Genomic DNA, 71,601 nt, shown 5'->3' on the forward strand with positions numbered 1-71,601 from the left:
GCAGAAAAATGCACGTATCTGGTGCACAAAAGTGTCTCATCAATATCTCTGTGGGTAGAAAACTAACCTGTCAAGAAGAAAATGTTGAAGAGATGGAGATATTTATGCACTCACAGCACTGATCATAATGATGTAAAGGACTATTAAAGCAAATTTAAAATATTAGATACTGCAAGTATACCACTTAATTGTTTTTTCCATGCAACCTAGGAATGCTCTAAAAACATTCAATTAGGAATTGTTCATTCCACATCTTTGACCTCCAGTGATCTTGGCTTTCCTCATTTCACCGTTATCCATAAATTTAATAGTCATTCCTGGTTTGACCTTTTACTAATGGCAAAGTCCTTTGCCCTCTCCAGTGCCAGAGCTGAAGACTGGGACTCACAGGGAGGGAAGCCCAGAGGACAGAGTCTGTCTTGGTGACTCTGGCATTGCCAGGGCTGCAGAAGCATCGGCAAAGTGGAGATGTAGTGACCTCATGGCTGCACTCTTCTCTGGTCCTCTTCTCCCAGGTGATGACTCCCACATGAGACATCATCCCTGCATCACAGAGAAAATCTCATTGCCCTCCCAGAAGAGGGCAATTCCACAGTTTCTTGGTTTGGAAATAAGGTGCAATTATCTCATTTCAGGGCTCTAGTCCCCAGGCTTTGGTTAGCATCAGACCTTGCTGAGTAAGCCATGTCGCAGGACCAGGCTGTTGGTGTGTGATGGTAGAAGACCAGCGGTGGAGATGGCAGCTGGCTGCCAAGAGGGGACATCTATTTCTAGGCAGTGGCTTAGGTCCTTATGGGCCTCTTTTCCTTGCTTTTCATTCCTGGCTCCCTAAGCCTACCTAATGAAGGACCTTTTCTGCATGGCTTGCCAGTAGAGCTGAACTGACCTAAAGACTGGCAGAGCCAGTCCTACTCCATTTCCTCTACCCTCAGGCTTAGTGCTGTGGCCTTGCCTCCTCCCTTGTGCTAGATCTAGTGCTCCTCTGACTCTTCACTGAGCCCATTTGACTCACTCATCTGGAAGAAAAAAATATGAAGATTATATATATATATATATATGTATAAATTAACTGGATTTTTAACTACCTTAATTTTCTGCCAGTCATGTGAGATCAACAAGAGGTCCTCTGAGGACCAGGGCAAGTGAAGGGAAACAGCAGGAGAATGGAAAGGAGAATGGGGGAAAAGAAGTGATGTGGTGGAGAGAGGAGGACCACCACCCCTTTCCAGGGCAGGGAACCATTAAAGTGGCCCAGCAGTGCCTTTGAATAGCATTTAAGGATATAGGTACAACACAGGGAGAGTAAACACAAAGCTAGGAGAGCCAGCAGGAGGGCAAGCAGCAGTTTGCTGTTGTTGTAATGGGCAGTTCAGTACCTGCCTGGAGGGCTGGTACTTAGACCTAGAGGGCAAAATCAATTAATCAGGGTGACTGTAAATTTCTTTTTCATTAGTAACTACAAATTGAGCTGTAAAGGAGAAGAGTAACGGAGTGACACCGGTTGAAAGTTACAGGTGCCAGAGGAAGCTACTTCTACTTATTTCCTATCAATGCATAGAGGCAATACAAGCTCCTTCACGGGAGCCTTTCTGCATGTGCAATGCTCTCTGTCCCTCTGTGCAGCTACCAAGTGATCTCGTAGATAAATATTCACCTTCGGTTCCTTCCTGGCACTCTTTGCCTTGGAGGGGATGGTATGACACCACAACCTGAAAGGTTATGTAGTCCTTTTTTTATCGTAAAAGCGTGTAACATGCAAAAGGGCAAAATTGTTCTGTAGATCTGGACATCAGTAAATGGTCAGTCAGATGCTGCCTAGCTGCTGTGTTGATCAGTCAGATGTTGCCCAGCTGCTCGAAACAGGACCTGGGGTCTTCAGCTGCTCTCAGCTACACTTGAGCAGTTTGTTGACGCTGTCCTATTGTAACAGAGATGACCTTGGCTCTGGGTGCTTTTCTTCATCCCGTAAAGATGCCACGGCTCTTAGCGTATTGAAATTTTGTTATTCGGCCTCTTTTTCAGCTTCTGTAACCCATGAAAACCGGGAGATATTTTGCAGAAAGGGAAGCCTGGAGAATTTGCCCGCCTTCTGCTAAACCTTGCCTGTGTGGTCTGCACTTAGGGGAGATCGAAGGTTAGTTTAACCCCCTCAGCGTAACAGAAAGCTGTTTGGCACTCGTAGACCGAAACAACAAATTGAACCTGCCCACCCTCTGACCTGTTCAGCTCTTCTATAATGAAAAGCAGTGGAATTCAGCACGTTGCAACTTTTATTATCAGAAAAGAGAGAGAAATCTCTTTAGCAACACTTTATTTACTTCAGAAGTAACCTTGAGTTGTCAGCTGGAGAGGAATATGTTCCCTTTCTGTATCCACTTCACATTTCCCTTGCTTCCAAGGTTCAAATTCGAGGCAGTTTCTGCTGCTGCGGGAGGAACAATAGCGTGTTGCTGAGTGCCTGATTAAGATATTTATAGGTGCACATTTAGAGGCAAAGACTGCACTGTAGCATTATGTTTTCTAGACACAGAACAGTTACATGTTTTCAGCTAAAATGGCTTTTATTTGAAATGAAGACACTCAGCACCGTAAAAACTACAAAATCAAACCCAGCCAGAGGCAGCGTGCTGAGCATTTCTTATATGAACTCAGCTGCAGGAACAACGAGAGCAAAATTGCTGCTTTTCCAGGAGTACAAGAAAGGACTTTAGGAAGTCAGTCCCCCACTAGCAAAAGTAGTTACCTCACAGCTGCTTATTAGAGCAGGCTGGGAAAGGGTGCTCGCTCTCATTCACGACGTTTCTATTCTGAAACAGCGCGTAAACAAAGTCTCCGAAGTTTTCTTTGAAAACGGGGAAGGTGAGGGAGATTCTGGAACTGCAAAGCTCTTCTTCATATCTCTTCCCTCTGCCTCCTGGCCGGGGGCCTTTACTGCCCTGCTGCTGAGGAACCTGGGGTGGAAACGGGCTTTGAGGCTGTCTTACTTGGCATGAAAGGTTTTTATATTTGTGCCCTGCATCCTAGGGAGCAAAGAAGTTAGATTAAAAATAAGGCAAATAGAGGAACAATGAAATAGATGAACTCTTAGCATGGAAAACAGATGACTGATTGACGTCTACCTACCTGGATTACCTTATATAAAACAAACAGAAGCCCCAGATGTGTCAATTGAGAGATGCTTCTAATTGAATACATCATTGGGGATTGAGTAATATGGTCTCTTCCACAAGCAGTTGACTACAGAGATTAAAAAAACTTACTCAACAAAAAGCTCAACCAATAGAAATAATCGCTGAAATTGTTTTAAACGTTCCATATGAGGGGGTGAAGCGCAGCTATGTATTGTTATGGGGAAAATAAAACCACACAGTCAGGCAGGATGCTAAGAGAAGTCCAGTAAGTTTTTAAAGTTTCTGTCTATGGTCAATATGATTTTATGAGGCAAATTATGTATTGCACATCTCTAAAAGTTGCCCTTAGCCACTGAGACTCCTTTTACCTTACATATTTTTCCCTCCTTCCACTTTCTTCCCCTCTAAGGAAGAGAAAAAATGACCTATGAATAGTTTGGTTGAGGAGACAGCACCCGGAATGCTGGAAGACAGTCCTGTGGTGGACTTGATTTGATGGCCAAGGAAGCGCTTTGGGAAGAGATGCTCTGCTGAGGTTTCTGGCCCTTGCCAGTCACCGCGAACCTCTCCTGGAGGTGCTTGCAAGAGAAGAACAAACTCTCCTGTAAAGGAACAATATGGGACCCTGCCCAAGTTTCCCTAAATACACTCAGGAAAAGACAAAGTTTATGAGCTTAGGCAAATGGTCATTGTATAGAAATTAAACTTAAAAGGCTTTTGGAAAATCATGTCCTTTAAAATGTTAGAAGTTGAGGCTAATTAAAGTACACCTTCCTTTGGAAATGTATCATTTGTATGTTTGCTCTAGGACTAAACCCAAGGCTAACTTTGGCTTCTGGTGGGTGTTTGTGAACAGTGAGCAGTGAAGGTTATATATTTCTTTTAAAACATCTCCAGGATTAGAGCTTGGAAATGGAAATGGAGAAAAGAGGCAGACTTTACTGGAATAAACAGAACCCTGCGGTGTAATTTGTCATTTGAATAAATTATATTAATTACGCAATGTCTTGGAATTTTGCGTGCTGGGTTTTGACAGGGTTGGCCTCCAAATTACATCTTACACTGGAGAAGTTACTGTTAAATCGAAGACGCTGAGTCACATCAGCAAAGCAGCACTCCTCGCAACACATTTGTGTTAATAACTGCTGTTGCAAAATCAAACAGAGCAATACAGTTGCAGCCTGACAGGGGAAAGAAAGGCAATGCAAACCACCTCTGCAGCACCCACGCCATCCATTAAGCACAAACTCAATCAAGGAGACAAGAGGCTTTTACCCCGCCAGATAATTCTTCTCCCAGTGGTCAGGAATTAACACGACAGCAACTAAATGCAGGGCGTCTTCTCTTCATTCATTCAGACAGCTTCTCACTCAGCGCTCTCAGCTTTCAGGAATCCCATTCCTACCTGCTTAATTATCCTCCGGCACTGAGCACTGGCTCCTCTGCGGAGCAGGTAATTCCACTGCTGTTTGGGTATCTTACACCTCCCTGGCAATGCCCGGGTCACTAGAGGACTGCTTTTGTATTATTAGTTCTTTGTCTTGATTTCTCTCAAATCACTTTAAGAAAACGAGACAGAAAGCCAGGCTGCTTCGGATCGAAGTTGCTCTTCTGTTGTGCTGGAGGGACCGCATGGCAATTCAGGTGAGGGAGAGCACCTTGCCCAGGTAGCCCTCAGAGAGCAAAGAGGGAGTGAATTAGGGAATCCTAATTGTGAAGCACCACCAAATATCCTCTGGAGTGGACCTGTGTTGTGCTCCCTCATCTCCGAGACCTTTCCTTTCTCCGCACTGGAGGTTTGTGGCAGCGGAGTGATGATGCCGAGAGCTGGCATATGCTGGGAGACTGACAGCCAGCCCTGAGAACGGAGCTGGCGGCGTCCCCCTGCTCCCGGGCGATGAGAGCAGAGGCCTTGTCGTGCGATAATGAAATATTCATGCGTTTGGGAAACACGTACTTCCCTCGCACTTGGGCACCGCGGGTCAGAGCTTGTTCTCAGCGACTGCAGTGCAAATCCCAAACAACTCCTTTGATGCGCGGGTGTGTGTCTGTGTGTGGGAGACTGGTTTTACACCACTGCGAGAGGTATTAGGGAATCTGACGCCTTCCACCGAAACTATTTGGAAGCTGTTGGTTCAGGAGGAGACTGGTGTTAGCAGGCTCTAGGGATTGCTATTTATACATATATTTTAAGCTGCAACTGTACTCAGAAAATCCACTTTAAAAATAGCAATATGCCTTTGTATTCCCCTGGTTGCCATATGACATACCGTGTGTTCCCAAGGATATGTTTGGGTTTTTTCCTTCCTGACTGCCAGCACTAGAAATTCAATCTCAGGCCTGAGAGCAAACAACATCCTTGTCTTCTCACATGTCATCACCAGTAATAAAAATCTGAAGATCAAAGTGTGCCCTTGGTGACACCTCTACAACCACTTTATCTGCAAGGGATCAGTCCACGGTAGGAACCCTCCCAGCACTTCTGTCCTGGGTGCCTGAGAAAGGGATGAACTCCGATTGCTCTTTGTGTTACATCTTTCTAGACAGCGAAAGAAAAACACGAGTGAAACAATTGCTTTTAAACTGGAAGGGATGGGGGGGTGATTACATGTAGTATTACCTCACTGTTACTCGATGTAATATTGCATCAATATTATTCATCTGTTGCGAAGGTGTTGATTTTGCCTTTGCAGACAAGATGTGCACCTGGACTGACAAATGTCAAAGTCTGATGTTGCTGCAACTGTCCCTGACATGTCACTTTTAGGTATGGGGAGTAGAGGAAACTAACTCTGAAGCCTCTAAGCCATGGCTTTAAACCTGAGGACTTTAAACCCAAGGACTTTAAACCCAAAGGACATACCCATGCAGAAAACAAGCTATTGTTAACCCTGATTATACAGAGTGCTTAAGCGTCTGATGCATGATGTACTCAAATTAAAGCGCTACTTGAAAGGGGTCCTACGGGCAGGCAGGGCTGTGCTTGCGACGCCAGGGGTTGCAGACGGGGCTCCTGGTGCCCTGCAGCTCGGATGTGCGCTCGGAGAGCTGTGCAGCTCGGAGGGATGCACACGCTGTGCTGGCTGCCTGTCCCGGCCCTCGTCTTGCTGGCACCAAAGCTGTGCCCAGCCGGGGATGTAAATTTAATCTTGTCGGGAGCTAACAGAGTGAGGAATTTGACACACCTTTTCCCTCTCTGTAGATGGAAGCCATATGGCTCCTGACTCTCACAATGTTCCTCGATCTGAAGATGAATGAGCATTAACATATGTTCTCTGGAGTAATTAAAAATGTGATCACAAACATAGTCTGAACTCATTGAAGGTAGAATGTGTTACCAGGGGATGCACCTCCAGCAGCAGGGCAGGATCTTTGGAGAAAATTAGGGAAATAGGAATTGGAAAACTCTTTGGGGGCTGCTGAGCCCCTTCCAAGCATGAGTTAAAACTGCAGCATTTTAACTCCTTCTTTCATATTCATGCAAGATATTTTTGATGAGATGCAAGGAAGTCTGTGTATACTTTGTCACTACGAAGAACTTGTGCAGATTGGTTCTGCTATGGAAAATTGAAGTCAAGCCCGTGCTAAAGAGACAAGCATCTTCCTGTGGTCCCAAATGCAGATAAAAGCGTGGCAGTTTGCGTTCAGCATCGGAAAGGAGGGCACTGGGAATAAGAAAGGAGACTTGTTTAGCGTAAACCACATTAGCTTAAAGCTCTCTCAAGAAAGTTTTAATTAAAACATTTTAGGGTGTTTGAATTAAGACATTTCATGGTGTGGACAGAAGCAGCTGCTGCGGCTCAGCTGGGGTGAGGTAACTCACTGAGCCACAGGAACTCAGTTATGATTCCAAGCCCTAAGAAATTCCAATTGCTGATCTACAGCTGAATTGGAGGGATGTTTGGTAACTTCCCTGGGAAGCACCCAAGGACTGGATAGCCCTGGAGATGGAGAAGCAACCCCTAAGACTGGAGGAAAAGGATTCATGCTTCTCTTACGAGAGCTGTATTTCACAGACTCCGTCTACCAGCAATATAGAAAAAGATATACTATCTCCTTAGAAAAGTTCATGTATCCCATCCTGGAAAGCTCTATGAAAAAGGAAGATTGCTGTTTCCCATCTTTCCTGAGAGAACGAAGTGACTGGGTATGAAAGCACTCACAGAGGGAGAGCTTTCAAAGTGAGAAGCCTTCAGAGATGCTCCAAAATGAAAAGACGTGAGAGCTCCCACCAGCACAACCTGTTTCAGTGAACTGGTGTAACTTGCTTGTTGTATGCTTTCCTCTTCAGTCGTGTGTTTATCTTCACATCTGCTGAGGGCATATTTTGCCCTGGGATTGGAAATAGGTGTACTCTGCCCCTTGGTCACTGCGCAGCCATGCCCCCATGCTCTGATGCCCCCCACTTGCCTTTATTCTACTCTCTGCTCCAAGCCTGGAGCTCCACCACTTGTGTTGTGTTGTGCCTGACACATCCTCTCTGTTTTGAAGAATTCTTCCAAAATTAAAAGCAAAATCAAGGCTGGCTTTGAGGTTTTGCAGTGTTTTTTTCTGTTTCTCATTTCCTTTTGTCCTGTGAGACAGAGTTTCATGACATTGCTGAGAAAGTGGCTCCCCGAAGTCTGGCTGGGCTAGGGTGAACCCTATGGCCACAAGATGCAGCGCGACCTCTCAGTGCTACAAAAGGAGGAAGGATTTGACATTTTATCCTGTGGACATGAGTGATACGGCCGCTCTCAGAGCTAGGAATAGCAGTGGAGCCAGAAAGGGTAACCCAGGCCACTGGTCAGTGCCCAGGGAAGGCAACTCGCCTGCTTCTGGAGAGCAATAAAAGCTAATCCATGTTATTTGTGAGAGTCCTGGCCAGCTTGTTCAGGCTTGTTTGTTCCCTTCATCCAGCAATATTTATTTTAAAATTGCATTGTGTCTGACTCCTCAGTGGTAGCGTGATGTGTCCCATATGTTCAACCTGGAAAGAAGTAAAAACCAACCCCTTCCGCTGAATTTTTGTCTTCTGTTTTTTGGGAGCATGTTGCCAGCGGGGTTTGAAGCCTTGAGATCTTGAAGTTCTGGTAACCAATAAAAAAAGGTTTAAAAAGAAAAAAAGACATATTTTATATCAGAGAATAAATTTTAGGAAACTAAACTATGAAAGGCTAATCTGAATGCCACAGAAGTTGGTGGGAAAACTAATAATATCAAGTGTAGAAGGATTTCACCTCAGGAAATACAATATTGATAAGTGTACAAGGAATTTTCATGGTTTCAAGATGAAAATTTCCAGTCGATGTTCATGACTGTTACCAAACGGATATTCGTTAAGTGATTAAAGGCTCTTCTTGTTTATGACCGGGAAATTCTAGACAAGGTGTGTTGACTTGTCCAAATTATTGATACATTAATGGGAAAAAAAAGGAAAGGAACAAACTCGTAAAACTACGTTAATATCAGACAAAAAACACCCCAAAATCCAAAAATATCCACTTGAATTCAGTGTTTAGTCTGATGGTGTCTGCTACTTTAAGTTGTTTTCTGTATATTTTAGAGGGCAGGGGGTTTTTTAAAATGGCTTTTCTAGAGAATTTATCAACATATCGTAGGTCAAAAGGCAAACAGAATAAAAGGCAAATTTGATATAAATCATTTATTGCAAATACTTTGCTTAGTGAACGATGAACCGGAATAACAGAACAGATTTAGATCTTCTGCCCCTCTAGGTCATGATATATTACTGTCTGCAGGTCCTTTCCCATTCTTCACCCATTCACGTCTCCATAAAATGTCTTGAAAAGAAAGTGAGTAATAGCCTGAGTCCTCATGTCCAGGCACTGTCAAATGGATGGAGAAAAAAATGCAACAAATGTAAATGTAAACTCCACACTACTGTGTAATAGTAGGGCATAATTTACATAAATATTGTTTGCAAAGAGCAATTAGCACTTCATTTACATTCAGTGAAGTAGCAATTTGCACATTTTCAGGAAACAATTTCTTTACCCATATGTGCAAATTTTGTGCACTGCAATTGACACTCTAATAAAAAGATGTTAATAGACCAATTTTTTTTTACTTCATATCACAGTGTGCTGAAATATTGATTCACTCTCCTGAAATATTGATTTGGTGGGCTATTTGTAAAACCAGAAAAATGCAGATTTGAATTTTTAAAACTTGCTTTTTAAAAAAAAATATGTCAGAATTAATTTCGGATGTCTGCAGCCTTCATGCTCTTTAAGTGGTATTTTAATGGGTATTTTTGTCAGAGAAATATAATAAACATTATTAAAAAACATTAGCAAATTCAGTCTCCTAATCTGCAATAACAATGAGTATATTTGCATATTGCAGTAAAAAAATAATACAGTCCATTTTCTAGTGTCAATATAGCACTCAATTCTCCATTAAATGTTAATAAAAATATTTCACATTTATATAGCATTTGTTTCAGAATATAGAACCTTCCTAATTAGGAGACAAATTTTGTACTTATTGGGGGTACAGAACATTTTCTTAAACAATAAGAATTTACACGGGAGCTGGTCAGGAAAAGAATAGCCCCGTGAGTTCAGCCAGCTATTGTCAATGGACATTTCTGGCCTTTGCAGCAGGAGAAATTGATGCTAGGTGAATTTTTTAGACCTCCTTCAGCACCGTCACCAATGGTTCTGTTTGTTGCGTTTCCTTTGCTGCTGTTTTGTCATTTAGACCATGACACGTGCATTTGGGGAGTGGCAGGGATCGGACGTCCCACAGAAGTTGTGTTGTGCTATTGAAAGAGTGGAGAGAAACCTTTAGGGCAAAATTACTGATTTTTGGAGTGTTGCGTTTTTCCATTCTCAATCTGCGTTTCCTAGAAGGGGTTCTTTTTGGAGATTGTTCAGTTGCCCATTCTGAAGAGGGCCAGGCGTTAGGGTATAGCAGCAGAGAAGGATGCGGACAGACAGGATTTCCCCTGCCAAGCAGGCTGGACACAGTCCACCTCTACTCTACGAGCCATGTAACAACGTGTCCTGGCTAGTAGGTCCTGCGTCTCTTCGCAGGAGACTCTCAAATCAACATATTAGCTAAATTTTTCCTAGTTGTGGCAAGCTCAGAGTACAGAGTCGAATGGGTCTGCCTGTTGCTGTCTGTGTGGGGACGGTGCTGGTGGGACGTTCAAACATCACAAGGCACCGCTGAAAATCTTGCTTATACTGTGCATTTTAGTAAAAGGCATTATTTGTCGATTGTTGATCAATCACAAGGAGAAAGAATACCAAATATGACAAGAAAGAGCAGAAACCCCACCAAATCCCCTTTTTACCTGCTTATTAAAGTAATTGTTACAGTAATGAGCTTGTATTCCCTGTCTTTTCATCTCCGCCACAAGATACGGTATCACTATGGTTGCACCCAGGAGTGTGACATTCAGATCTATTTTGATGTCTCATTATTGCTGCTGTTGTCTTTTTACTTTGCAAATCACAGATCTATATTTCATCTCCTATGTCAAGCATTCAAAGCTCTGCTTTGATCAAATGTAAAATGCATGTGTCCCCGACACGAGGTGGGACCTCTGTTTGAACCTACAAAGTAGTTAATTTTGAGCTCACATGTGAATCTCTGATTTGCTAATCATTATTTTTCTCTATTTTTATTTACCCTTTTCTTATTCTTTTTTGGGTTTTTTTGGGTTTTTTTGATCGCATCCTACAGAAACTTTGAGGCCCTTGGCAATAATTCTGCATACTAGAGCTGCGTCTCAGCTACGCACTAACTCCTGGGGGCCTCAGGGTTTACCCAAGCAGTGGTTGTTATCCTCCCCATACAGACCTTTAAATTCAAAGTCCACCACATCATTTTATAACCGATCCCTGTACATTACAAACAAATAACACCCTAATGAGGAGGGGAATAAATAGTTGAAGCTTTAGTGTTTTGAAAGCCTCAGAGGGACTATATTTTGCAAACACCTCGTAGCATGACAAGAGAGGCTAATGATAAGAGAGCAAAAATGACATGAAACATTTGGGAGTCCTCTGACCTTCAGAAAGCCCATGGGTTTATTGTTTTCAAAACCAAATAGGTCTATCCAATTTCCTGTTGATTACCAATAACTAAATCCAGTGACAGCAACTGATGCATACCCAACATCCGTGTACGGGATAAGCTGGGGCCAGCCAGTGGGCGTTAGCTGGCAGGTGCCTTTGGCTTGGACTGAAATATGGAAATGGAGCTCTGCAAAACCACCTGGGTTTATGCAGTATCATCTGCTCAATTGAAAACCGCAGCAAGCCAGGAATATGACAATCTCGGGCTCTTTTTTTTATTTATTTCTACTTCTTTCTCAGTAGCCTCAAGAGATGATGTACCAGGTCAGACCTCCTGATGGCTGTAATTAGGTTAGTACCAGCGCCTTCAGCTGAGGAGCCGAGCTGGGGAACATTTGTCTCTATCTCTCATATGAGCAATGTGACTAATGAGGCCACAATACGCTTCGGAGCTATTTGAGGGCTACAGTCACCTCATTTCCCTCTCAGTCTTTGTTTTGTTGGGGCTGGCTCTCACTTTCACAGCTACTTGCCCAATGTGCAATTCTGGTGGTGGGACTTTACTCAGGTTGACAGTCTTTAGGATGCTGAGTGTGGGCTGTGACATGGTTATGTGCTGTACAAGCCACAAGACCCTTGTACTTTACCATTAATCTGTGGCTCCAGAAGCAGTTTAAGTCCACTTTTGCCCATTGCATCTGTGTCGTCCCATCCACAGGCAGTGGCAAAGCCCCATCTTAATGTTTTTGGGTTCTTTTTTGCTCACTGCCTCATCAGAGGTAAACAGTCACCGTGAAGTCCCTCCTGTCTCCAGGAATTAAGGATGTGCTTCTCTGTCCTGATTTATTCACTTTTGAGACAGAGTTTAATTTTGCAAACCGTCTCTCTCCTCAGTCTTTGCATTTATTTTTGGCAGGAGCAGTTGCCTGCGGCACGAGCAGTGGAGACTAGCTCAGGGTTAATTGCTGTCGGGGAAAATGAAGAGGCTATTTCTTACATCAGACTTTCACCCTGCATGACAAATGCTAGTTTGAGCAGATTAAAAATCAATGCATGGTACAATATGTCACACATAAAGCAACTACATGCTATTAATTGGCACGCTACCCATTAGCTGCTCTTAGTATATATGTCTGTGTGAGTGGAATAGAAACTGATGAAGACAGGTGGGTCAGAATCTCCTTTGGTGTAAAATAGCACAGCAGCATTGGAGGTAATTGAGATATGCTGATTTGTAGCACCCAGTTATTTGGAGAAGAATTTGAGATGCTTTTTTTTTTTTTCTAAAATGTGATTCAACTTGTGTTTAATTAGAATGAACAGCAAAGACACTCTGTGATACATGTCCCCCTGCAACCTAAAACCTTTTTAATCACAATGATAACTCATTTAAAACCATTATGTGGTTTACAGGGGGACTTTTTTGGTTTGGGTTTTTTTTTTTTTTTCTTTTCAGCTGTCTTTGTGGTGCATCGTTGATTACTGACCTTCAGAATTCCCCAGGGGAATGACTGGATCTTAAGATAAAAATTAGTTACTGGGTGCACATAAAAATGGTTTTATAAAGAAAATGAAAAAAAAAAAAAAAAGGCAAAGGCTGAAGTTCTTTTCCAAAGCCATATTAAGGCTGGGAAACATTTGAGTGATCTTCCGGAAAAAAAATTGAGCATGATTTTCAGAAGGCTCAGAGTGGGAGTGTTAGCGTTACGAGAGCTGGGCACCAGACTCACTTCTGCAAATGGTCAGTCGCCACTAAAGGCAGTTTTGTCCTAAGGATAAGAGAGTCCAGAGGTCTTCCCCAAAATTGCTGCTAGATTTCTGCATGTCGTAATAATTGCCCCTGTTAAACACGCCTTCCTGTAAGAGGTAGAAAGAGAGAAGGGGATGTGCACAACACAATGGACTGTGCTGCTGTGTGTCTGGTGAGGCCACAGCCTCACCTGCAGCTTCTGCTTGGTGCCTCTCGTGCTACAGAGCAGGCAGGGGCATTAGAGAGAGGCAGATGACAGACATATAATCAAAGGAAACAGTGCCTCCCAGTAATTGTCCAGGTAGAATAAAGCAGTTGAAATAGAGCGGAACACTGAGACAAACTTTGTTATATGGATGCAAGGGCTTTTGGATGCTGAGTATCTGTAAGTGCAAAAAGCACAGGCTCTGAAGTGCAGAGTTTTGAGCAGATCCAGCGCTGTTTCAAAGCACAAGACCTCAGTGACTGCTTGACTTCTGGATCTGGCGATATTGCAGCCTTTGGTAGTCACAGGTTAAGCTGCAGATGTAAAATATTGATGTAATATGTAATGACCCCATTTAATCAAAAGCGGGGCAGACTTATGTTTATCCTCAGACTGGGTTTTGATTGCTCGGACTCTGTGGGTTCCTAATTCAGTGTTCTTTCTTCTGTCATCTTTTTTTCTCCCCCTTTCATTCCTTTTGTTCTTTTAAGCAGTCTCCAACTCTCCCATGCTTTTCTAACAGCTTTTTGGTGCCAGAAGAAAATATCCATTTGCTCCTGAAGCTTGTGTTCTCGATGCACTCTTCACCTGTGCAGAACCTGGGATCAGAGCCTTGCTAGAGTTTGTCCTACCCTTGTCATTACCTCTGTCCTCCTTGAAAGAGGACAGGAGTGGCAGGCGAGCAATAATGTGATATTTTGGGACTGTGTCCCTCCTAGCTGTTATAGTAGCTCTGCCAGACTGTAAGGTGCTGTGTGGAGTCTGAGATGCACTAGTCACTCAGAGCTTAGGGTTAATGATGCTCTGAAAATCTCAAGCATCCTTTTTTTTTTTTCCTTTTTTAAAATTTATATTTTAGCCACAGCCTGGCCTTGTTCAGTTCAGGATGTGAATAAGTTCGTATGTGTTTGTTTTTCTTTGGGTATTAAAATACAAAGGTTATTGTATCTGGACATATTAATGACATTCAGTTGCTTCCTGATAACTGCTCCATTAACGTCTGTCAGCCTGGCACCTTCTCTGCCCATAACCTCCTCGCAGACAAGACAGCTTTCCTGGCAGAATGGAGATACTTAAAAAAACAACGCTTGCACAAAAAAAAAAAAAAAGGCAAAATGTCAAGATGTTCCCAGATGAGATGCCCTGAGAGATTCATGACCCAGTAGTAGCTGTGAAGAAATGCAGATGTGACAGGTGGCTGACAGTTACGTACTTTGTCTGTAATGCCTCTGAACTATTGGCAGACACCTTCTCAAAGACAGTGATTACCATGAGAAGCCTCTCCCCAAACGTGGTACTTGCAGTAACTACCGTAAGGTGATATGCGGGATGCCTGGATCCTTGCTATTAGTTTCAGAGGGCCAATACTGTAGGTCAAGACTTGTGGATTAATAATAGTGGATTAATATAATAATGAAACAGACCAGAGAGTCTGAATAAAATAGACTCCAGAGCCCGGAGCTGATTTGCTGCATTAAACGGGCAAACTGCATTTGCTAAACCATTTGGTAAAATGGGCTGAGGCAGCTGTTTGAGTAGAAGTAAATCAGGGAGAAGTTGCCTTTGGGTGACTGAAGGGCTGGCTCAAAAGCAGCCATTTGGACTGGTTTTGTCTGCCTGGAATACAGACATATTGCTCCCTGGACATCCTTCTGCAGAGATGCTGCTATGACTTTGTGCCTCCTCTCCAGAAATAAACAGCAGGTTACTGTTATCAAGATGGTAGCCACTTTCTAGATATGCAGCCATGATTTTTCTTGGACCACAGAAATGCTATATCCAAGGTAAAATAGATGTATAAAAAAATAAAGTTGCTCACAGAAATGTTTTTGCCTGAATAATTAATTCCTCAGCAAATTTTCCCATAATAAAACATGTCCTAATGAGCTATCAAGAGGAGAGGAAATTCATCACTTACCTCACAAATATCAACTTGAGAGCACTGCTCATGTCAGATGGCGTAATTAATGACTTGAGAGGGAGCGTGGAGCAGCGCAGCCAAAACCACAGTCCCCATCAGTCATTCCACATCAGTCCAACTCACACAGTGTTATTTGATCTACAGAGGATTAGCCAGGCGACTAGAAGGAGATATGGGGCTGAAGGGAATACAGGCAAATACGGTACATCTGATCTTGATTTATCCAGGTTGGTTTTCTGCTTATCACTGAGGTGCCATGGCTGTTGATCCTGCAGCCTGTTTTATTTTTGTGGCTTTTTTCCCCCAGATAAATAGAATTTACAAACTTTCGATATCAACCTCCCTGATGCTGAGCGAACCACCTTCAATCCCATGTCAGCACATGGTCCCCTTGGTTTCTTCCCTACAGAGGTGGGAGTTCGGTTCCCGCCCAAGAAGCCCAGGTGGGTGCGCTGGAGTGAGCAAGCCCCCTCTGAGCAGGAGGTCTGGGATGTTGTGTTTGAGATGCTGTCGCTCGTGACGGGGCTGCAACATCGGTGCTCTGCTCCTTGTGCTGGCACCACCAGCGCTGGGGGAATGTGCAGCCTCCTCTCAGCACACATCCGTCTCTCCTCTCTGTCCTGGGCAATAGCAAGCACTACCCCACCGGCTTCCTCCACAGTGACACGTCTGCTCCAGTGGTAACTCCCTCCTAAAGACCTTTACAGAAGGCAAGGCGTGGGGGGATGCTTTGGAGGAACAGCTGTCCCTGCTTGAATGACAAAGCTGAGACAGCGGGCTAGTAATGTCAGCTCTTACAATGAGAACCCGAAATGGCCATAGTGGGTCAGTTTGAAGGACCGTCTCGCCTGGGATCCCATCTCCAGTGACAGACAGACAGCAGATGCCTGGTTTAGGGAAGAATGGAGGGTTCTGGCAAATGCAGAGTGATCATTTTGTGGCTCTACCTTCCCAGCAACCTGCCGTTCAGGGACTTCCTGAGCTGAAGGTTACTTCCCCAGCTCCGTGTTTAGCAGCCCCTGATGTGCTTTTTTCTCATTAGTTTCTCTAATCTCTTTTTGAACTGGTATCTATTTTTTTTGGCCTCTGCAGTGTCCTGTGATGAGTGCCACAGAATAATTACGTGCTGTGTGAAATATGTCCATCTTTTCCTCTGTTTTAAAATTTCTGCCTGATCTGTATATTTGATTGTCTGTGATAGGAGAAAGAATGAATAATCCTTCACCTTGCCTTGTGCCTTTCTCCCCAGTTGCTCCATTTTAAGGAAAATGAGCCTGTTTAAGACTTCTTTGTAAAACACCATCACATTTGTTCCACTAAAACAGCTGTGTATTTCATAAACTAAGTTCCTGACTAGTGTATTTTATTTATTTTTTTTAGGATGTACATGAGAGAAAAGTATGAGAAATCCAGGCTGCTGCCAAACGAATGATATCTGACCGGTTTGATTTCTACCTCTTTGCTCACTCCGGTGTGTGGTTGCTCCATCCGACCAAGCACTGTGTTTCAGTAGCTGTCAGCCTCCTAAGTGCAGCTATTTTACATGTCTGTTAACATTTTCAGATGCCTGACTGTATTTTCTAAAACTCCCCGATAAATGCTCGCTCGACTTTGTTCATCAGCAAAGACAACTTTATATGCTCCACAAGCGACCCTCACGTTTCACCACTGCGATGACCCTCCTGCAGCTGAGCCCTGTGGTTGCTGGTGGTAAGATCTGAGCACGGGGCTTGCCCGAGGCAAAACGCCCGTGGCATCTGCTGGCCCCTTCTGTGGGCTCCCGTGTAAGCAATAACTGAGCTTTTATGTTGCTGTTGACCTCCCAAGTTAACTTCAGAAAACATTATCTGGCAAATCTGATGTGTCAGGTTTCAAAGAAAAGAGTTTTCCAGCTCCATCCAGGTCTGATTTCCTTCCAGATAAAGGACAAAACCCTTTGGGAACCTAGCACTTATTGGAAGCAATGTTAAGAGCAATAAACTTTCCTCCTTACTACTAGACTGAAATATCAGAAAAATCTTTTCTGTTAGGAGTGCACATCTGTCCCCACAGGGTCAGGCCAGTGCTCTATAATTCATCTTGCAAAATTGAAATACAATTTTTGATGATCAGAATTGGGTAAGGATCAGAAAAATGGCCTGACACATTTCATCTATACTGACAAAAGTTTTTATTCAAGAAGCAGGATCTGCACAAAAAATACTTTCCCTGTATGGGTAGAGCAAGATTTCAAGATAATATGCATTCGGAATGATTTACAATGAAGCTGAATTAATGTCTTCTCTGAGAATCCCCCCAGCGCCTGCCTCAGGACTGTATCTGTAACCTCTTAAGAGCATAGAAAAATAATTGTTTTGCTGTCCAATGGAAACACAAGCCTGAAATCCCATGTGCAGTATATCTGGGGTCCCAGTCCCTCGTCTGCTCTTCTAAACACTATGCGGGAAGTAGCACGGTGCCTAAAATGAGCAGAAACAACCCTGGAATCAAGAAGTCATCTGAGACTTGCAGTTGATCTAAGACTGGACATGGGTAGGAAATTGGATTAGGAAATGACTTTACCTGGAACTGGAGATGAACCGTGGTGTCTTGCGTTGGAAAGAGGATTCATGTTTCAATGGAAAAATGAAATTGCGATTGAGGGGAAACTTTAATTTGGGGTCAGTTTAGTTTGAATTTTTGAGCTAGGGGAGAACGGAGATTTCACAAGGCAGCAGCACAAGTGGGTGAGCTCAAGTCACTCCCTTCTTTCTGATGCCTTTTGATTTCTTGCATCTTGGCCATACAATTTTGGGCCCTAAAGCTGAGGGGATGCTCTGATGCCTTTCCAAGAGCGGTGCGGAGCAGGGGACTGGTGGCTGGCAGCGCAGAGCAGGGCTGATGCCCACCCCTGGGAATCGAGTGAGTGGTGACTGTCGCTGCTGTTCACGTGCCATTGCTGTGCTGGTCCGTTCTCAGCTCAGTGTCCAGCTGGAGCTCAGGGTTATTTTCTTTCACCCCTACTCCATCTGCCAGCCAGGGCACAATGCGGGTGATCCCAACCCCGGGCAGCTGACATCAAGGTTCAACAAAAGTTATTCCACTTCTGGTGAGCCCGTGCTGCCACTTGCAGTATCTTGTGTGTGTGTGGGGGTGACCAGCTGGACTAGAAACAAACCCACTCGGTCTGCAGGTCCCAGGGTGGCTGCGCACCGCCTCGCTTATTGCCACCGCCTGAGGTTGGTGGCCAGATTTTTAGAATATGGGGCCAAAACTTGCTGTGATCCAGCAGCCAAGATGAAGCTCGTTTTTTTGTTTTTTTTTTCTGTGGAGGGGGGGCATGTCATAGCCACCAACACCAGTGTGACATCAGTGTCCTGTCTCATTAGGGGGATACCCCACTGAGAGCTGTGGTACCCAGCCCTGCTGGGGAAGCGTGGACTGATTTAACCCCCTGGACACCAGGGTGGATCAGCGGCCGGATTTTCCCAAAGAAGAGCGATCCCCGGCACCAGCTTTTCCTCTCCGCTCCCCCCGTCAAGCCCTGAAGCCATTGGCGGGGGCAGCTCGGGCCGCGGGAGAGGCAGCAGCCGTGTCTGGAGGAGGCATTGCATTGCATTGCATTGCACTGCGCATCCTCCCTCCCCACCCCCTGCTGCTGCAGGCTTCCTCCCTTCATCCCTCCATCCTCCCCCACCTCCCACTCCGCATCCCTCCCTCCTGCATCCTTGCCTCCTGCATCCCTGCCTCCTGCATCCCTCCCTCCTGCATCCCTCCCTCCATCCCTCCCTCCTTCCCTCCCTCTGCCTGCACAGAGCCGCGGACATGGCGCTCAGCAATTTCCTCTTCGCTCAGTGCATCTGCTACTTCCTGGCCTTCCTCTTCAGCTTCATCGTGGTGGTGCCACTCTCTGAGAATGGCAACGACTTCCACGGCCGGTGCCTGCTCTTCACGGAGGGCATGTGGCTCAACGCCAACCTGACGGTGGAGAAGCAGCGCTTCACCGTGCAGGAGTGGGGGCCCGAGGCTGCCTGCCGCTTCAGCATCTTCACCGGGCTCCTCTCCCTGCTGCTGGCCACTGTGCAGGCCTGGAGGACCCTCTTCTTCCTCTGCAAAGGGCACGAGGAGTAAGTACCCCTGGGCTGGGCAGGGGGTGCCCATCCCTTCCGCATGCTGGGGCAAGTGAGAGCAGCCTGGGGGTGAAGCATTGGGCTTTGCACCATCCAGATCATCCTGTTCCCCCCGGAGGGGTTTGGGGTGAGGCGGTGTATTGCCTGTGTCTGTCTGCACACACACCATGTACACCCCCACCTGTGCCCAGGGCCCTCTCTGGAGGATGCCCCCCTGCGGGGGTTTGGGGTGGGGGGCCAGACTCACTGCTGTGCGCCTGCTGCCCTTTGGCAATCTGGGAGCCGCATCTGCCCACATCTCTGCTGTGGTGGGCACGGGGGGTGCTGGGGACCATGGGGCGATGCTGGAGGCTGGGGCTCGCAGGTGCCTCCTGACCATGGTCCCACTACATGCCCCTGCAAAGGGGGGCCTTCCCCAGATGTGCACTGGGGATGTCAAAAACCTTGAAACAACACAGCTGTGTGTGGGAGGGGGCAGAAGGGAGCAGTTGGTGGTCCCCCTCTATTTTTATCCTGCTTTCTTGATGGACATGGCAACTACTGCGGAGAACAACTATTGCTTGGTTACGACACGAGAGCAGTGCCGAGCGGTCCCTGCAGCAGCCACAGGGCTGCACTGGCAGCTGGTTACTGTGCGCAGACAAACCCAGGGCCATCAGAGCCCAGCAGGAACAGCCCAGCTCTGCCAGGACCCAGGTGGTCCAGGCAGCAGCTCGGGAGCATTGTGCTTGGCTCTCTGGTGGCCTATCCTGCCACCTTGGGTAGAGCCCCTGGCACAGGTAACCCAGCCAGGGGGTGCCATGGGGCCAGGGCCCTCCAAGCATCCAGCTGCACAGAGGTGGGCAGGCAGGAGCACACCTTTGTTGTTGGCTAGACTAGGAAGGCCATTTTCCCACGTTTAGGGACCACGCCAAGGGTAAATCACTCATTTCCATGTCTATTTGGACTTGAGGTTTCTTGGGTCAGTGGCTGTTAGGCACATTTGGGCTTGTACAACACCCTGATGTTGTTAACATTGGGCACTGGATAGCAGTGTTGTCTCTCTGGCTCTTTCCAACCACTCTCAAGCTGTCCAATACTAAACCATGCTATAGTAAGTACAGACTAGAAACTCATTTCCATCTTAGAACTTACCTTACAAGTTCTAAACATACCCATGTACTTAATACATTTGAACGCATCTTCCTCAGGTGATCAAATATCTATAGAGGATTAGTTGAATCTAGATGCTTTTTCCAGTTTTGCAGTTCAGAACTAGTTAACTTTTGGAAGAAACCAGCAGTAAAAAACCTTGTAATAGTGAAAATTGGATCAGATGTTTGGCCTGCTTCCAAAAGTGCCTTTTTAGTTCAAAACTTTTTGGGCAGGCCCCTGAAAACTGTCCTTTTAAGAGTGGCGTGCAGTCTCCTTTGGGCTGAGCGTTAGCAGTTGTATAACACTGTTCACAATTGTTCCAGGCACCAAAGGAGGCAGAAGGCTGGGGGGTGGTGGGGAGGAAGGACAGAGCGAGTTGGCAGGATGAGACAGCCGTAGAGCATCACAGAAGGGTAAAACGGGACGAGAGGGAAGCTGCTGGAAACCAGCAGTTTCCTAAAGAAGGAAGGTCCATCCTGTACCAGACCTACCGCTGTTCTGATTTTAGTCAGCTATTTGTTAACATTTCAGATGGGCGTGAAAAAAGGTCTGTTTGCCTGGAGAGATAAATGCAAGCTCCTCACCATAAATGCTACTGCCCATTTCTGATTAGAGGCAACTGAGGAAGAACCAGAACGACATCGCTGCTGATCCTCATTGAGCAGGGCCACCGCTGCTGGGCCAGCTCTGGAGGAGTTGGCCTGAGGCAGTCAGAGTTAGCACCCTGTGCCTCCTAGCAAGGTGGCCAGTCTTCATGTGCAACGGCTTTGGATGATTGCTGTCAGGTAGTTAGGACTACTAAAAATCCTTCTTAAAAGGGTCTCATCGCCCATTGCCTCAGGGACAAACGGAGCTCGAGTTGCCTGCAGGAGTAGGAAAAGCGAGCGCTGGCTACCAGCCGTGCTCTGGGCCCGGGACTGTTCAGCTCAGCTGAAAGGTAGAGATCCAGCTCGGATACTTCACCGCTAGGACTGCAAAGTGACTTCTACTTTGAGTGCACGCATTTATTGCTACAGGGCATCCACTCAATCTGGAACGTGTAGCTTGAAATACTGATCTAAGGAGAAAAATAGGTGAGAGTTCTGTACAGCACAGTTCTGTACCAGGATGCCCTGGCCTGAGGAACCTCCACCACACAGTGATGGTTACTGCTTGCCCAGGGCAAATCAGGTGCAACACTGAGGCCTGATTTTGGACCTTGTGCTGCAAGGTAGGAAGTAGAGGGAGGACTAGAGGTCCTGGGCTGGTGATGATCCACTGAATGCTCCAGCAAGCTGTTCCTTTTCATAGGTATTACTAAATCTGGTGTCAACTTTTTTTTTTATTCAGTGGATAGCTCAAGTCTTTTCTGCCTCTCAGGCCAGCGTACCATGCACTGGTGCACACAGGGGATATGGGTCTCGCGACACTTGAAATGAAATCCAGGCTAGATTTGAAGTCAGGTCAGGGACAGTGAACCTCCAAAACCGTCGTGTGCTCATACTAGCTCCCTTTGCTATACGGTGACCCCACCACTCTGTGTCCACCAAGTCCTGCGAAGCCAAACGACAGGAATAGGATTCATCTCAATGTTCATCTAGAAGTAAGATGTCCTGGCATCCAGCTCCCACTACAGTCTGTAAGGGCACTTCTGGAAGGTGGTTTATTTCACTTCTTTTCTATCAGTGTTGGAATGGGATGAATGTCACTTTGGAGAGAACCTAGACAGCCCCTCTAAAGCCACATCAACCCAGGAATAAACATCCTAAGCCCACCAGTAATTGTTTCCTCATCACATTTTAAAGAAACCCTCCCAAGGTTACATATGTCTCACGATGAATAACCTGTACAAATTAGGATCGACCAGTCCAGAACAGAATTCAAATACCGACTCAAAAAAACCTCTTGGTTTTTCATTCAATGAGCTACCAGAGAAAAGAAACTACTGTTTTTTGTTCTTTGGCGTGAGTACACTCCTTCTATCCCCAGCATAATGAAGGTTGGCAATTTGTCATATTCATCCTTACCACCTAGCCTGAATAGTATGACCTGTCTCCTGGAGCTGCCAGTCTTTCTCCAACCTAGAGTAGAAGTTCAGTTTTTAGATAATGAGACTTTCTAAGTGCTGCCTGGAAGAGTTTCACATAGCAAAGGACTTGGTCAGGTGAATGAGAAAAGGAATAGAAAGTTTTTACTAACTAGAACTATGGGGGAGAGTTAAGCAGTGAGGTTGGAAGATGAGTGGACGATTCCTTAGCCTTATGGCACCTCTGTAAGGATCCCACCCCATCCCACTCCAAACACAGCATGTGCCTAGGGCTGGCTCTGTTTGGGTAGACTTAATGGGGCTGAGGTAAATAGACGTTCATCGGGCAGAAATAACATACTGACACCAAAGTCAGAGAAATCCCAGGAGAAGCTGGCCTGCTCTGCAAATTACCCATAAAACTGAGATTCGTGTCCTGTGGTGGCAGTACCTTGTGTTACATTGCTTAAAATGATTATGGCTATCAGTACTGTGTTGTTTTATTTTTAGTTTCCCTCTCCCAGGCAATTTTTGTCCCAATTATCACTTTAGTCATGAAATAATTTTAGCTCCAGTTACTATATAATTTGAGCTAATGACATTTATTTTAACAATGGTGATTTTCATCATTACAGCTAATGAAAGTCATGCTGTGTATGAACAATCACCACTTAGTATTTATGATTTAAAGCGCCATCCTCTTATGGTGAAAAAAAAAAAAAAAAGCAAAACCAAACCCAAAAGCAATCACAAATGAAGATAATGTGACTCAAAATCATAATCCATAGTTTTTCAATGTATTAGGTGTTCTTAATTAAAGCAGATGTGTTTCAAATGGAAAGTGATATCTTTGTGCCCAGTGTATGCTGCTTAGAGAGATTGCTGATGTTGTGTTTCAGCTGTTTATGAGTTACATTTTTCTTCCCTTTTATTGCAGCTCTTTCTTTTATGCCTTCCTGAATCTGCTGATCAGCGTCTTTGTGGTGTTTATCACGTTTATTGCTAGCACTATAGTGAGTGTAGGATTTAACATGTGGTGTGATGCAATTACTGAAAAAGGAAGCATGCCAAATAGGTTAGTATTGAAAAATACATTTTCTTCCTTTTTTTTTTTATACATGCACAAATGAACAACGGTATAACAAACTGTAGTTATTACACGCAAGGTGAGCAAGGGGGAGAAAGCGTTTGTAATGTGGAAATCCAGACTTTTTTCCTCTGGAACAAAAAAAAGCAAATCAAACTTTTTTTTTGCATTCAGTACCCCACAAAGAAAATTACTTTTCCATGGTGTTTCATGGTCCCTTTAAGAGATCGTGCATCACGATCATATGCAAAAGAAATCCATTAGTTTAAAAGTTTTTATTTCCAAAGGAGAGCTAGATTTGGAAATGCTCTGAGAATGGGGGGAGTGTGGTCTTGTGAGCAGGGCAGGGGACTGGGAGTCAGGGCTCCTGGCTTGCTGTCCTGGCTCTGCCACCGTCCCACTGTGTGACACCAGGCAAGTCACTCATCCTGCCTGTGCCACGACGTCATCCAAAATTTGGTATAAAGATGCTGGCCTCATAGTGGTGCTGTGGATGCCCTGAGAGCCGCAGAATGAAAAATACTTTGTAAGCGCAAAGTACAGACGGCTGATACTTCCTTACAGCGCACAAAATGTAGAGCTCCTAAAATGGTTTACAACTGTATCCCACAATGCTTATGCTCCTTACAGGAAACATGATAAGTTGAGGCAGATTTTTCCCTATCAAAGAAATAAAAATGAAGAGAGAAGAAAAGTTGACATTTTATGTCATATGATATTGAATAAACGTACTACTTAAAGCATACATTTATGTTGCACATTGTCATATGTTGTAAAATGCCATAGTACATGTTCTGTTTAGGGCTGCAACGATTAATCGAATTATTCGAATATTCGGTTAAAAATTCAGTTACAAAAAAACGTCTAATCGAATATTCGGATAAGAACCCAAGATGACCGACAGCACTGAAAAGGAGAGAGAAGAGGCTGCAGAAATCAACCAAGAGATAGAAAGACAACCTCAAAATCCTGGGATTTTTTTCACACCAGTAAAAGTCCAAGTTATTTGTAAAATCTGTAGGCAGCCTCTATCTTACCATCAGAGTCTCATCTCCTTGCTGGAGCATCCGAAACAAAAACACCCACACAATCCCTTCTTCTGAGGCTTTCCCTGATGAAGTCAAAAGGTAACGGAGGCTCATACACTTTGTTTCGTTGAGGGGTGAAGCAACCAACCTGGGGTGATGCCAGATGCGTGTATGTGGGAGGCTTGGGGGCAGCGGGAGAAGAGGGTTTTAAGTATACTGTTTTCATAATCACTATTATGGTTCTACTTATGGAAGATTGGTATTATCACTTACATAATTATACTTTTTTTTTTTTTAAAAGTAATCACATGCCTCTTTTAGCCTAGTTTTAGAGAAGATTGTCAAGCAACCTCGTTACTGCAATAGCTTAAATATCTTTTGATAGAACATGCCGTTGTGACTGTATGAAACACATTTAAGATATTGCTTCACTTTGTGTTTGGTTTGCCTGTTTGGAATCTCTGAAATAATATTTTTTTTTCCCCTACAAATGCCTTCCTTGGGTAGCTGTGAAGAGTTACAGGATATAGATCTTGAACTGAACTTAGAAAACTCTGCTTTCTACGACCAGTTTGCTATTGCACAGGTAGGTTGGACTAGGTCATGGTTCTATTCCAGTTCATTTGCCATTTGCTCATTGATCTGGGATTGCTGGATCTGAACTACCATCCTCTGAAATCAATGGGAATGTTTCCACTGACTTCAGCAAGTGCTGAATCAGAATAATAGTGATGGGCACATTTGCATTTTATATTCAAAATAGATAGTTTTGAATGTGGACATGTCAAAACCTAACTCTGCCACTGATGTGGTTACTCATGGTGGAAAATATATAGTTTCTCCAAAGGATGACCTGTGCAAATGTTGCAATGCCCTGGTGTCCTGGAGCCCTTCATTGCTGTTCAGAATAATGTCTGACTTCCACCAGGTCATGGGGCTGTTAGGTTTGATTTCCATGAATTTGTCTGAGATCACCTGAGCCTGTGTAAATATTGGACCATTGAAAATAGTTAAAGATTGCTTTCATTTAGATAGGGATAGGAACATAAATTCCCTTAAAAAAATGCTAGTCCTTTCTTATCTAAATTGGCTATTAGAGTAAACAGCTGTTATTACTGTCTGGAAGTGATTAAATTGTGTATTTTTAATAAAAAATGCAGTATGTCAAAAATGAAATACAGGGATTCTATTAATGTTTCTTTGCTAAAGGCATCATAGAATTAAAATGGAATTTCTGCCAGAAAGCCTTACTACAAATGAGTGTCCTCTGAGATGGGGAGGCCAATGTTCAAGTACCTGTATGAATCAAAGTGTAATTATTTCTATGAAGTTAACATAACTATTAAGTTAAATTAGTGTAATCTGAGCATGTAATCTGAGACTTTAAACCCAGGTATCTCATGCCAGGTGTAAATGAGCCACCAGTAACTTGAATGGATTGGAGTAGATTTCTCTTGCTCTCTGTGTTCATTCTAATGTGACCCAGTTACCACGGAGTGTAACATTCAATCAGTAAGATTTTATCAACTGCATTTTGAATAGAAATACCTTAAAATTTGTACTTCTCCAGGGGCAGTGGGAAGCCCAAAGGACTTGGGAAGGAAGTTTTCCAAAATGTCTTAAAACATATTGCAGTACTAAAGTAAACAAAGAATTTTGGGCTGGCCAGAATGTCAGATATGGAAAGTTCAACGAATGCACCTGTATTTTACAGATTTGTTTTTTTCGTTACTGTGCTTAGTGCATTTTTGCTTCAGTTTTTCTAATACATAAAGAGTTTTTCCTTTTCAGCCAGGAATAGCTTGACAGAGTTGAGGAACAGTAGGGCCAGGATTTCACCGGGTATGATTTGGTGTGACTTCATGGGTTTTGGTCCAGCTGAGATTTTGACATTCACCTGGACGGTTGACTTTGTTTTTACAATACAGTACTAACCTCTTTATAATTTCTTTCTTCTCTAGTTTGGTCTCTGGGCTGCCTGGCTGACTTGGCTGGGAATTACCATTCTGGCTTTCCTGAAGGTTTATCACAACTACAGACAGGAGGACCTGCTAGATAGCCTGATCCATGAGAAGGAGCTGTTACTAGGAAGATCCTCTTCACGAACCTCTTTGCAAGATGAGAAAAGTGGCATGATCTAAAGTGTAAGCAAATTTCCAGGGCAGGATCTAGATTTTATTATTCAGTAGCGTGAGCTGAAATTGAGTCAGGGTATTGAGTGTGTGAGATCTTTTCTTTCCTGAAGGGAGATGTACTTGTGAATCACCCACTTCCTCCATGAGAAATTGTTGGTAGAAATACTTTTATTAGGATACAGAGAACGAATGGCCCCATGTGCCGTTGGCACAGTAAACTTTCTGTCCTGCCCGGCACAATCTGTAACCTGCTCTTGCCAGATGAGCTCCTACGTGCTGTCACTGACTTTTGGGGAAGGGTGTTGTTTTTGCGGACTTGTGCTGGCAAGACCAGGCTACAGAGCTAAGGCTATTTCTTCAAACTATTCTGCAACAACGGTTGTAACTGGGGGTGGGTCCAGTCCCTCTCCTTTCCCTCTCCTCCCTTTTCCCAGTAAAGCCGCGTCTATTCTCACTTCATTCTGGGTAATTGCAGCTCTGGTCCAGGTACAGGCTCTTGCTGTCTCTGCTTTTGCTATGTGTGGACACAGTGCTGACAAACCTGCTGCTCCTGCTCTGATTCTGATTTCATGTAGAACATAGAGACCTGTGTTCCAGACTTGATATATAATATTGGACGTGTTAATGAATTTCATGAAACCACTAAATTATTACATTACCTGTCAAAAACTGTTTATCATTTGGAAAGATGGTGGAGGATTTTTGTGGTTTTGTTTTTTTCTAGATTTTGGCATGACCAATAGTTATTATGACTACTGAAGTGTAGTGTAGCTAGCAATTGCTGAGGCTTGCATTCTAAGAAATTAGGCTCAGTAGGTAGTATTAATGCTTGTGCATTTATAAAATGTAACTTGGTCCCTAACACTGCATACTATTCAGTTTTGAGTATTAGAATTTACTTGTGATATTTATTTCATATAGGGTGTGGAAAATTACTGTAAACATTTGCATTGTAGGTATCTCTATATATCTATGAACATAGCAAGGAGCTTGAACAGCTGAGTTATTTTATAGGCAGTTCAGTGTTGAATGGGTCTGTTCTCCCCAGTCATGGGCAGGAGTTCCAAGGCTGACAAATTTTGCTGTGAAAAGGGAGAACTGTTATTTTCATAAAGCTCACTAATGACTTTATTGTTGCGTTCAGTTTTTCTTGGCTAGTGCTTCATCTAATAAGGTGGATGGTTGAGATGAGTGGATCCGGTAATTAAGGAGGGTCGCTCTGATGAGTGTGGGATGTGCATGGCAGAGAAGTAAAGTTGTACTACAACCAAGCAGCTATCCCTGTGCACACATTACACAGAAGATCCCAATTCAGCAGAAAACTTCAGCAAGAAGTTCAGTTTAGTTTGAAAAAGAATGTTTGTGATTACAGACAGTGCCCGTGGCAGCTGTTTTTGAGTTGAGACTCAAATTATTGCAGCATGAGTGCAAACCATGCATATCTATATTGCCTGGTAAATAAGGCGGCTGGGGAGAGAAGAGAGCAGGCTTCAGAGCTCAAGCCTGCAGCTAGCACAGCCAGATTTACTGTTGTCTTCTGGGGATGAGCTGGTTCTTGAAGTTAAGTACCTGCTTAAGCGTTTGGTTGAAACAGAATTTGAAGGCAGAACAAATCCCTGAATTTGTAAGCATTTAGGGCATAAAATCTGACGTTACATTTAATAGCCAAATTCCCATAGGTTTAGGGGAAAAAACCCTCCATGGGCTGTAAGCAGTGAGCTGGTCCTGTGAACATTGTTTATAGACCCAGCTGGCCACAGCTATCTGTAGAGAGATCTCGTTTTTCATCATGATTTCTGCCCACAAGGGAATGCAATTCCCCTGAAAGCTTTACAGCAGTGGCTTTTTTTTGCAGTTGTGAATTGACATCAAAGAAGGAGTTCCTGAAGGGGGAATTGGAGATCGAGTTAGTTAATACCAATTTAAAACTCAGAGATCAGGACTGTTGGAGTGCATTTTTTTGTTTGTTTGGTCTAATAAGAGATACACTCTTGCAGGTAACTAAGCCCTTTTCCAGGGCACGACCTTCCTCTTCATACCCTGAAGAAGGGCTTGGGTGCTGAAAGCTAGCCTGCTTCCTATATTTCCCCAGTTGTTTCTCCAACTACAAAAGACACTACTTCTCCTTCTACTCTCACTTTGAATTTAAGATTCAGCAATCATGTCTCTTCCCACAAACTACTTCAGTGCATGCCTTACTCCTCACGTGGAACCATGCTGCTGCTTTATATAATATATTTTATGTATGTGCCAGATCAGGCTTAGGCTGAAGTAACATGTGGGTTGGGACCACTGTTCCTGGTCTTGCCTGGGGCTTTGGAGAACCAGGGGGGCAGGAGATAACAAGTGTCTCCTCCTCAACCTTGCTCTGAGATACGAGGGCTCAAGCCTTGTCTCTGGTTCTGAGGAGGAAGAAGATGCTGCACTTCGGTGAGGTTGTCTGGAGCTGATACTCTCTTCTACCTCTCTTTTCTCCTGTCTTGGAGTCTTTTCCTCCTTTCCACTTCCATAAGAAGTGGGAAACACTGGTCCTGGGGTTTCTACTCTTGTTGACGTTTGTGGTTAGTACTTTCACTAGCATTTGTCTCCCTGACCGTCTCCCTGACACTATCTTCATTGCTCTGCAGCTCAATAGACAAAAAGTGGGATCTTTAAAGCACCTGGGGCAGCCAAGATCCCACCTCCAAGTAAAAGCCAATAGGAACAAAATACTTCAGCCTTTGGAAAGTCCAGCCCAACACAAGTACATGTGCAGACTCACCCATTAACTTTGGCATAAGAGCTTAGCCTCTCTAATTCATTTACCTGGGTGAATCCTTATAACCCCAGTTGCATTTCAGTGCCCATGAACGCAAGCATCTTGGCTGTTGGAGTTGGCATGTAAACTGAAAAGAAGCTGAGGCTCTTCTTTGAGTCCCACACACATCCCAGTCTCTTTTCCTCAGCCACCCTCACTTGACCAGGTGGGGTGAGGCTGTCACCCAGCTTGCAAACATCAGTGATGCTTAGAAGCAAAACTAATTTTGAAGGAAGCCCCTGGGCAGGTGAGAAGGCAAAGGATATAGTGAGAAGCTCGCTGGCTGACTCAAGGGGAGGAAGGGTATCGTGCAACACCCGGTTATTGGAACCAGTTGTGCTTTTTTGTTTGCGTTTAGCTTTCTGCAACCTCTTCTCCTAGAGCTTGGACACTCAGGCCAAGCTGGTGATGCCAGGCTGAAAATGTGCTAAAATAGTGGTATTATTTATACACACAAACCTGTGCTTTCTCTCACATGCATCTCTCTTTTGCACTTTTCTGACCACTGCTTTTAGTCATCCATTGCCAACCAGTGCAGCGTGGCTGCAGTAGGAGTTTCTCTGAGTCAAATGTTGCATTTCTGCTGTATTTCAATGCCTTCTTCAATTTGCCATCTTCAAAAGCAGGCCTCTAGGAACACTGCAGCAAGAGTTTTATTCAAAGAACTAGAACCCTGTGTGGTATTTATACGTGTACTTATTTATTGTTACAGGGTGAAAGGTGAAAAAGCTTTGTGGCTTTTGCCCATGCGGCCCCTCCGGCTGCTGCCTGTCGCAAAGCTGTGAGCCATTCTGGGGGAGAATGTGAGATGCAGTTGTTTAGGCACCATGTTCCCTGTGATGCTAAAACCACAATCAAAAGGTTTTGGCCTGTGAAAATTGCTAGTAACACAGGGAGAGACTTACTTGGTCGAATGCAACTGGATGTTCCTTTCTGAGGCACCAGGGTGTCGCCACACAATAATTCTGCTATATCGAATATATTCCCCGCATCCTGGCTACCATCTGTGATTAATTTCCCTGCCAATTCCCTGCCAGCAGTCCACATTGGGTTAGAAAAGTCTGAGCTAACAAGTGTCACCTGAGCTTTTAGATCAACGGTGTTTATTATTATTTTATATTCTCCATTATTTTATAATGGAGAAAAAATTTAAGCCATTTTTTTGGCATAAAATTTCCTCATGAGGGCACAAATGCTCATAACTTCTTATTCCATACACTCATGAGGCATCTTTCAGCTGTGAACTTTCAATAGTAATCATAAAAATAAGAACATGATGATTTACTTTAAAAGCTGAAGGACATGTGCATACTATGGCAATGTGTCTCTGGTCCCTTAGAAAACTGTTTGTTTTAATAACTAGTGATGGATACGGGAGTATATAGACCTTGTCATGAAAGTACTCGGTGTCAGGGAGGTGGTGTATGTGTGTATGTACGATGTATGCAGATATATGCCAGAAATAATTCCACTGCTCTTCCATGAATATATATATGGATATATGCTTTTAACAGGCAGCTCAGGTCGGAGTGGTTGTTAGGTTGCCTTAACTTTCTACACTGCCTTTTTCTTACTTAATATTAGGATCTGTGCAATGATACAGAGGTTATGATAGCCAGAGGTAGATATGGATGTGATGTGAGCGGAGTAGGAAGGCACTGGCCAGTGCACAGTTTCCCAAGGGCTGAGATGGGTTTCTAATGGGGGTTTGCACATGTTTTAACTTCTCCCCTGTCCCTGGTTAATGTCCTGATGTTAGCCTGTATTAGTCCTGTTGGGAACAGAGAGTCACATTTCCCTTCAAGGCCTTCCCTCGTCAACACCAAACGCTGTTGATTTAACCTATGTAGCATTCAGGATGGACGCAGAGCTGAAAGGAACAGAAGCACACACTTTACAGTTATATTGCATGAGCAAGGGGTACTTTTCCCCTGATTCAGGAATTCTGCACCATGGACTCCTAAATGACCGGTGACCCTGGCATGCACATGTTCCTGTTATTAGTTAACTTAAAATACAGACATGAAGGCGAGAAACACAACATACTTTGATAGGAGTGTCAATCCTTTGATTGTCTTCTGCAACACAGTACAGTATTTTGGCTCTAAACCGCCAGCATGTCTTTTTGTAAACAGTAATTTATTTCCTTTTAGAAAAGGTCAGGTGACAAAGGGTAAAAAAGATGTATTTAGAATACAGTTATTTAGTAACAGGAGTTTAGATGTGAGAATTCGTTTGAAAACTTATGTATTGTCTTAATTGTTGGAGAAGCTCAAGCAGATCTTTGGTGCAGCAAGTTAGTGTGTAGCTCTTGAGGGACAGAAGGGCTAAGCTGATTTATGGTGTCTGAGAATCTAACCCTTTGTATTTAAAGCAACCTGAAAAGTCATCTTACTTAGTAAAACATGCACTTGTCCTGTATTTTCTTTTCTTCTAAATCCCCAATGTAAATAGTGGGTTAGAAATCCCTAGGCTGTGTCATTCCCTGAAATGGAGAGCTAGACTGGACAAACTGATTCCTGGTTTGAGGACTTTGCAGTTTCTAAGTGCAAAGGTTGTTGCATGTGAAATGCATGAGTAGTTGAGGGAGGACACACAGGATTGCCCTCGACACCTGAAGGCTCTCATCAGTGAGATACAAAGCCGTGCTTCACCTACATTTGTCCTCCAGAATCTTTTTGTCTTTGTTGCTTATTGGTCCAATCTCAATTGTTTGCACCTCATACAACTTAGCCCTTAGGCTGATGGTTGGAGACCAAAATTCAGAATGGATGTTGGCTGCATGTGCAAGAAAGTACACGTAAACCTGGTGTTTGGGTGAATGTAGCTTTTATCATCTCCTTTCTCCAAAGCCCCCCACCTCAAACATATTGCATGTAAAATCACATTTACTATTTAAATGATAAATTTAACAAAACTCCAGACAGTCATTCATACTAGCAAGACTTAGGGCATTTTGTGACAAGCCAATGTGGATTTTCACAACACTTTTGTCTTTTCTTCCAAATCAATGGCCTGGGTGTGAACATCCTTGAGCTAATGGGAATCCTGTCTGTATCCAGATCCTAAATTTGTGCCTCAGACCATTTCCTTTGCTGATGGAAATAGCCCATTTTTATCTCAGTGGAATGTTTGCTTTGGAGACCATGAATGTCCTTTCCTTATGTTTAGGCAATCTGGGAAGAGAGGCAGATTTTGCCTGGCTAGTTTCCACACCTGCATGCTCATATGCTGTCATGTGCACTGAAATTGTTTTAGAATTATTTCTGTTCATGGTCCTAATGTCTTGAAGTGCATGTTTCTATTTTTGTCCTCTGTAAGAAAGAGGAAAACTAACCTGAGCTCTATTTTAGTATTCTCAGACACACATCTAAAATTTTTAAAAAATTTTTCGAAATGACAAAATTATACGCAATAATTTATGAAGATAAGAGCTGCATGGAAGACAGCGCTTTGATGTACTCCTGATGTAGAAGGGAAAAACACAACTGCACTCTCTCAGAAAACCTAGCATTTGTTTCTGAGAGGTTAGACAGTAATTTACTTAATATATAGCAAGTACTGCTTGTTTCAGTGCAGGCACGTAATTGAGAGCGTCTTTCCATTCTGTTATTGGGAAGAGTATTTACACAGCAATGCTTTCTCTTTAGTTTCTCTTGTCCATGCCAAAGAGTGTAATTGAATTGCTATTGCAAACATAGATAAACGTGAATGTGTTCACCTGAGTGCTTAAACTTTTCTACCTCTCATAGCTGCTCTAACTGCTCGAACTGCTTGAACTGGTATTGCACACAATAATCAAAAGAACTGAATCCATGTAAGAGTCTAAATCCTATTTTCATAGATAGCTAAAAGATTTAGGATTTGACTCTTATCAGCTTCCTGTCAGGTTCTTGTCCCTAAAAATCGGGCATAGGCACCCAAGAAGTGCTGTATGAATAGCGCTTTTGATTAGTCAAATAATGATTTTATTTTGGTTTGGGTAGTTTTTTTTCCTATTTCTTTTTCTCACCAAAACAAAAAGCCCGCAGCTGTGATTTGTTAGACATGGAAGGTTATATGTTACCTGAAAATCTGCATTTTACGTGGGGAGCAGGAAGCAATGAGCTCCTTCTTAAAATGCTTACTGCAGGGGGGTTGGACTAGATGATCTTTAAAGGTCCCTTCCAACCCAACACATTCTGTGATTCTACGATTCTACACCTGTAATGGTCATTCCCCAGCCCTCCCCGCTGGCAGGTAACCACAAGGCACAGGTCCCCCTCTGCCTTGGGAGACACAATGCTCCCACCATGGTGTTGTCCTGGGTTCCCCTCAAATCCTCCTGCTGGAGATTTTCTACATGGCTTGAAATTCCTAAGTAACAATGTTTTAGCCTGGTGGTTCTGGTGTTTATGAAGGAGACAAAGTACTTGGCAGGAAGAGCTGCTCACTGAAATAGCTTCAATTATTTATATATGGTGGAAACCCAATTTGAGAAGCTTTTGTTCCCCTTTTCCACTTGATTATGTTGTAAAGTGAGGGTTGAGACTACCTGCCAGAGGTGGGAATGAAGAGTCACCGTTGCTGTTGACCTCCTGGGTGATTTCTCACACAAGTGAACAAACAGTTGTGTGACAAAACTACTCTGTATCTACTTTATTTTCCCCTTGTTTCCCCTCACATTTGGGCAAGTTTGACTCCAGTTTGTATATAGATTCTGAAGAGTATTTATGCTTGTGAGAAAAATTGGAGTTCCTATGGCAAACTTCACCTTTTGTCAAAAAGCAAGAAAAAATGTGGCAGATTTTCCCTCTTCTCACTTGTGCTCTCTGAGGTGTGACATCAAATCCTTCCCTTTACATATGCCAGGCCTGATTTGAATGACATGTTACTCTAGGAGGTTCCCAAGGCTGATGCCACCAGTCCCTTGAGGAAGCTGGTGGATTTAGATGAGAGCTATCTTAAACCATAGATTTTAAGGCGGGGAAACATTTGAAAATCATCTGTCATGGTATGCCATATAACACAGTCCAGAACTCTTCCCCAACTCACTCGGGCAACAGAGGGAATTATTTTTCCCTGTTAACACTGTGAAGTCCAATAGTTTGTGTCTGAAATACAGCACATCTTCCCGCAGCACACTGGATCTTGATTTTCTCAGTTAACCCTTTCCACTTTCCAGGCTGCTGCAACAGTTGTAACCATCATTGTTAAAACAGTGTTCAACATTTGACTTCAAAAGGTGCCAATAGCCTCATTAAACCACAGTCTTCTGGAGTTGCCAGCAGTCCTTTTGCTACACGATGCCAAGAAGCTCCGTGCTGAACAGCATCCTCCCAGGGGGAGGACCACTGCATTGGGGTCTACAGACAGCACAGAATGATGGCATGAGAGCAATTCTGGTCAAACACTCTCTGAATAAAACTATTGCTATTTTTCAGCCCAAGCTACACAACTGAGAAATCAATATATTGTGATCTGAAGTACACTTCTAAGAAATTTTTGAAGGTTTACAAACAAAACAAACCAACAACAACAAAAAAATCAACAGTTCCACTGACATCTGCTTTCCCTGGATCCTTTAATCTCCAAAAATATTCCTTCAAATGTCACAGAGGGTTTTATTGCCATCAAGCTGATCAGGCCTTATTTCTCATTTCTCTTCCTATTGGGGACAAGGACTGCTGAGAGGGACAGGAGAGTGACATAAATCAGAATAGAAATAGGTAGTGGGGAGAACCGTTACTGCATTTGCTATGAGGGATTTTGACTTTCAGGCTGTGACGTGAGGGACCCAGCGTGGCAGTGCCTACACTGGCAGCGCTGACACCAATTTCAGCCCCAACCTGCTGATGTGGCTTCACAAACTGCAGAGCATCTCCTCGAAGCATGTGGTTGCCTAAACTCGGCTTCTGGAGAGAGCTACCTGTGTCAGGTGTGCAGATATCTAGTGTAAAGGCGCTGGCATTGCCACCAGGTTTGGAGGGGCTGCTTTGGAAACCTCTTCTTTCCGCATTGGCAGACCCAGATACCCTACAGCTGGCCCTTTGCCCTGTGCAGCTTGTGTGGGGAAGGAAAGGGCCGTTTAAAAATCTCTGTAGACCTGCCGTTTTGGAAAGGAGCTCATTAACACCCGTAGTTTTAAAAGCTTTGGGTTTTTTCATGTGGTACCGCCTGCAAAGGTCTGAAGCTGATCTTTATAAGTCAAGTGCAAAGCCTGAAAGCATTTCAGCCTCTCTGAAATGTGTGTCCTGTGGCTTACGTATTCATGAGATACTGTCTCTACTTATAGCCGTGTGGGAAAAGCTTTATATGAGTCTAGATTAACCATTGTGTTATGCTGCTAAAGAGATCCCCGCATCATGGGTATTTGGGGACAAAACCGAACACTTTTTCATAATTTGTTTAACCGTTGAAAGCAGTAGAGGGGCAGATCCTTCGCTGGTGTATATAGCTTAGCTTTGTGAGCCACGCTGGAGCCATGCCAGTCCACACAAGCTGAGGGCAGAGCCTGGTCTGCTTTGAATATATTATCTCTTTTGATTTGTATGGTCTTTTGCAGTGTAATGACTGCTGATTTGGAGCTTTAATTGCATGCATTTGACAAAAACAGAATTGGAGTGAGGTTTATTATTTTGATACAGTCTCAAAAGGGAAGCTTTTTACTAGCATTTTAATATAGCCCTTTGTAAACACCTAGCAAATAAAAATCCTGAGTCCAATCCTCCTGCTAACGGAGTCACTGACAAAAATTTCTTTGGCTTTATTAGGAGGTAGACTGGGTTCAATATAAGTGATACACTCTAGTGTTACTGATAATGAGTTAACGTGTTTTATATATCGATGCTTTTTGCTGGACAGTGCATTGGCTTTTTATGATTTGGTGATATATCTGAATAAATTATTTGAAAAGTCAATATATTCTGCGTCTGGTTTTTGAAGGTGAATTTAAATTGTTACAATGTAAGACAGAATTTTTTTCTCAAAATCAGTGTTAACATCCTAGTTTGTGTACTCATTCCCCAGCATCTCCATGCCACAGCTTGCATAGTCACAGATACGGCCAACTACCTGAAGCTGCCTGAACCCTTTTGGTACCATCGTCCAGCAGTGAACCCTAATGCCATAGGAGGCAAGGAGAAGGTGCTCCCACGTCAGCATGCAGCTGAAAGGCGGCTTGTTACCAAATGTAAAGAGGGACCACAGGCTGCATGGGCAGGTTCATTCTCTAAATGCCAGCTGGTTAATTTTCTTCAAGTAGCATCAGCCTTTCTCTTAAGACGTGGGCCTAAAGACTCCCAACAGCTAGCTTGGAGCGAGGAATTAATAAGAAACAAGTCCACACTATTATCTTAGAGGTTCTTGAGTTATTCCTTGAGGGCAGCGGGTAATACCCTTTTCCAGTCGCATGCTGCCAGGCCTTCTGTTTGTTTTGAAGCGGCAAAAGGCAGAAAAGACAATTAGAATTGCTGCTGTGGGCTTCTCCTGCTCCATTAACTTGTTTCCAGACTAACAGGTTCAGAGAGATGAAGGGAGGGAGTGGGACTAGAGGCAGTCTTCGGGGCTGCCTTTTTCCAGCGCTAATGCTGAGTGCATTAAAAGGTTAATGCAAAAAAAATCTAGTGTCATCTCGCTGTGTCCTTTTCTATCTCCTCTAATCGTATGGGTATGGCTACGCCTGCTAGTGCAATCAGGTGTCGTTGATGTGGTGAGGCCCTGCCTGAAGAGGCTGTTGGCAGCTGCCCTCTGTTCCCGCTGCAGGAATTTACTGAACGCTGTCAGAACAACACTTAACGCTGTACGGTTGTGGTCTGCTGATTTCTTTTGCGCATTAATTTTGTACTCATTGCATAAGGGATATTCGTCAGCATTTCTACCCTTAGGCCCTGCCAATAGCCCATTTTCATGCATAGACCTCCTTCTACTCTCTTCTGACCCTTTGACTCCTGCCACCCTAGACACTGCTCCTGGGAAGCCCACCTACTCGCTGGCTGCTTCAAAAATTGCTGCAAGAGTCCTGTCCTCCATCCCTCCCTCTCTCAGTCCGTTAAAGCTAAAACATGACCATTTCCAAGCTGGATTAAATAATTGCTCAGAGCTGGTTGGCTGCGAGACTCTTGACTTCTAAAGCAATTCACCACACTGGCACCAGCGAGAATTCAGGTGAGCATCTCAACTGTTTGTAAGAAATTATGTAGTCCTTCTCTTTTTTTACCTCTTTGTGAGCAATTCTCTGGCTACCCAGCAAGGGAAATATTACCCAACATAGCTGATTTTGGGTAACTTCAGAGCTCCTGTCAGCTCTTCCAAACTCATGGATTCACAAAGACATCACACCTAGAAAACCAGAATTGAACAAGGAGAAATCCCATCCAGCTCACGGCAGTCAGGGTAGATCTGTGATGGATAAAGAACAGAAAGAGGGGGAAAAGTGGGTGTGGGGGTGTGTGTGTAAGCAGGACGCGTGAATGGGAAGAGAGCTTCAGTCTGAGAAGGAAACAAACCAGGTAAGTCCGCAGTGAAGCTGTGCAGCAGTAATTAAATGCAGGCCTAGGAGCTGGGATTTTTGCTCCTATTCCCAGCCTTATTGACCTGCTGCATTCACTCGCACAGATGCACTGGTTTTCTCAGCCCACGTTTCTTCACCCGCAAAATGCCACCACTCTCCCAGGGATGGGGTCTAGCTTTTATTTATGTCAAATAAATAAATGGCTTTGTAGCGAATTTGTTTTGGCTTTCTGCAGCCTGCCACGTTTCTGACTGACTGCAGTAAACAATCCTGACCCGGGAGGCCTTGCAATGCCATGGCAAGATCTCAACAGACAACTCAAGTGTTGCCTTTGCCCGTGTCCAAAATTGTCCCAACCAGAGCCTGGGCAGAAGCCAAGAATAGCTGTTCCTCTGCTTAATTTCCCTGACAGCCCAGCTGCGATAGCCGTTGTCGCTCACAGCAATAAAGCTGGGCCCCAGCAGGGAGAACATGGTCATTTTCCTTTTAAAGCACACCCGGGGGAAAGGTGGTCCCAGGTCCATCTCCTGAGGAGCCATGCAGGGAGGTGGGCACATGTGTGGGCTTCACCCTGCCTCTGTGTCTTCTCTCACAGTCCTAGGAGGAGTGCCTGTTTTACCTTAACACTTTGGCGTGTTTTAAAGTTACCGAAAACAGGTCGCTAACATACTGGAAGGGTTCACAATACTGCCCTGCTCTTGTCAGCTCAGACTTTGCTTTCTTGTTGCAGTGCATCACAACTTGCAGTGAGGGAATCATGCCTTCAGAAAAGGCTCCTGTTTTGAGGGGTCTAGTTGCTACGTGCCGGGAGGACTTGTCAGTCCAGAGACAGAGAAGGAATGCCACTGATTTGCCAAGGAGTGTCAACATTGAAAAGATCGTAAACATGAAAAAATGAAAACAGAAGTTGTAATGACCCCCTTGCCCCAATTGCAAGTATTGCAATTGCATGTTCCAATCCAAACCTTTTCATCAGAGTCACCATCGCGCAGGTTTAAAACCTTTCTGCTTTATTACCTAAATAGCAGGGCTGAGACGGGGTAGAGGGAAGGGAGGCAGTGGTGAAAGTTACCCTCTGGGCTGGGGTACGCGAGCGATTTGCACGAAGAGCCCCTGAGCTCAACACTCCCCCTGCAGCAACCTCTGCTTCCCAGACCGGCAGCCTGTCGAACACAATTGCTCTGGCCTTCGACATCTTAGGAGGAGCATGAGAATAGCCACCAAAGTCACGTCTCTCTGTCTCTGACTGCGATTTTTTGGACTTGTTCTCAATTGAGTTGCTGCCCACTGTCCTCTTGAGAGAAGGCTGCATAACGTGTTTCTGTTTATCCTCTGCCTGGTTAAAGTCCTTGGGCTGCTTGAAAGAAGGTTGTTCGGGCAGAGAGTTATGGCCCTCTTTTTTTTAAACAAATCAATTAAAAATAAAGCGCTGATTTTAATTTTTGATGGGTTGCAGAGGCAGGGGAATTCGAGCTCAGATCTTGCAGGCATCTCTTCCATCTCTGCAGTGTTATCTTTTTTTTTTAGTTTTTCCTTTTCTTCGGCTCTTGTTCTGATGTAAATCTTATCATACCAAATAAACCCAAGCACACATCAGGTGCTATTTGACAACAACCTAAGTCCTAAAATGCCAATTGTGCCGGTTCTGTCTAGGAAGAAAACATAGATGAAGCTCATGAGCTTGCACTGACTTCTCTCAGACACCAAGAGCACCATTTCACATTTATTGTACAATCTCCATTAAAAGGATTCCCTTCAGAGAGGTGCATACTATGGTGGGACAATGGAGGGATAAAGGGGCTTTGCCTCCCACACCTTCATAAACAGGTCGTATTACCATTGTACAAGGCCTTGAACACCCGGGCATAAATGCGTAACTGCTGGCTGAATACAAACACTATCATAAATCCTGTAAGCTCAGCTCATGGAGTTTATGGACTGAATCAAACCCAGAGGAGTAAAAATACTGATTTGATAATTAACCTGGGATTCAATGCTGCTATTTATTATGTTAGGCAAATAAAATGTTTACCGTTTAAATGAGTTTTCATGGATTTTTCCACACCTGGGAGTCAAGTGAAACATTAAGAAACAGCTTTTGCCCATGGAGGAAAAAAATGGATGAAGGGAAACAAGAAAGCCATTTGCGAAGATTTTACTAATAATCATTTCAGATGTATAAATATAGCAGCTTGCCAAGCCTTTGGCCACCAGAGCAGTGTTTGTGCAATAGCTCAGCTTTATTTTAACTTTTACAGAATAGCTCTTAGGAGACTTGAGGAGAAAGATGGTTTGATATTTAAAGTCTTGACCTGAGACTCAGGAGACTTTTATTCAGAGCTTGCTGCTGCCTGTACCGATCGGCATATTTCTCTCTCACTTCTGCTTCTCATTTCATCAGTTTTTAAGCTCTTTGGGGCACAAAATTCAGATTTGCTATTCAGGATGATGGAGCATGAGTTTGGTGGGGCCTCAGGGCGCTAATGTGACCACCCATTAATGTGAAAAAAAACCCAACAAAAAAGCAAAAAGAAAGGAGGACAAGTGGCTGCTGGACAGTGCACAACAAGGGTGGTTTTCTTGCTCTTCGAGGTGGGTGCTCATGTGTTCCCTGCGTGTGGCTGGCGTAGACTGGGAGCTTTGCACTGCCGCATGCTGGTTATCAGTGCTCCGAGACGTCTGCCAGGCCAGAGGCCATTGCTACTGCCTCATAAACCAAGTCCAGCATTTCTGAGCAACGTGTCTAATCTGAAGACAGAAGATAACAAGTCGGGATTGAAATTCCTCCAGGACTTTGACATCTTGCTTCATGCTGGTGTAGCAGAGACTCACAGCGAGGATCAGCACAGCACAAAATGCGAGCCACAGGAGCACAGGCAATCCAGATGATGACCTGTCATCTTCTGAACGGTGATGAGGAGAAAAAAGAAAGCAGCGTTATTTTAGTGTCATCTTGAAACACTTCCCAAATTTGACTCCCTGCTGATGCCTTTGTCCCACTTTTCTGGGAACAGCGGGGTACACAGGGCTCTGGTTGTGAGTACTTCCGTAGGCATGAGTTAAGCGATAGTGAGTCACACCTCCCGATGGAGGGTGGTGAGTATAAAAGATCTCATCTAATGGAGCATTTAAAGAGTTTAATTATATACAATAAGAACAGGATTACCATAGCTAATGCATGATCTCAAATTTCCCTCCAGCAATTATTTTTTTATGCCTTTAAGTTAAATGTTAGGTTGAATACTAGGACAATATTAAGCTACCTCGTCTAATTACTTAACGCTCACGAATATTCCATAAAGAGAGAAGATCTAGATTTCTGTCCTTTTCACTGGTAACTCAGTTTGTTTGGGGGTCCTGCTAATTACAGTAAGAACTGAGACGTGGCTCCATTAACCGAGAGGCAGATTTAGAAAGCTCTGGCACGTTTAATCTCTCTCTGAGTGCTAGGTGTGCTAATTACACTGGAACATCCTCAACACTTGCTCTTAAGCAGGAGGACACTGTAAACTTTTGTTTTGCCTTTGAAATATAGTTCAAGGATGTTGAAAGTGCCATAGGCCAGGCACAGTACACATGTGGAAATCAACGGGCTACATTTAGCTCGCTGACATCCGTGCCTCAGCTCTTGCGTGTGTGTATCCATCCACGGGCCTCGGGGATCCAGTTTGGTTCAGATGTGGCTGCTCTGTCTGACTGCATGGCCACTGCACAAACAGTATTCTTTTATAAAGCACTTTGAGTATTAAACATGCGGTATAAAGTCAAATTCATGCCTGCATAAAAACCCGTAGTGTGCAGCTATTTTCCTCCCACATGCACATAATCAATAAGGAGATAAAAATGTGGTGTGTATTATTATGGGTAAAGGGCCAATATTATCTGTAACATATTTAAATTAGCTTCTGCTACGAGCCCTGGAATACACAGCAGTCAATTAAACTGTCATACAGACGTACAGAGAGGAAGGTAAAAGTCGTAAAACCGAGCAAGAAACACATAATAATGTATCAAAAAGTGTGTGGGGAAAAGGTAAAATGTTAATAGGCAGTTATTTTATAGCTAACCAGAAACCAAATCAATATGTCCCATAATAGATCTGAATGAATTATTTGCAGCAAATAATTTATTCATTTGAATTTAGCCCTTCTTTCTGTTTGCAAATTATCCATGATCAAACTTCAACTTTTATAAATTTGTTTATTTGGCATTATTCTATGACCGGTTTATATGAAGGTGTTTAGCCAAGGAATTACTCCCCACTTTCTGCTTTTGCAGAAATTTGCGATCTGGAAGTTGGTGTTTCCCTTGTGTGACCTCCCAGACCATAACATACAGTTCTCGACTGGGTGACTACCTGCCTTTCCAAGCACGGAGCCTGGCTGACGAGCGTACCTGGTAATAGTGAAACTTTTCTGTGAAAGCCAAACAGCTTTTCACATCAGCCCTTTCCTGTGAAGTGCTTATAAGCTTTTGCAATCTTGCGAAAGTTACTTTCCGTGTGAAATTTCTGGATGATCTCAAATGCAAACTTGGCTTTTTCTTATCTCCTCTCAATTAGGGAGTACGTTCGGTCCAGGAACAGAAAAAAAATAACATGGAAGAATAATCCCACCCACAAAAGCTATGCTGAGCTATGATCACAACAGCTTCTGCACATCACTGCAATTATGTGTTTAAATGTAAGTTTGCTCTTTTCTAGATTACAAATAGAAAATTAATTCTTAAATTTGTTAGTCGACTTGTTTGTTGGAACAAGCACACTCAGCCCCAGCCATGTGCCCAACCTAAAAAAAGGGCAGCTCATTTGAGAAAAGCACTGGATTGGGATACCGGAGATTTTGGTTCGGTTCCTGCCTTGGACACACATATCCACTGTCTTTTGAGGGATATTTGGCCTTTCCTTTTCCACCTGGCCCTTTCCTGCCTATGGTACCTTGTTCCTAGCCCAATAACTGCCTTAGCTGATATTGCCATTGGCAGGAGTGTACAACCCCTCTTCCTCGGCAACGGCAACAGCTAGGGGTGTGGGGATATTTGCTTCCTTTTGGCCTCCCAAGACTATGGCTCTGTGTGTGTGTGTATACAGACAGGTATATATGTACATCTCTCCCCTTACTGCATGGCATACAGCAGGGGCTGGATGTTGGCCAGGGCCTCTAGAAATGATCACCATCATAAGAACATCACAGATACACACATTTGCTTCAGGGTCTGTGAGGCTGGCTGGCCTCAAACATCCTTGCAAACAAAAAAAGAAAAAAAAAACAGATTATTTTTATTATTTCTACCCTGCTGCCAGCATATAAATGAATTGTCTCTTCCCCACATACAAAAGTCAGCAGGGAGAACTATTGTTTCTCTTGGGGTGCTTTCCCTGCATATCTTAGTGAAAATCCTGTACCTATTCTACTGCCATAAAATATATTAATTATATTTAAATTAAAAATAGCTTCAGGGATTTCATTTTTGTTTCCACTATTTGTCTTACTAGATGTCTTGTTTAAAATACTGCACCAGACCTCGTCAACACCTCGTACTTTTCACGCTGAGAAGAAAAAGCAACAACCACTGACAGTATGAAACGCTTTGCATAGGGAGGATATATTTGCTCAGTGCATCCCAGCAGCCACAAAGCAAACTCAGGTTAGTGCCATGGGTGGCTCACAGTTATAATGTGAAACTTTGACTTACCCACTGCGTAGTCATAGCAGGAAATGGCTAGAAAACAGAAGGAAAATGTTCTTACACGCCTGGAAAGTCCTTGTTGCAGCAGATGAACAAGAAAGCAAGCACCAAGCGGTGTCTCTGAAATTGCCTGTTGCCTTATAGACACTGGGCTACCTCTCACACCGCTTTTGTCTGTACAGATTTACGCCAGATTAGGATCTACCCAAACCATGCAAACATGCTGATGTAGGTGCACTTCAAGAAAAGTCAGAAAAAATTATTGTTTGGGGGCTTTCAGAGACAGAGATTGCTGCTGTTGCAGGGAGGTCAGGAGTCAGCTCTTGCAAAAAAGACCTCCTTGTTCCACATCATTTCTAGAATGGAGAGGAGATAGACCAGCAGACTGAGAGAAGAATGAAAGTTAAGAAAGCAAAGCCCACTGCCAGATGCAACTTTCATCCAACAATATCCTGGACCTGCCTCTGCTTGGCAGCTGGGACCCAGATACAATCCAGGATGAAAAATCCAGAGAATGGAAAAATTTCAGTGGTGCCAGCAACCTTCGTCTTACCAACCTCTATTCATATACCAACCAACCAATTCATAACATTGCATGGACAAACAACAAATCGTCTAAATCACAGGCTGTTTGCAACACAGAATACTAATTATGGGTTGGGACATTTCTCATGTCTTCATGGAAAAGAGTCAGAGCCTTCTCTGTCTTTGCAGCTCCCCAGCGCTCAAGCGTGGATGTGCTGAATTCAGAGCGGGTGCAGGATGAACCAGGTCTCCTGCGCTGGACTGACTGCAGGATTACCACTGCTGTTGTGGGGGCACGGACTCTGGCAGGGAGCTGAAGGAGGTGTTACATCTCATCAAAATCCTACTCTTGAGCAGCCCGATGACCTTTGGAGAATTTAGGGCTGACTCACTGAGTCTTCCCAGGAGTTCAGTTTTGATGGGAAAGCCCAGGCTGTGTCAACAACCTTATCAAGAAACAGCTTTTCACTCATGCGTTAGGAGGCAACAGAAACAACATGTTGCAAAACCAATGCAAGGTCTGTGTACAAACACAGTAGTGGCTGCCAGGCTTTGTTTTTAGAAGCTGAGTACCAGCCCAAGCAGGTGGCCGACATCGAAATTACCATTCTGTCACCTGTGTTTTTACTGACTGATGTATCAAAACCACTCAGTTTTAGTTCCCTAACAATAAATACAATTTTTCTTAGTTGTGTCAGTTTGTAAAGGTCAGAATGAAGCAACGGTTCTTATTTGTTTATGAATTGTATATAGCACGTGCATAAGTGCAAACTGGATCCTTACGCTAGACCTCTCCCGAAGGTCACTCCCAGCTGACCTACCTGCAAACTGTTACTCTGGCTCGTGAATGAAAGACCGGAGGTTATGCTAGCTGTATCATTCCCTGGGTGCCCCCGTTGGCAGAAATGGTTACATCCCGGCTGCTTTTAACCCCAGTGGGCCAGCCAGGCTCAGACCTTTACTGTTATATCCCACGGCGTGCATGCTGCTCAGAAACATGAAAGGGCTGGCTCCCTCCCTGCCATTACGTCCTAGTTACCCAGAATGACATAAGTGTGTTTAAATGTGGGTTGAGATCCTTTTCTATGAGTAGAAGCATTGTTCTGGGGTAGACCTGGGGCTCAGCCAAACCCACGGTGGCTGTGGGGGCTGACTCAGGAGTTCACCACGAGAACAGCCCTGAGGCTGCTCTGATGTGATGCAGGAGCCTGTCTTCTCCCAGGGCAGGCAGGCAAATGGACCAGATACAGTTCTGCAGGGCACAGAGCAAAAATTGTCTGTCCTCTGCTCCGTGCTGAGCTCAAAATCACACATAACATTATCAGAGGGGGAAGCTAATGTGGACAGACAGGGTGAATGTTAAAAGCTAGAAAGGTCATGCCAAAGGCTTAATAGCTTGAGCGTACCATGTTCAATGACTTCTTCTGGCTCACGAAACCGAACCCTTCTCTCTGCTTTCCTTTTTTCCCCCACAGCTTGGTCCACAGGTGGCCTTTTCCTCAGTATTGAAGGAGGATAGCTACTGTCATCTGTCTAAAGAGTTGATCAAAACACAAAACACATGGCCATTCAAACTGGAGTAATACATCTGGGTGAAGCTTTGAGCTTTTGTGGCTATGTTACCATGTCCCCCGAAGGATATGATATGAAACACATCTGTTTTGACATTTATAGTCAGACCACTGTAATATTTATAGCAAGACAATGTGGATATTCCTTCATTGTCATAGATCTTCGGTACTCTAAAGCTGTCTTCTCAGGAAAAAGGCTGGCTAGAGTAAGAGACAGAAAAGTGTTCAGAAAGGATTTCTCTAAATTGGAGCGAACAGTTATTGAAGGTGGCTGCTCAACTGCCCTGGGGTAGAGGGACATAAATGTAATATGAAATATATGAACCATATCATTGAGAACACCTTTGAAATGGTCTTCTGAGCTAAGCAGCTCTGTTCTGAATGCAGCGTTGCTATTTCAACAACTGAGACTATGCAGCAGTCTTGGGTTTGGACACTATTCTGTTAGGTACAAGAAAGTAATTTGTTTGCACTTTAATATCACCATTATGTTGCTGCTCTTTTTTTTGCTTGGAAGCCATATTCAGTCTTTGATAACAGAATCAGACTGCTGTAGATTCAGCCAAATGACAAGAAACAGAGCTGCAATAATAGTAATACATCCCTCTGTGTAGGAATGCTCACACAGTCAACCCACAAGAATGAATCCAAAGCATTTTGGTTCAGAGACACCTACTGTCCTCTGAAAGTGGAGAGCACATGGCAAATTTTCAACTTTTCAAAGACCTAAGTGGGTGACAGAGATTCTCCACTTTTTATTTGTACTGTAAGATCAAAGTCTCTACTCCTTTCCTCCCCTTCCTTTACTTCCTCTGCTGGGTAAAGGGTATTATTTCTTAGATGGTTTGTTTGGTCCTTTTGGTCACTGTCCCTGCTCTTTTTTTTTCCCTTGCGTGTCATTTTCTCACTCAGTGATTGCCGACTTCTTCCTCCATGTTTTTCTTCCTGCTTTAATCTTTCTGCTCCTCAGTGCCCACTACTTTTGCCCATTTTTAGGCTCAAATACCCTTGCCCTACACCTTTTCTCTTCAGATGCTTTCCCCACACTCACCATTTCACACACACACTCCTTGGGCTGCAGAAGCAGGATTAAGTCCCATTACCTACAGTCTGGGGGTGTGAGACCCTGGGGTACAGAGGACTTTCCCTATGCATCACACTCTGGATAATCTCAGAAAAGCATATGACATAGCCAGCAGGAACTGCCACGGAGTGAGGAACATCTTCAGCCTTGATACCTTCTCCTGAGCAATTTATAAACCAGATTTCGGCTTTATTTATCACTGATAAAGATGATTTCTCTGAGCTTGGCGTCACAGAAGCATCCATACCCCCTCTGTCTCATGACCAGGGACAGTGTGTGTTGGAGCTCTGTGTTTTTCATTCAACAGCTCAGAAGCTAGAAGACCCATCCAGGGTATGGGAAACCTGGATTCAACTTCTTTCTAAGACCAAGGGAATATAAACCCACATCTCTTATTTGCATGCCCTCATCATCAGATCTATGGTGCGCACGCGGGAGCAGGGAATCTCAGACTCTGCCACTGAAGCCGTCTTGTTTGGCCTTGAATAATTAAATATTCATTGAGCTAAAGAAAGAAAGAACGAAAGAATGACTTTACAGCCTGGCGTTTGGATGCTCACTTGGGGGTGGGAGAAGTCTGCTCCTACCCTTGCTCCAATGAATACTTAATATGAAATACTTAAATATTCATCGGAGCAGTCACTGGGAACTTGGTCTCTCTTCTACCAGGTGAGTACCCTAATCGCTCTGCTATAGCCACACACGCACACACACTCTTTCTGGCATGATGAATATTTAATTACTCTTGTAAAGTGAAACAGGTTTAGGGAGACACAGCAGAAGATGCCCAGCTCACACTGACAGTGGTTCTAGCTTTAGCTAGAAGGACTTCTCCCATGGCACTGCCAAGGAAACTGAACCTTATATTTGAAGAGATTTTTAAGTCCAAGTGCGGGTCTTGTCAGTATGAGCTCTTCCAAACACCTAACAGTTGCAACACATCAGAAGAGAAAAACAGTAAACAGCTAGCTGGTTGGGTAGCACCTCGCCAAAGGCAACCTTAAAAAGGAAATGGCATTTACAACATTTACTAGGCTTTAACAACCTGTGGAAATCAAAGCTACACAGCGTCAGAAAAAAATGACGCATTTTTCCCTCAGACAGAAACCCGGTGTTAACATACTGTGACAAGAGTTGGAAACCTACCAAAATGCTAGTGAGGAAATTAAATGCCCTTAAGAACAACCCATTTGTGAAAAGCTTTGGGTTTTGGACACAAGGACTCTATCACTCATCAAGAGATTACTTACCGGCAGCTCCTCTGCACTAGGATCAGAAGGTGGGGCTGGACATATTTGGGACATGTACTCTGGATGCCAACATGAAGCCTCCCACACGAAGCTTCGGTTGGAAAGCCACTTGCTCAAGAAAATGGGAAGGACCAGGGGAGAGTGTCTGGAGATCCCTCTGCAGCGAGGACTGAGCAGGCAGTGCCCCGGGCAGATGGGACCGGCAGCAAATGGCAGAGGAGTGGAAAGAAGAGTTTCCGCCCTTCATACCAGCGTTGGCTTGGGAAGGATGACGTTACTTGAAATGCAGTCGGTAGCCAAAAATAGCACATAGTGATAATACTGATTGTGCAGCTGGGAAGCATGGCTTTCCTGGCAACTGGAAAGGGGCTGAATAGAGCAAATCACAGATAAACACCCATGTATTTATACGCATAAACATGGAGTTGAGGCTGTTCTTTTTATCATGACTGCTGTGTTTCCATGACCATGTTGATCTCCTTTCCAGAAAACTTTCCCAATCTCAAAAATTCTGCAAGTGGGATTGCTTTCAATCCTTCTTCCATTCAAAATATGTGGGTAAAGCCATCAGAAAATTACATAGATATAGTGGGATCACATATATCTCTCTCCAGTACAGTTATGGCCTCACTTTATATGTTTTACAAATTAGATCCATTATTATAGTAATAAAGTGGGGTTTAACATTAGCCACTTCTACAGATATTATAATAAGATTATTGATAGGAAGAGAGGTGATTTACTGTTCAAGAGGCTTTAACAGCCCTTTGTCAAATGCTGAAGGCTGGTGACCATCAAATATACAATTTCCAGTCAGAAATATCTGCCATGACTGCTGAAATACGGTGGTTTACTGTCTCTACAAGCACAAGCTTGATCTTTTTTTGTTGTTCTTTTCCTGGAGGTATTTATTTGCTGTGGCATGTCTAAAGTACTCCCGTTCTGTGTCATTTTCCAGGTGGTTGGATGGATTCTCCCACGGCATGCTCAAACTGGTGCTCATTTTGCACCAACCCAGGGGAGCGAGGGTTGCAAGATGCTTACATTGCCTCTAGGAACCAGAGGGCACAGCAGCTCTGTGGGCTTCGCTGTTTTAACCTTCTTCTTGGGGACTGGGGAAGTGAGTGAGTAGATGCAAAGGGTCAGGAACCTCCCCCAGAGAAAACTGGGCCGGCACAAAAGGGGAGGCATCCACGGCTGAAGTGGGGCCAGCAGCTCCCTTTGAGCCTCACTGCCCTCGTGGCTTGCAAGGGCTGTTGTCCTCAAGCCCTTCCCTTTCCAGCAGCGAAAGCAGAAGCAACATGGAGAAGGACACATATTGATGGCCTGGAGCTCTTCACTGAATGCACCATATCTAAAAGCCGCCTGAAAGAGTCATCTTACCTTCTCTTGCCTGTACATTGGGGTGATGGAGGGCTTTTCCTCATGCTGCAACCGGCTCGCAGCTGCAGGCCTTGTGAAACGCTCTCAAAATCCCCTCTCTGGTGTGTCCTGCAAGTGTTTCACAGCAGTTATTTTGGGATATCTAAGCTGAGCTTTTGTTGGGAGAAGTAATGCTTCAAAATTGTGTTCATAGTAGATCCTAGACGGAAAGGTGACAAAGCCTTTCAAACAGTGGTCCCTAGCTTCTCCTCTGGTTCCTCCTTCCTCCTATTGTTGTCCACTTGCTACTAATTAATATAAGAAGGAATTTACCTGCCTACTTTGGCCAGCAAAACTGATGGAGGTGAGAAGAAGGAGGTCAAACTCTAGTCTTCATCTAGCTTTGACTTCTCCATGTGAATTGTCTTATTTATTTTTACAAGTGTCATCCAGCAAGGTACACAAAAAGGTCTTGTGCAGCCTCTTATTCCTGCAGAGAGCGGCAGTGAGCTCGTGAGCTTTTAGACCTGAATGAAAAACCTTGTTCCTGTCTCTGTCACTGAATCTAGTTTTATTGAAAGAAAGGTCTCACATTTTTTCTAAAAATTGATCAGAACCTTTTTGGTATTTTCTTTTAAAAAACCCTGCAGAAAAGTCGAGGGGGTTTGTTGTATTCAAGAAATAGACATATGGAGACAACATTTATCATTTTTGATGCCAGAAACCATTTCCTTTCAGTTCTGGAGATTCCCCTTAAATGTAAACAATTTTTCTGTTCATTTGATTGAAAAATAATTCGACAGCTTATAAATGTTTTCATGAAAGAATGCTGTCCAAATGCTAGGAATGATCATTTCATAGTGCCAGTCTCACTTTTATCCCACAACGTGTTAATTACATTGATAGTAATGGTAGCAAATGCTTGAATAATTAGGAGTTACCTGGGCACTCAAGTTCCAGTGGATAAAGATGTCAGTTCAAATCTCATAACAGGGACAGATCCATTCCTACTAAGTGCTTTTGATTGCAGTCTAACAACCTAAAATTGGATACACATTAGGAATAAAACACAGCTTAATGCATGAAGTGAAAGATTCCAGGAAAATAACTTTACTGGCCTCTGAAATCACTGGTAATAAATAATAGTTACAACAGTGGGATAATTTCTGCTGTGGAAGCTGGAAAAATTTCCTTTAACATTGCCCTTCTTTTTAAAGTAATTTTTCATCTAAGCTTTGATCTCATTTCATGCAACATATGTCAGAAGCAAAGCTGGACAAAGAATTCATAAATGAATTATTCAGCTGATGAGTGTCACCTCTATTTCTTTCAGCTAATTGTTCACAAATAGATAGTGACTTTTGTGAACGTATTCATTATTCAGATTTATTCAGTGGATAATTGCCGGGAGTAATTCTTTGTCTGTAGATTGCTTGGAAGCATTACGCTGTGAGCATTTAATAGTAAAAATCTATCCAGGCTTTCAATACAAGACAAAGTAAAAATATCTGTAACTACTGATGGAGTCCTTAAGCATGAAGAATATACTGCAGTCCTAATGAGCAACGCCGGTGTTTTCAGGAAGAATTCCACTACTTCCCATGGTACATAGGAGCGAAAGCAAAGAATCTCAACTATCTGTGTGGTGCCGACTTCGAATGGTGCACATTCTATATGCAAATAAGTTTTTCCAAGAAAAGCGTTGCTTAAGTGTTTGCTCAGCAGAAAAACAAAACAAGCCTGAACAAAACATGATTGACTTCCCAGTGAATAAATAGGAACGATCCACACAAAGGAACTGGCTGCACAGCCAGTATTTTCCTGCAATACCCCAACGGAAGATGTCTAGGAAATAAACTTAACACGATAAAACAATTTTACGCTCAGAGGATAGCTGTGTAACCATATGAACTCTTTTTCCATTTCCTTCTGCGGGAATAAATATTTTAGACAAGCAAAGTACTTTGTAAATGATGCCTTTGTGGGGATTCGTCTGGCCTTGTTCAATTATTTTGAAACCTAGCAATATTCTCATATCATTGAATCTGGGTTTATTGCAAATAGGGTCATAGAAATAGTCACTCATCGCGATAATGGACTTAGTTTATCTTAACTATTAACACTTCCAGCAGGTTTACACACACGTATACATTCAATATTCATGGATATGCACAGTGCATATATATTAATAATGAAGTAACTTTATCTCCAACAATCTGAAAACAAAATCACGTAATACCATACAGTGTGGGGTGCAGTGGTAACTGGAAGCAGCGTATCAGGATAACAGAACAGAAAAGGAATAAATAAATTAGAAGGGAGTCTTCCATATCTTCTTCAACTTCCAGAGTGTCAATTGAGCCTTTGTTCAATATTCCACCTTTCGTGGTTCTGTGTGCTCTTGATTAATAATTTAGAGATGCACCTTTTGGCAGCAAGGTAAGTTTTGTGTTTGCCAAGAGTGATTTTCCACCAGTCAGGGAATACATCAAGAAATACAAAGGCAAATCGCCCCACAGAGCATAATTAGCTGTGTGCCTTCTTCCTTTTTCTGCCTCTGGAGAAACAGATTTATGGCTGAAAGGTGCGGGACACCCATGAGGTGTTGTATGGCACCGTTTCTGCTCCTCAGACCTTCCAGGGAGGAAAGCACTGCATAAATCCCAACCTCAAGATAAAAATCAGCCCTTTGGACTGTGCATTTCCATGTGTGTTGCACGACCAGAAGGGTCACGGTTAATCTCTCGTCTGATGGTCACTCCAAAATGGGGCATTTTTGTGGAGTTGGGAAAAAAAAATCAACAACAAAGCATAACAGAGACAGAGTAATGAATGGGCAGGTGGTCTGATAAGACTTGGCATGTCTAGCCAGCTAGCAATCAGTTTTCACTGAAAGCAATCAGTTTTCCTTTCTGTATATTCGTTAATTCCTGTGACGCCCAGAGACCTGGGTACCCAGGTCCGTTTGCCCCCAAGGAAGGGCATTGTGGTCAGTGGAAAGCGCAACATCGACAGTCCCTGTGGTGCTCCACGAAGGATGCACGAGGTTCTCCTCCCAGTGAGATCTTCTCTTCACCCTTTATATATTACTACCCTGTGCTGGAAGTTTTCAGGATCACACAATTCCTTAACTTCCCGTTGATGCAGATAGGCAGACCTGGGGCTATCCATCCAGGAACTGCAGGCCTGGATTTCTACTTTTGCAAAAATTAGATTAGGCATGGTAATATCACATGCAGCCATCTGATCCAGCACAACAGAATCTGTTTCTGAAGGCAAAGCCCTGGCTTTATTTGTGGGTATAGCATCATCTGAGTGACAATCATCTTCCTGCAGCTGCGGCACCAGTTTCAAATCCATAGCGTGCAAGGGTTTGCACTGGTTTTGAACTGAGCTCTTCTCTAAGGCAAAGACATAAAGACTGAGCAGAATGCGTAGTAGGGTTTTACATTGTGGTAAGAACATCCCCGCTGCAGGGCAGAGTGATTTCTGCCCCATTGGGACTGGCTAGAAGTGATTTAACTCTGCTGAGGAACCTGGTCTCAATTCATCCCTGGCACGAATCCATTGACTTATAAAAGGCATGGATCCATCTCCATTTCTTAAAATTACTTCTCTTATTCATGCGCCTTTCCAGTAGATGTTACAAATAACCACAGAGTACTTGTCATGATATAGTAAACACAGAGAGAATTTCTGGGCTGCTGAAATGAACTTTCTAAATAATTACAGAATGATTCCACATCCATTTCATAATTAGACTCCTGAGACTACAGCCAAGCTATTATTTGTGATTCAACATGCATTTTTATTTTGGAAATGTCCCACAAGCCATTAGGTTTATTCCACCTGAGGTTTTCTAATTCGTTCTGTTCATCCTGCCACTGGGATCTAAAATGTAAAGCATGTATTGATTGAATAAGAGTTACCAAGTAACCAAATGCTAATATCTGCTGTTGGCTCGCTGTTTCCACATCAGCCAGTCCTGTTGATGTGGGATGTGGGAGATGGACGGGGCTGGAGTGAATGATGTCATTCTGAGTCAACTTTTGTCACACGCTCATTGTATTTTAGGAACAAAAAGGACTGGAACTGGAACCTCTGCTTAAAGGCTACAGGTGATGGCAGGGCTGCCACCAGCCACGAGACGAATGAGAAGGATTAACCCACTGCCAGCAAGAGGATGGCTGAGCTGGCGTAGAACAGGAAAGGAGGCAAAAAAGGCATGAAAAGAAAAGCCCTCAGAAACAGCCAAACCAGAATTATCTTCAGGAATTACATTTTAGCAGTAATCACTTTGTGCTCTCTGTTGTGTTCTGGGTCTTTCTGTAATGATTCCTCATTTCCCCAGTTGAGTTTAGCCCTGAGCAGAATTCAGGCTGGGATTAGCAGTCTTTTCTAAAACACAGATATCAAAAGGCTCCTCTTGAGTTCTGTGAGCCGCTGTCTGTCCTCGATGGATGTTAGAATCCTGGTAGTCATTAATGCCAAATGGGTCCCGAGAAGGGCAGCAAGTGGGACTGATGGCAATGGGAAGGGAAGAAGCCAGGGGAATCGTAAAGCGCCTAGATGCAGGCATCGCTGCCTAAGATGATTTGAAGGCACTGATGTAAATGCTCTTGAGCTCCATTTGCAGTGTCACCTTGGAAGAGGATTGGATTAGATTAATGACATGAAAGAAGAACAGAAAAATGGAGAAAAAAAGCAGATTGAAGTGTGAGAAAAACCTAAATGAGTAAAATATGCATGAATTGGAAAGAGTTTGGATGGTGATACTGGATGATGAAGAATATAAAAAGCAAGCGGCTAATCCTGCTGTTGTTGACAGACACTTTAAGTCTATTAATGCCCATACTTGTTCTGGATTTAATTTCATGTAATTAGTATGTAAGTCTCTCTCCTCCACCTCTCCAGGCCCTGGAGGCTGGTGTTTTCAGAGTGAAACAAGTAGGTTTAAAAAAGTGTAATTTGTACAATTTCCAAAACTGGCCAAGTGCTTCTGGAGCCTATATTCAATTGCATCTCAATTTAAGCTGAGGTGAGCAAATGAAGCAAGGGAAAATCCAGGCAGCACATCAAAGAATGCTTGTGGACATCAGGATATACAGATAAGCCAGGTTGAAAGCCAGTTATGTTTTGCACAGGCAAGCTGAAGATTTAAGTTAACATTTTCATTCCAAAGCAGAGCATCCTTTGGCATGCCTGCAGGAGTGTTGGAGGGTCCTGCTTGCACCAAGAAAATTTGTGTCTTACAATGAGGTAGTTGAGAGCAGGATGGGCTTTTACTGGAGAGCGTGGAACTAGGGTCTAGCTCTGATCCCTGGCAGGTTTGGATCAGATCTTTAAAATGCGATGCCCCATAAGGAGGCAGCTTGTTACAGCCTTATAACACTTACAGCCCCCTTTTTTTCTTTTTTCCCTCCTTCTCTCTCCTTCATTCTTATCGGAAATTTGGTCCGGGACCAGGAAACCTCTCAGCTTAAATTAATATGTTGGTCAGAATCATCTGTGCTCCAACAAATGCGCTTTTTCTGATGTGGAGCACTTTCATCAGCATATTTTTCATCATCTCAAATGTATGAGCCTTTCAATCAGTCTCCTCAATGAAACAATGGAAATTACATTGCCTTTTCTTCTAAAGCTAGACAAATGCAAAGGCAAGGAATAAGCTTCACAGGACAGCTATGGAGATGGTGAAGTAATAGGGTCTGAAGGGAGGAGAGTTGAAACCGAGCTCTTGGTTGGTTATTATATTTCTGGCTATATGGCTGTTCCCTGACAGAGGCAAAACCTCTGGGTACAGAGAGCTGGTTCAGTGTCTTGCATTCTCGCTCATGCATTATACCTGCTGCAGCAAGCATTTCTGGGAGGAGTATTGAGACTGCAGTACTCTTCTGCTCTGTACTTAATGTTGGCATTTCTCCCTGTGCATTGGAGAGCTGGGAAAAATTAGACCCCTTTTGGGCCACACTGGGCCAAAAGGCTGTTTCCAGCTCTACAGTGAAAATGATGGAAAGGTGATGCCAGCACTTCTCCTCCACGTAAGACTCTCCTGCTTCTGTGACTCCTCTGAGGCTGTAGAACTGGAACACCTTTTTCCTGACACTCCTGGTTTTGTCAAGGTACGTCACTTGCTGCATGGATAGTGCCAGAGCTGGGAAATAGTGTTAACTTCTTCGATGGACATATTTGACAGTCCAAATCAAAACTTTATTAGCAAGGGATGCTATAAGACTTCTTTACAGAAAAGTTGCCTTCTGTTTGACTGACATATTTTCTTTACAAGTGTTTTTTTGTGCAATATTTCTAAAAGAAAGTAAAAGGCCACCTGGTGGTTCCCCCCTCCACGATCAGGGATGCCACTGACTCCAGTGAATAGTTCTGCATGTGGAATCCAGGCAGGTTTTCAACTCTGATACATCTATGGGACTCATAGATCTCCATTAAATGAGCAAAACTTATCTCTGTTAGGGCATTTTGGGTCAAGCTGCCTTTCTACTTGCACCTCTGAAAGAATATGGCGGTGAATGGAAATTTGTTAGTGCACGTGTAATGGCATTTGCTCTTTGCTTAAATGAAGTAATATGAAACACAGAGATGGGGACAAAATATTGTTGATCCCAAAACACAGACATCAACTTTCTTGTTTGACCAGAGCAATAATTTCTTTTCTCCTCTGGTTGAAGTAACGTTACTATGAGGGTCACAATCTCACTGTAAGGTGGGCACTCTGCTCTCTTGAGCTATGACTCTACTGGCTTCTGCCAAAAAGCCAAGTAATTTCATCTGTCACATTCCCACTGTCTAGTCTGCTATCACTAGCTTATTACACTGGTGAATTTCCAGCATTTTGGCACTCCCGATGCACTGACACACCGTGTAGTCTTCTGAATAATATACTCTGCTTGCAGTACACGAGTGACGGAAGTATCTGTCTGCTTCACACTTCCTTCTCTTTCAATGAATTTTTCTCACATCCACCCGTCTCTGCACACATTCTGAGCTCAGTAGCCAGCCTACTCCTCACCTGCTCCTCCAGCCTGGGTTCCTTCAGGCTGCACTGGGTGACTTTACCTGGCGTTTGTCATAGTGGCAGCAAACGCTGCAGACCTGTCTGCAGCCTGCTACAAGAGAGTGATGGGTGAACCAGGTGCTGAGGGCCTCCCCTGTTTCAGATAGATAGGTGGGTATAAGAAGACAGACGTGCTTCCTTGAAGCCTCCATGTTTTCCTTAGGTGCAAAACATCTCCCTTGGCTAAAGCATGTACAAAAAGCACATTTGAGACTAGAAGAGGAGAGGATTTCCTCAAACTAACCCATAGGAAGGTGGCTCCTGGAGCCACCACTCTGTCATGTCTCTCAGGAGGAGCTGGTGTGAACGAGCATCAGTGTTGGAGAAGGACCAAGTAAGCGCCAGGCTAATCAAGACTGGTGGGTTTGCATGGCCATGGTACACTATCTATTCTGTGCTCCCCACTGCTATTTCAGAAAGGTCACCTTCAGCTCCTTTGCGTTTATCAAATAGAAAACAAGGTAGCAAAATAGCAATGGCTCCTTTTTCCTGGGGATGTGCAACACAAATAAGGAACATAGAGGAGAAAAAAGAAAGGGAATTCGGAGGATTTGGAGCAGGTGGCACTGGTCGTTGTCACCTTTACTTGTCAGTCCAGAGTTGGTTTTGGGGTCAGTGTGTAATGGGGGAAATAGGCTGGCCCTGGAGAGGAGAAGCTAGTGCTCCAGTGTACCAAGCAGCTCTCAGTCCTTCAAGTCACCTGCTTACGCAGGAATCTCTTTGTAGAAAGCCAAGGCTGGCGATGTCTTGGGGATGAATTCCCCCAAACCTTGGCTCTGGACAACAGTCCATGCAGTAGTAGCTCTGGCCCTAGGCATGTGCAACCAGACCCCCTAAGATATGAAATCTTTGCTTTATTTGCACCCCAAAAAGTAAAGTAGCTGCTCCAGGATACACAAAACTTTGTAAATTCAGATACTTGTCAAAACTTTCTATTGCAAAGCATACCTGTCTGAATGACCCAATCACTCTAGGTGCTTTATATAGGCAAAGTGGAGGTTAATTCCTGGGTTTGGGAACTGCATTAGGAAGGGAACATAGAGCATTCCTGATCCACACAAAGTTAAGCAGGTCGGACCTCCTTTCCAGAGGTAAAGTGTGTTGTTGGGGATCTGAAATGCTGCCTACCTTGTTTTCAACATTAATGGCAAAATAGTCTCTAGAAGGACAGGTTGCCATGTTGCCTTTATACTGATTCAATTCTAAAAAGGCTGCTAAGAGATTTTATTGCAGCCCCTAGTAATGGTTATCATTGATCATAAATAATACGCCCATTTTCATAAGCCTTGTTTAAGAGGAGGGCTGCATAAGAGCTACAGATACTGGTAAAGAGACTGTTCCTGCCCTGGAGTCTGTATGAACTGAAGGAGCAATGCCAGTTTACAGCAGACTAAAGGTTTGGCCCACAGTTTCCAGGGGGGCTGAGTATACAACTTAAGGGAAAAGAAGCCAAGAAGCCACAGCGTTCTGACAGAAGCAGGTTAAGCAGTTTTATGACAGAGGCCCCCTCCACTCTGGCCCATGCAGGCAAGAAACACAAACCCTTTTTTAGGCGTACCTGTTGGTCACGATGAAAAACGTAGGCAGAATCTCATCCTGACACGTCTAGCTTGGGAGGCCTGCTCAGAAAAATCCTTCATCAGAGCAGCAGCTGTCTCCTTCCCCGGAGCAAATTTCTTTAAAGCTGTCAAAGATGCTGTAATCAGACTAGGTCATCAAAACCGGTCCTCCAGAGGACTGGAAATAAGATCCAGAGATGAGCATTCAGCTACATGGGCAAGGTCTAAAACACTAAGGTTTCCATTGAAATTAAATGAAGGGACTGTAATTGCTGTGAAAGAAAAGCAAAGCAATCACTGGGAGAGCCCAAAAGCTTTCAAACTACCTCCTGAAATGATGCTGGCTGTAAAGCAAGGATCTATGTACCGCATAACAGAATCCGATAGCAGAGCAAAGCTTTTACCGGGAAACCAACTTAGAGAACTACTGGAGCATTTGCCTGCGTGGCTCCTGGAGCTAAGGCAAATTTTAATCGAGATTTCACCTCACAGCTGAGTAGTTTTATTACCAGGTTAAATAAAAAAGGTTAATAAAGTAATAAAAATGGATTCTTTTTTCTTCTTGATTTCAAAACATGAAGCTGTGGTCAATATGTTTAATAATTTGTAAATAGAGTGGAACAAAGCGCCATAGCCATGGTGACCACGGAGGGGGGATTGCTGTGCGTTTGCACCCTCTCCTGTACTTGTGCTTGCATAAGCAGTTTTGCAGTTTCCATAAATCTTTTGTTAGTAAGGAAGAGAAAATGGACTGAGTTCTGCGCTGGTGCAATGTTTACTGCTGTTACTGGAATTACATCTGGGATAAATTTGGCCTGGATTTGACTAAACCCAGTCTTAGATAAAATTATAGGGTACCAGTGTATTTGATTTTAGCTGTATTTACAGTATTTTCTTTACTGCGTCTCTGATTTTCTGTGATTGAGGAATAGTGTTAGAGCAAATAGATCAAAATGGGTTCTTAATGCTTCTCCAGTGCTCTGGCATTATATCGGTTACCGGTTCCCAGCTCTTTCTTATTTCTCAAATTTAAAAAAAAAAAAAAAAATCATCAAAGTGCATGGTGTGAATGTTTGCATAACTACAGAAAAAAGATGAGCAATAAACACCCTCTCTCTTAGGCAGGAATAGCTGGGGAAAATCACTGGTGGATCTGACACTTGATGCACTCACGGTCCAGCCAGCCCTTTGGTACCGCTGGGCTCAGAGCTGCCCAGGAGGAGCAGACAGTGCCCTCACCGCTCGGTGGGCACTGGCGAGGCGGGGACAGAGAGTGCCAGGCCGCCCAAACCGAAAACAGCAGCCAGTTTTTAAGGGGGGAAGAAAGCTCTAGGGGAAAAAAGAAAGAAAATGAAGGTAACAAAATGAAGGTAACACGCCCCACTGAGCTTCTGAAAAAGATACTTGGAGGAGAAGCTGCTGAAGCACAGGAGAGGTGGAGGTATGATGTGGGGCACAGGGATCTCTAAGCAGTTAGGGAGACCCCGGGGCAGTAAGGCATGGGGAAAGCTGGTGCAGGCAAGGAATGGGCAGCAGTCCCAGGAGGTGGATCATCAGTGATAGCAAGGAATCCATTTCCCATTGCTGACTGCTGTGTTTATCAAAGTTTCTGAGAGTGTTTCACCCAGCTGGCTCTGTGCTGCTTTTCCCATCTGTCAGAAGGGGAAACTGAGGCACCAGGTTGCAAAGTGACTCGCCCAAGGCCACTCAGCAAGCCAGCAGCAGAGCTGAGTGCTGGGGTAGTGTGACTGCTCATCCCACCTCCTACAAAATACCCCGCTACCTGGGGCGGGTGACTGCTCTGAGATGCTTCCACCGAAGGCTTCTGCAGGCTGTGTAACTCACAACTATCCAGGGAGAACACGCCAAGAATAATCAGAGCATAAAAACTGCGTGAAATGCTGCTATAAAGCCTGTAACACCAAAGAGCAATCCTGCAAAAGTTTCGCAGTGAGGCAGAGCAAAGTATGGAGCAGGTGGCAGAGAGGAATATTGCAGTATATATAGAGTTATGTACTTGCCTGAGCCCTCTCGGAGAGCAACACCCACCAAAGGCACCGTGCTTGAGTGAGCCATGGGGCTTCCTCAGCTCTTTATCCTGGTGAAGGATGTTTGACAGCCCAGTCAACTGGCTGAAGCTCAGCTGAAAAACCACGGTGCCAAAAGCACAGGAGACAGAGCCAGTGCAATAAACACGAGGCTGCCTTGAGGTTTTTTTTTTCTGTGGCTAATTATACATGTGTTCAGAATTCCTGGGGCTCAATTATGACCTTAAACTTGCTCTTCCTTCCTCAATGGCTTTGTCCCTGAGTTAAGCAACCAAGAACAAAACAAGCGTCTTGACTCTGCAGCTCCCGTGCCACATGATTCCCGTATCGAATCTGGCAGCTTTCAGCCTTCCCAACACTATAATTAGAGCATCTTGCAGCCACTGAAATAGCACTGACCCTCGCCACAGCGCTGACCTGCCGGCTTCGCGGCTCTCATCTGTCACGCAGGATAGAAGCACATACACCCACGCAAAGCAAGTGCGTGGAGGGGAGGGGGGGGTTGGCATTTCGGCTGTGCGTGCCCAGCCTGCAGCCTGGCTCCTCCACACATCGCCCCAGCTCCCGCACACCCTGCCCTGCGTTATGGGAGGCTGGCTGTGCTCCAGCGTGCTGCTGGAATGGGGGAGCTGGGGGAACTGGGAGGTGGAGGAAGGAAGCACTTTAATTTGACGTCCCTTCACCCAGGCTGCTTCTTGAATTAGTGCGCGAAACTCAGCTCTTCTGTCAACATTTCGTTCGGGTTTGATTTACGCGAACGTGCAGGCAGGCTGTGGCCGGCTGTACAGAGTGAAGATTTAGGGAGAGCTGAGACCCCACGACAAATTAAGGCAGCCTGTTTTCTTTCAATCTGTGCTGTTTGTCTGGGCTTCCAGCTCCAGAAACCCCTCACTGAGCACTGAGGAGCCCTTGGCACCTCCCGGGCTCCCCACAAGGGCTGGGATGAGAGGAAAGAACAGAAGGTTTCCCTGCCAAGCGAGGATTGCCGTGTTGTGGCTTGATGGGCTAAATTTGCCCTCAATCTGCTTTGAACAGTTAGGGGGATTCACGCTGCCCTTAGTCTTTTGCTGAGTTTCATTTAGGGAATGTTATGCTCCTTAGTAAATGGAGTGAATAGGCACTCGGGAGAGGTGTAGGCAGTCCCAGGGAGCAGATATCCCATCCTACAGGCTATAAAGCAGATAAGCTAATAGCCCCCTGACAGGGTTTCTCCAGGGAGCGTACCAGGTAGCCACAGTGGGTACCTTAGATGAGATACTTGAGTTGTATGCATCTGGGAAGGCACATGGGCTGGGTCCTCCTCTGAGTGGGACTGGGCTAGTGTAAGGAGCCAGCGTCCAAGGTTTCATTGCTGGGTGAACATCAGATTCGGCTGCCTTGGGAACCGCAAGCTGCAGGGGTTCAAGTACTTTGCCATACGGGGAGCTGGGCATGGAGCAGGACTTCTGTTTTGTTCCCCGCCATCCTTGTCACATGTGGGCTATCACGCTGTAAATGCAGCACCCCCTCCCTCCGTCCCTCTCCTGCTCCTTCCCACGCTCACCAGACTAAACTGGAAAAGCTGCAGAAGGTCCAGCTTCATTTCAACTCCATTTCAGCCAACTGGCAAAAGTCAGCAGCAAATCCATGCTCATCTGGATGGAGTATAGGCACAAGTGATTTCACTCTGTGTAGGATTCTCCCCCCACCCCCCAAAAAGAGTTTCTCTAACTAACTACAAAGTCAGGATTCAGCTGCCCTGCAGATAGCCCCACCTCAGACCACCCCAGACTCCCACTATAATCAAGGGAGACAAACAAGTGCTTTTCGGGGCAATTCATCCACCCTAATTTAAATGTCTACATCAGGGGCAGATGAGTCCTGCCCTGTAGGTGCCTGTTCCTCTCCCCTTAGCCAGAAGGACTAGTTCTGACGCAGATGCCTCCACCCGGGCAGCTGGATCACACCTACCCTGTGCTCAGGCAAAGAAATTTTTTTCCCTGAAGGTCAGAATGACATTTTAATACATATTGCCGGGAGGCATGGAAGGGGGAGATGTCTTCAGGGTGACCTTGCACTGAACGAGAGTTCTCTATGTTGAGTTTGTTGGGCTGCAAGGGGAAAGACAAGGAGGATTTGCCAGAGGGCAAACCAACACCCGCATCAAAGTCCTGGCACAGAACTACCCTGCACTGACACCTCTTTACATCTCTCTCGCTCTCTGTAACTGTGTTTCAGGGAGTTCATTTAAAATGTAAACCAAGCCTCTTTCCCTTCTTCTGAAGTCTCTCCTTGTTTACCAGAACATATTTTACATCGTCTTTTACTTTTATGGGAGGTTCGGATTTCCGTGTATGTCAGCAGTATACAGAACAGGACATCTGAGTGGGTGAAGTGGAATTTTGATTTATTGGAGGAGAGTGCATTATCAGTAAATTCAAGAGACTAAATCTGCCATGGAGAGGACTTCTTTTGTTTCCATCATCAAGTCAGACATTATATCCTGTCAAACATCCCAAGGGGTGCTTTTGCTCCAGGCACCAGAGGTAATAACTCTGCTCAGAAATTCACTGTATGCTGAAGTCTTCATCAACTCTTTTTCAAATGCAGGACACAACTGAAAGAGAGGAAAAAAACAGGCATAACTCCATAGTCTTACCAGCCCTGTGATATGCCCGTTTTTTCAGTGCAGGCTGTGAGGTTCTTCATCTGAACTTTCTCTCCTAGTATGGTCCCATGGCTGAGGGTGGTGTTGCACAATGAAATTTTCAGATTTGGACGCAGTGTCACAGCATCGTAAACATCAGTTGGCAGCGTCCCGTCACTACTATGATTGTTTCATCACCTTCCAGTCCTCTAATGCTTGTTATTAAAAGAGGGATGGATCCTCCTTCCTCCCTTTATCCCCTTGCCTCGTGGGGAGGTGGCCTCTCACTCTCGGGTGCCCTGGCATTGCTCCCGGCCCATGGGCTCAGCACACTGCTTATTGCCCTTGCACGGAGAGGAAGACCATGGTCAGATTCCTTGCTCCAACATCTCTGTTTCATTGACACCACTGCTACAACATTAACAAGGTCACTTGTTGCTGGCTTAAATATGCTCAGCTCTGTTGGCATTTGAGGAGAGCCACCATCTCTGCAGCTCATCCGTTCCTTCACTGGGGGTGTTCATTTCCTGAAAGTCTTCTTTTTTTAAGACGTCAGTGAGACCTCTAGTGCAGGAAATTACCTCAGATAACGGCATTTTACAGCATGCAGTCAGTTTTGGACTGTGCTGGTGCCATCACTGTGACACACTAGCCTATGGCAAACCAAGCCATGTCCCCAAGGGCAGTTTTTAACCAGAGCCCTCAACCTGGAGAAGACCCTGCTGCAAGCTGGAGCGTTACCCCTGCTGCTTCTTCAAACACCCTGTAGCCCTTCTGCTCTTAACAGAGGTCTGGTGACCATCTGCAACATTTAGCAACTGATTTTTGCCCCTCTTTCAGGCTTCACAGGTCAATAGCGACCCACTGGTGATAATGTCTGAATGAAGCTCACAGAAGCTTGTACAGGGCACATCTGGTTGACTAAAGAAATGTACTGTTTAATGAGTTCCACAAAGCAGAGGGAGACTAACTGAACAGCCAGCTATTTATGAATAAATATATCTGTTCAGAGGGGGAATCACATAAAACAATGGGCTGGCAGTGGCTGGTAATTTAAAATGCAGCAGGCAGACTGTTGCTCACATTAGTAACCTATGAGACACATCACTTAAATAGCACAATCAGCCCCAACCAGCTCCTTGGGAATTACTGAACCATTTGTGGCCTGCTTTATTTAGAGAAACTTGCTCTTAAGACTCTATTGTATCTGTTTTCCTTATTTACATAAACTTGATAACTTTAAGTGACTATGGTATCCTTTAAACCATGTGCTTTTCATTTACAGAAAGCCACATATAATCAACTTTTAATATTAATTACTTTGAGCTCCTGGTAGTGTAATAATATTTAACAGTCCAGTACTATGCAATTTGCTTCATTATTTTTGTCATTTCTTTTCATCTCTGATGTGCAATAGATTCTTCTCACCACTAAATTTGGAGCTAAACTGTATGTATTTCCCGTGTGTTGATTGTGCCTTGTCCTAATCATCTGGTGCTTATATCATCCCCTTAATTTTGCAAATACTGTCTATTGTACCACACACTGTCATGATGTGCCTTGTTTATATGGTGGCCTTTTTTCTAATGAAGAGCTATATGGAAAATGGAGGTTAGATCGTTTGTCTGAAGTAAGAGGTGGACTTTTGAGAAGCAATCCTGTAGATCCTCACCTGGCTTCAGCTGTTAAATGCAATGAAAGCTGCTAATTTAAACAACTTGCCCAAACGTGAACTTGAGTACACACATAAAACAGAATAATCACACAACTCAAAAAAGTGTAACTGAAAAGCTAGTTTTCCTTCTCTGTGGTTAAATAAGGCATTGTCTGCTAGAGGTTACTAACCTATTCTTAAAGTGGCTGTGCTGATTTTGGCTGGGACAGAGTTAATTTTCTTCGTAGTAGCTACTATGGGACTATGTTTTGGATTTGTGCCGGAAACAGTGTTGATGATAATACAGGGATGTTTTAGTTACTGCTGAGCAATGCTTACCCAGAGTCAAGGCCTTTTCTGCTCCTCACATCGCCCCGCCAGCAAGTAGTCTGAGGGTGCACAAGAAGCTGGGAGAGGACACAGCTGGGACAGTTGACTCAACTGACCAAAGGGATATTCCATTCCAAGCGATGTCATGCTGAGCATATAAAGCTGGGGGAAGAAGAAGGAAGTGGGGGATGTTCGGAGTGATGGCCTTTTGTCTTCCAAAGTAAGCATTACGTGTGATGGAGCCCTGTTTTCCTGGAGATGGCTGAACACCTGCCTGATGATGGGAAGTGGTGAATGAATCCCATGTTTTGCTTTGTTTGTGTGCATGGCTTTTTCTTTACCTATTGAACTGTCTTTATGTCAACGCACGCGTTTTCTCACTTTTACTCTCTGATTTTCTCCCCGTACCACTGTAGGGGAGTGAGTGAGGTGGGACTTAGCTGCCAGCTGGGGTTAAACCATGACAATGGCTCATGCAAAGTTTCCGTTACTAGTCCAGACTGGAATAAATATGATCTCAGAAAGACTAGGAGGAAAACTGGCTTTTAAATATGCAGCTAAAATGTGGACTTGAATGGCATGAGTAGCAGACCTCTGATGGCTGGTGGGGACGATGACAGTCTGCCGCAGCAGCCAGCCAAGGCACTCCTCCTCTCTTTGCCATGAGCACAACGAACAAAGAAACTGGCTGTTACCCAAGAAAGTTATCAAGTAATTTGAAGTTTTGTTTGGTCTGTTCTGGGTCATTTTTATATTTTATTTTAAGTGGTTCAGGACTTTTCTGATATATTCAGCAACCAATGGGATGGAAGGCACAGGAGAGCAGTTTTTCACCTTAACTGTACCTGCCACCTTCACCTTCAGGACCTATCTCCTTCATCCTCAGACTACTTCCATAATGTGTCTCCCCTCGCTCCTGGGATCAGTGATGTTGGTCCTACTTATCCTTCGTCTCCATTAACCCTTCACTCACCCCATTTCCATCAATCATACCATGCTTGTGCCAAGTGACTTAGCTGAGTTGACTAACCACAACAACAACAACAACAAAAAGACAGGGATCCACTGAAGTGAAATGAAAGTGAAATAAAAGGTTGTTTTGGCTCTTGTTTTCCAACTTTTTATGACTTTTTTTTTCCCTAGTACCTTTTGACAGGACAGGATATTAACAGCATTCACAGATATTCATAGAACCATAGAATCATAGAATGGTTTGGGTTGGAAGGGACCTTAAAGATCATCTAGTTCCAACCCCCCTGCCATGGGCAGAGACACCTCCCACTAGACCAGGCTGCTCAAAGCCCCATCCAGCCTGGCCTTGAACACTTCCAGGGATGGGGCATCCACAGCTTCTCTGGGCAACCTGTTCCAGTGCCTCACCACCCTCACAGTAAAGAATTTCTTCCTGATATCCAACCTAAATCTCCCCTCCTTCACTTTGAAACCATCACCCCTTGTCCTATCATTACACTCCCATTGTGTTGTCTCAAAATGACAGTCCTTAAAATCAATGATGAGGAAACTAATTTGGAGATCTGCTGAATGGTAACCTAGAAGCAAAAGCATGCACTAGACATTAAATCCAGTTCCCTGTTACAAGCAATCGCATAATACAATTTTGTTTGTAAATGCAGCAGCCCTCACAGAAACAACAGCCTACTGACTCTCAGCGCTCAGCATCCATCAGAAACCTTTTTCAGACTTTTTCTTCTTCTAATCATTATGTTTAAATTTATTGATGGCTAGTTTATAGTCATTTATTCTCATGGCAACACCCTTTAGCTTCCACATCTCCTCCACAGAAGAAACTGTAGTGCCATTTTACTTTGATTTTTAATTATTCACATCAGAAATAATGCTGTTAAATGCTGAAGATCAGGATGAAACCTATTGTGTAGCTGTGATGGGGAAAATCATTCCCAGATATCCTGCTGAGCGCATATGGTAATTTCTGTGTTTGGGTATGCTTGCAAATCTGATTCAGCGTCAGGGAACGACAAGGTAACGAGGGAACAAGAAAAAAGACATTACAAAAGAAATTCTCGCTCCCCCTTGCCTCTCCTCCTCTAAGTGGTGAGCTTCTTGTGCTCAATTCTTCAGGAACAACTGGGGTAATTACTGGAATGGAGATTTTCATTCCACTGAGGCATCATCTCAAAAAGTCACTCTGCTGCTTTCTGAGCAGTCCCTGTGATGATGCCAGCAGACATGATGCTGTGGCATCTCCTGCTCATCATCACAGCTCCATCCCAGTCTGTACCAGCAGCTCACTTTACTGCTTCTTCATCATCTGATTTCATTTCACTTTTGCTCATGTAAGAGCGACAAGGTTCAGGATATGTTTGTTATGCCAAACTGCATGTGAGCTCCAACCAGCTTTTTGGAGGGGACTTGGGCAATACAATGTCTTTGTTGTTCCGGAATTTTCACATTGGCTCTCTTATTCCACACAAGGCTGCTGTAAATGACGATTCCTCAATTTCACTTTCCTCAGTAAACGGATGTTTAGATGTTTAATTAGGAAGCAAACCATACAATCAACCTTCTGCAGACGTAGCTGCACAGTGTAATCAGTCTCGTTCAGCTTCTTTGCATGCTGCTGCAGTACCAGCAACTGCTGAATTTATCAACAATGTTGTGGCTCAAGTGGCAATTTGCCCAAGGATTTCTCAATTAATAAATATGAAGCAGCAGGCAGTCCAGGCACTGCACAGGCTATGCTGCACATCTAACATAGTGGTTTCACTCTATTTCTGTCAGGAAACTAACTCCAAAGAAATCAGGCAGAAACACAAGTGAAAATAATAACAAACTACGTTTACCTCTTTGTGTTTGATTTTTTTTGGCACTATTGCCTTTTCAGATTCCCACAGATTCCTTGTCTGAGCAGTGGAAGTTGTCCCCGCTGGCATTCGAGGCTATTGCATTCTTGGTGAACGGTCTGGAGCCCACCTGCCAGGCAGGTGGAGTTATGGAAAGCAGGAGAAGGAAGTATACCACATGTCAGAAGTGCAACAGAAATACAGAGGTGTCCCTGTCAAAAAAAGCTCACAGTCCCGCAGCTCTTAGACTAAGCAGTAGAAAGAGGTAAGTCTGGTCCAAAGTGGATGCTGGCTGGAAGCGTGATCCTTGGGAGAGTGGTGGACTGGAGAACGCAGGAATAGAGGAGTATATCTGCATGCTCAAGGTGCAAATCTCTTCTCCTGTTGCTCCTCATGCAAGCATGGGAGGAAAGGGTTGAGTTTAGAGGGTGAACTGAACTGTCTTCTGAAGAAATCTCTTCTTCTCCATCGTCAGCAAAGGGAGCCAAAGAATATTGGCCTCCAGTGGGTGCCTGCGGTGGGTCTCTGTGAGCTCCTGGCAGGAGAATACTCCTTGAAATTTTCCAGTGAGAGTGCAGACCTTCTAACAGTGGGATAGTCTGAATTCTCATGCTGAAGGCCACAGGGTCACTGATATCCAGCCCGCCTGGGTCCCGCTAAGGTCTACAGCTGCAAAAGATGTGTTTTTTGCACGTTGAGCCCCATCCCTTTTGTTTGCAATGATGCAGTGGCAGACTGCCACAAACGCATCTTGATCTGACCAAGACAGCTGTTTTTGAATACAAATCTACTCCCAGTCCCAGGCCAGGGAGGCTGTTGCAGAGGACCCTGCTCTTCCCTGTTACTCACAGTTAATGAGGAGCTGCACATCTGTCAAAACGACGCATCAGGAGTGCCGTCAGAGGCACTTTCTTGTTATTTTGGTTTCGGCAGCCCTCAGTCCCTTCATGCCACAATCATTTTAACCACTGACACACTAATCTTTTTTGACACTTCCACTTCTTTACTGCATGCAAGCTGTGACGAAACATGAAGTGCCTCCCAGGCTTCCACCGCAGCCTGTTCAGGAGTGTTTGCCTTCTGTCCTGGAGGAGGCAGAGCTGCTGAATCCTTGCATGAGAATGCCTCTGCATCTGGGTTTCATGCATCTGTGACAAACCAGAGCAAGCAGTGGGGAAACAAGCTGGGACAACCTCTTGGGGCTCCTAGTCACCCAAGAGATTTTTGATGCAGGAGAACTAAAGGCAATAGCTGAAGCAAAGGGCTCAGACAAGCAACTCTGGCAGTTGGGCAAGTGACTGCACATCAGCAGGTCCAGAGCAACCACTCATGTGTGCTCTCACTGGGAGATAATCCAACCGACCTGATGCTGCTCTGAGACATCTACACCAGATCACACTATTGTCCATTTTTTGCACATTAGGAACACTTACGTAGACTGTTCATAAAACTACCCTGATGTGCAGTAGGGTTTTTTGATGTCATTAAAGAGCACATGTCTGTGTGGCTCTGGAATACGGAAAGATTAAATAAATTTACATGTTCTATGGAAGAAAGTGTTGGAGACTGACTTTAAAAAGCAGGCAAACTACACACTGAAAAGCGTGCATTGAATTAGATATCCAGGGAAATGTCCGAGCATTCACAATGACACGGGTGTTCCAGCCAGATGATGTTCAAGCCATGTAATAAACCAAGAAAAATTTTTTTGGCTTGGACTCAAAAATGGAGAATTAGAGATTGATAGATTATTTTAAGCCCAGAAAGATCCATATTATTTGATTACCTCCATAACACTGACCTACACTGAACAAAATACATAGTGTTTGACCAAAACATGATTTCCCAAATGGTGTCTGAACATCATTTGCAACAGAAAATAATTGAAAACTCCCGAGGCCCAATTCCCCACTGCTATCTAATTACTGGTGCCTATGTAATGCGCTATTGATTTGCCCTTGTTTTCCTACACAGGTGCTAATGACTTACAAAACATAAAACATTGGAGAACCAGCCCCAAAGTCTTAACAAGAGCCAATCACAGTTCAAAGGTCCTTAATTCCCTTATCTCCGTATTTATTTGCGGTGTAGTTTCCCCACCAGCCGCAAGGAAGTGAATGTGACCTGACTGTGGGAATGTTCCATATTTAGAGGCCTTTTACCTGCAAATGTAACCCCACAACCTTCCTTGCTGCCTTATGCGCTACTTGCCATCAGCAGTTTTTCTCCTGTTTTTGTGGACCATGGCAGAAGCAGCAAACAACCGGCTGCTGCTCTGGAGATCAGCAATGCAGCAATTCTTCTTGACCACACGGCCCTTTTAAGGATCCCAGTGGTCCCGTCAATCAATGTTTACTTTTAATGAGCCCAATTAGGTATATCTCTCCAGTGCAGGATTATGAGGATTTGAAAAAGGTCAATTTGTAATGGTTCTTGTGGTGGTCGCTGCTACCTGCAACATTAATGAAGATTTATTAAATTAACAACACATGGTTTTTCAGTAATCCAAAATTCACACACACTGTTAATTAGGGTTGGATTCTATACACGCACCAGCTTGGTGAGCTGCTTATATCTTATGTGTGCAGAATTGATTAGCTATAGTTGTGAAATATTCATCCAGAACTTTGCTGTCCCTATTTATAATCTGTTTTGCTCCTCGTAAGACCTTTTAAAAACTCAGTGGAATGCTGCCTGGATTTAAACCAGACACTCCCACTGAATGTTTTTTCCTCAGCATATTGCAGAGTCTTCAGAGAGTAGGTAAGGTCGCTGCAGAAAGCTTTTGGAGTCTGAATGGGAAATCAAATTTATTTTTTAACATTTCTTTTCCCCCCTCCAGCCTCAAATTAATGCATAAGATAATAGTCAACTACTTCAACAAAATCACTCAGGCATTAAGACAAGAAATGTCACCATAATATTTCAGGGAGGAGTATTCACGTAACAAACCAGCCCATTAATTACACCTTTTGCTCACATTTTATCACCTTAAACAATATAGCTCAGTCAAGGAGACCTAAGTATTTTTACGATCTTCAAGGTTAGCTTCAAGGGAAATGTTCAGACCAGATGTGTGATCTGCACTAGATATCTAGTAAATATTTAATAACTAAGAATCTGCCTTCATTCAGCAAGGAGAATTCAAAACACCTGATGCAACGCTTTTGGACTTTTTATCTCCAACTGCAAGCGTATGGGAGGTTTTCTGGTTCTGCTGAGACGCAGTAGGTGTCTGGGTGTTTTGGAAGTTTTGGGAAAAATTCTCCAATTTATTGGAAATTTTACTTCTGTCCTGGGCAAGCTACTGTCTCCATTCAGCCAGAGGTGGATTAGGGTTGTGTAAATAGATTTAATGTGTTTTGGGTGGCTGTAGCGGTACAGGCTCTACTAATAGCATGCCTGCTGGAAAGGAGACTCTTCCAACTTCTACCCAACTAAGGTATTTCCATGCTTCTCGCATTACTGGCATTACATCCAAGCATAAATCTTAATGTATTTTCCACCTGGAGCACTGGGTAGGTTTTCAGTAAGTAAAACCCTGACCCCTGAAATTATAGTTATAAGTGTCTGATTTAGAAAATACAAACTTGCCTGTGTACTGAATCTATTGCTGGGGACATACTCCTAACCTCATTTATCCTCAGTACTCCTTCCTATAAAAAGGAGCATAATAAAGATCTCTTTCCTTGGCTGCTATATGGACAAATACATGAAAGATCATGAGGCTTCTCAGTTACTATTACCATGGATGCCATACAAATAATTGAGACGGATACCAGGCTACCCTGCCATGCCACTTTGTGCAAACCATGACAACAGTGCTTAGCTGGGGGGGGTTAAGGTAGCTCTAGTGTCCCATTAGATGGATACCCTGCTGCCTTTCATTTGTGAGGAGGTGTACTCCTGTTTCGGGTCTGACGTGCTGAACCCACTCCCTGCCCCCTGTGCCTCCCTCCCCTGTTGCTTCGTCTGGATAATTGCTTCACATCTGAAACCAAATGGTCTCAGAAGAGTGAGGCAGCAAGGCGGCAACACGGCAAGCGCAGCAGGGCAGTGTGTGACTCTGGGGAGAGCAGGAGGAGACTTTTTAAAATAACAGTGAAAACTGCTGATAATACTGACATTTCCTCTGCTCCCCAAAGATTTCACACAAGTGGGAATGCCAGCTGGGCAAAAAGAGATCT

General features: G+C 44.1%; 2 protein-coding genes across 2 annotated transcripts; one reads left to right on the plus strand and one right to left on the minus strand.

Moving 5' to 3' along the window:
- Nucleotides 1-18,679: 18,679 nt before the first annotated feature.
- On the plus strand, nt 18,680-36,231 carry TMEM179 (transmembrane protein 179). The gene is made up of 5 exons (XM_074583844.1): nt 18,680-19,143; nt 23,223-23,360; nt 24,908-24,986; nt 26,362-26,544; nt 34,497-36,231. Exons 1-4 carry the CDS (start codon nt 18,842-18,844, stop codon nt 26,539-26,541), a joined length of 699 nt encoding a protein of 232 aa, XP_074439945.1. The 5' UTR covers nt 18,680-18,841; the 3' UTR covers nt 26,542-26,544; nt 34,497-36,231.
- A 3,295-nt stretch (nt 36,232-39,526) lies between these two features.
- On the minus strand, nt 39,527-48,194 carry C4H14orf180 (chromosome 4 C14orf180 homolog). Its single transcript, XM_074583846.1, has 4 exons — nt 47,942-48,194; nt 45,443-45,569; nt 43,518-43,544; nt 39,527-40,726 (listed from the first exon to the last, which is right to left on the minus strand). Exons 1-4 carry the CDS (start codon nt 47,993-47,995, stop codon nt 40,524-40,526), a joined length of 411 nt encoding a protein of 136 aa, XP_074439947.1. The 5' UTR covers nt 47,996-48,194; the 3' UTR covers nt 39,527-40,523.
- Nucleotides 48,195-71,601: the final 23,407 nt, after the last annotated feature.

The sequence above is a fragment of the Larus michahellis genome, chromosome 4 (genome assembly GCF_964199755.1).
Source record: "Larus michahellis chromosome 4, bLarMic1.1, whole genome shotgun sequence".
Classification (NCBI taxonomy): Eukaryota; Metazoa; Chordata; class Aves; order Charadriiformes; family Laridae; genus Larus; species Larus michahellis.

Excerpts from the sequence above, each read along its gene's own strand:
- TMEM179 (XM_074583844.1), top strand. The coding sequence starts at position 18,842 with ATGGCGCTCAGCAATTTCCTCTTCGCTCAGTGCATCTGCTACTTCCTG. Across the intron at positions 19,144-23,222 it reads CTCTGCAAAGGGCACGAGGA|CTCTTTCTTTTATGCCTTCC; the intron begins GTAAGTACCCCT and ends CTTTTATTGCAG. Across the intron at positions 23,361-24,907 it reads AAAGGAAGCATGCCAAATAG|CTGTGAAGAGTTACAGGATA; the intron begins GTTAGTATTGAA and ends TTCCTTGGGTAG.
- C4H14orf180 (XM_074583846.1), bottom strand. The coding sequence starts at position 47,995 with ATGTCCCAAATATGTCCAGCCCCACCTTCTGATCCTAGTGCAGAGGAG. Across the intron at positions 43,545-45,442 it reads AGAAGAAGTCATTGAACATG|CCATTTCCTGCTATGACTAC; the intron begins GTACGCTCAAGC and ends TCTGTTTTCTAG. Across the intron at positions 40,727-43,517 it reads CTGCTATGACTACGCAGTGG|AAGATGACAGGTCATCATCT; the intron begins GTAAGTCAAAGT and ends ATCACCGTTCAG.